The sequence below is a fragment of the Coenobita brevimanus genome, chromosome 83, assembly GCF_032717465.1.
Source record: "Coenobita brevimanus isolate Jiangsu-jjx chromosome 83, ASM3271746v2, whole genome shotgun sequence".
Classification (NCBI taxonomy): Eukaryota; Metazoa; Arthropoda; class Malacostraca; order Decapoda; family Coenobitidae; genus Coenobita; species Coenobita brevimanus.
Window position 1 is genome coordinate 4,852,235 of NC_137036.1, and position 72,089 is coordinate 4,924,323.

Here is a 72,089-nt window from a genome sequence, read left to right on the forward strand (position 1 = left end):
TTTAGGGCCTCGACCTGAGGGGCGGCTCCTTCCTAGGGCCGCGCTGGTGGGGTGCAGGGAGGCCTCGTAGTCTGGGGGCCTCGACCTGATCGGGGGCCCTCGGGACTAGGACCGAACAGGCGGAGGATTCTGCCGGGGCGTGAGGGAGCCTAGGTCGCCGTCGTCGGGGACCGTGGTGGAAGGCCTGGGCGTCCGGGGTCTGCAGATGCTCAGGGGGAGAGGCGCCGTCAGGGCTGGGCTGCGGCGGCGACTCCTGTAGGGCTCCAACAGTGCTAAGGAGCGTCCGGGTGTGGGCGGTAACTCCGCAATCGGGCCTTGCCACCACTCTAACGCCTCCGCTTGGCCAAGAAGCCTGGATGGCGACGAAGGGCTCCCCGGAGGGAGAGAGGCTTGAGGGAGACTCACGCTCTTCGTGGTTCCCTGAGTGTGTTCATTGGGCTGAGGTGGGGCTCCACTTCCCCTAGTATGGACTTTGGCTGGTGCCGTGAACTTGTCCGGCGTGCGAGGGACACCAGTAGGGTGATCGGGGTCGCCCTTTCACCGAGGCAAGCGGCCGTCAGCGTGGTGTTCCTCCCGCAGTAGGGAACAAGCCGGAGTGAGGGGCACGAGGGCCGCACTCTCTCCAATACGGACAGATCCTACCGTCAGGGAATTCTCCACCCTGGTACGTGCCCCAGTTGTAACTGAGTGTCTGCCCATACGGGAATCGACTAACGGAGAAACGGGATCACCCGTCTGCTCCGGCGAGAGGCCGGCCCCGAGTCGCCGCTTCCGTAATTGGGTAGCGCTACACGTACGGTAGCAGGGTCTCTCTACCCTGGACCGTATTCTGGCCGTAGCCAAAGTACAACTGGAGAGGGATGCACACAGGCAACTCTCTCTCTCCTCAGCGTGTTAAGGCCGGAGCCTGGGGTCACCTTCCCCTTTACACACTTTGTCAGGCCGTAGCCTGTGTCTATTTCTCTTTTAAGGCCATAGCCTTGGGCCTCTTCCTGCCCTTGGCCTCTTCCTGCCCTAGAGGGTGTAGCAAGACCGTCAAGACGGTGCTACTTGGGACTGACCTCTTTTCAGTCCCACCCCTGGTCTGACGGTCACTACCCCGCCCGCACAGTAGTTCAGGTTGTCTGAACGCCTGGGGTTGGGGCACTTGCGAGTAATTGGGTATCAGGGCCGGGATGTCCCGATGACCCTCTTGCCCGAGGTCACTAACCTCACCTGTGTGTCCTCCTGGGGTGGTGGTGGGGTGGCGGCTCGGCGGTGGTGTGGGGGGTGGTGAGGTGGGAGGTCCTGTGGCGGTCTCGGCGGGCATTTTACCACCCTCCGCGTCGTTGAAGTCACGGCCCCGTGACTGGAGGTGGTAGGTAGTTGAGGTGGCTGTCTGGTAGGCTGGGGTCAGGTGTTGGGTGAAGTTGACCCAGTGTGTCGTGAATTGGTTGGGCTCCTGGTGGGGGCAGAGCGTGAAGTGGAGGGAGGACGGCTGGGTGGTCCGGCGTAGGCGGCGTAGCAGGTGGTGGGTGCCTCTCTGGTTGGCGGGTGGTTGTGAGGTTGCCATTGGACCCTGGTTATCTTCATCTCGGGGAATGGTGCCTGGTGGGGAGATGAGATTTGAATGCTGGAGAGTGATGGGAGGGTGGTGCTTTTATTTGGGCTAATGTGGTGGGAGGAGCGTTGTACTTTGGGGAATTGGGAGTTAGGAAAGTTCCAACGTGCTTGGTGGAGGGGTAGGGTTATGGGGGAGGTATTGGGGGAGGGTGGTGATGGTGGATTCTGGGATAAGTGGGTGTTGGGTGGGGGTGTCGGGGTGTATCTCGTGGGTGGGCGTGAGAGTCGTCCCGATCTGGTGGTGGTAGTGGTTATGGTGGGTGTGGGTGGTGAGGCTGGTTGATTGCGTGGAGGCGGTGAGGGTGTACGGTGGTGAGGTGGGTGGATGGGTGGTGGTGCGGTGTGACGTGTATAATGGGAGTGGTCCTGTGGGAGGTCGGTGGTGGGTGTGGGGTTGGGGTGATTCTCGGGGGAGGTGGGCGGCTGTGGTGGCGAGGGTGGCCTGGGTGGGGTGGATTGGGGGGTGGTGGGTGGATGGGTGTTTAGTGGGGGAGTGTCTGGTTGCGAAGCAGGGGTGGTGGGAGGTGGTTGCGGTGATGGTGTGCTTGGTGGAGAGCTGGTAGGCGGAGAGTGTGAGGGGGGGGAGAAGGAGTAGTAGTAGGAGTTTGGGGGTGAAGTTGAGGAAGGTCAGGGCGGCCAGGTGTGCGGGCCTGGGTGGAGGTAGGCTTAGTGCGGGGGTGGGCGGTGTCGGGTGGGTTGAAGGGACGCACGTGGCGGTTTCTGTATGTGCGGTGTTGCCCTTGTTGATCCACGATGACTTGATAAGCATTCGGCACCCGCACGATTTTGTATGGTCCATTGAATCGGGGGGCGGTCTTAGGTGGGGTAGGGAGATTTGCAACCATGACAGATTGGCCAGGTATGTATGGGTTGGAATGGGTTGTGTCTGGTGCTAGGTCCTGCTTTGAGTGTAGGTGGTGGAGGCGGCGTTTGAGGTGGTGGAGAGGGTTGGTGCTGGAGGGTGGAGTGGGCGGTTGTAGGTGGTGGCGGAGGGGTAGGAGTAGGGGTGGTTCCCTCGAACACTCTCTCATGCGGGGTTATTCCATCTTCCCTTGGGCACGTGTTTAACCCCCATTGCACGATCTTAACGTGTGCAGGCCAGTCTTCATTGCCTGTTTGCGTAATGCGCGTGCGGACTTGGTTCATCAGGGAGCGGTGGCTTCTGTCGCATACGCTGTTGCCTTGGGGCCAGTAGGGAGATGAGTGGGAGATGCTGTATCCAAAGATGTTGGCCAGTTCTTCCCATATTTTTCCCCGTAAATTCAGGGGCATTGTCTGAATGGATGGCCTGGGGAATCCCGAAATAAGGGAAAACATGTCGGGTGAGGGCGTCGGCGATTGAAGGTGCTGTGTGGTCCTTGGCTGGGCAGGCGATGATGAATTTAGAGTACACATCCACGAAGGTAATTATGTACTTATAGCCGGACTTTGGTGTGAGGGGGGCCGACGACGTCTAGGGAGAGAAGTTGCCACGGTTTTTGTGCTGTGACTTTTCCTGTAGGGCCTGGTGTTCGGGTGATATCTTTGCCAAGTGCGCAAGCTCGGCATGATTGTATGATTTTCTTTGCGATGGTAGATGGGTTGGGAGTCCAGTACATATCGTTGAATATTTGCAGTAACTTTTTAGTTCCTAAGTGGATGCCGTTGTGGGCATGGAGGTGGAGCATGGTGTCATGGGCCGTGGCTGGGCTGAGGACAATGTGTCCGTTTGGGTCAAAAAGATGTTCGCCATGCGGGTGTAGTTTGTTAAATGTGGTCTGTGGAATCCAAGTGGGGCGTTGTTTGTCAAACCACATTTTAACCAGGTCGGGTTTTTCTTTGATGGTGTTGATTGGGAGGCGGGATAGGGCATCAGCGTTTGTGTGCAGCTTGCCTGGTCGGTATGCAATTTCGAAATCGTATTCTTCGAGGGTTTCCCGCCAGCGTATTAGTTGGGCGTTATTTGTATTTGACTGTCGTAGCCATTGTAAGGATTGATGATCGGTGATGACTACTACGTGGGTGCCCGAGATGTAGGATTTGAAGTACTCGAGGGACCAGATGATCCCTAGGCACTCGCGTTTTGTGGCTGCGTAGTTCCGCTCTGCTGTGTTAAGGGTGCGACTGGCACAGGCGATGATGTGTTCCTTGCCATTTTGTACCTGGGCAAGGACAGCTCCTATGGCGATGAGGGACACATCGGTGTAGAGGCGGAAGGGAAGATTGTAGTCTGGGAACGTGACTACTGGCGAGGTGGTTAGTTTTGCTTTGAGGGTGGTGAAGGCTGTTTGTCTTGTCCCCGTCCATAGAAAGGGTTCGCCCTTTTTTGTTAGTTCGTGGAGGGGTTTTGCGATGTCAGCGAATCCTTTGACGAATCGCCTGTAATATGATGTCAACCCCAGAAATGCTCTGACTTCGTGCGCGTCGCGGGGGAGTGGGATGTCTGCGATGGCTCGAAGTTTCTCTGGGTCTGGTGAGATGCCCTCTGCATTAATTAGATGCCCCAAGAAGGAAACTGATCTTTCTGCTAACACACATTTCGTAGGTTTCAATTTAAGTCCTGCTTGGCGTATGCGGTGGAACACTTGCTTGAGGCGGTGAAGGTGGTCGGCCCATGTACGACTGAAAACAATGACGTCGTCGAGATATGCTAAGCAAGTCTCCCAGGTTAGACCGCTAAGGACTGACTCCATTAAACGGGAGAATGTGGCAGGAGCATTGCAGAGTCCGAAAGGGAGGACATTGAACTCGTAATGTTTGCCGTTGGATGTGGAGAAGGCGGTTTTGTGTTTGTCGTCGGGATGCACAGGGACTTGCCAGTACCCTGACTGTAGATCCAAGGTGGAGAACCATGTTGAGCCATGTAAGGAGTCTAGGGAGTCGTCGATACTTGGCAGGGGAGTGGCGTCCTTGACTGTGACATCATTTACTCGGCGGTAATCAACGCAAAAGCGCATTGTCCCGTCCTTTTTTCTAACAAGTACCACCGGAGAGGACCATGGGCTAGTAGAGTTGGAGATCACACCGGCATCTAGCATGTCCTGGACCTGCCGGTCTTCTTCTTCTCGTTGCTTAGGATTTTTCCGTCGTGATGGTTGGCGAATTGGGGGTCCTGTTGTGTGTATCTCATGGCTGAGATAGGTGGTATGGCCAAGGTCGGTCGGGCCTGAGGAGAATAAATCTTGGAAATCCAGGAGGAGTTGTCGGAGGCTGTTGGTTTGGGCTGGGGATAGGTGTGATGGTAGGGTGGGTAGGGTGGGCGGGTCTGGGGGCGGTGTTTGGCATGGTTCGGCTTCTTCAGTGTCGCTGATGATGAGTCCTCTTGGTAAGGTTAGTGGTGTGGTAGCGAGGTTGGTGACACGGATTTCTTGGGCATGTGGGGGAAGGAAGGTAGGGCTTACTAGACAGGAGGAAAGTGGTCCGGTGGGGATGGATGGTGAGAAGAGGACGGAGGTATGGAAAGGTTTGTTAAGTTTTACCCAAGCTTCATGATGTGGTGGAATTGTGATAGAGGAGGCGACAGTGGCCGGAAAAGATGGGGAGGGATGTAGATGATGAGTGGTTGGTGGTGGGGATGGGAGTCTAGTGGTGTGAGGGGCTGGGTAGGGTGTAGGTGTATCTGTGGTATGGGACAGGTGAGTGTCTGGTGGTAGTGTGTAGGGGTGTGAGTTTTTGGCGAGCCTTCGTTGTTGTTGTTTTTTTTCTTCCTTAGTTCTCACTGCTGGTTGGTTGTGGTGGGCTGGATGGAAGTGGAGGCGGCGTTGGTGGCAGTCAATGGTGGCATGTAATTTCTGTAGGAGGTCCAGCCCTAAATATCCATCGTATTGACTGCATGTTGAGTCGAATATGATAAATGGGTGGCTAGTGGATATTTGCTGATGGGTGTGGGTTTGGAGGGCCCAAGTTTCCCCACGGATAGGCAGGGGGCCGTCCCCTGCGTCGACAAGGTTGGCTGAGGTGGGGAAGAGGGGGCCAAATGCACCCATGTGGCGGGTGTAGAAGTGGGAGTAGAGGCACGATCTGGCTGCTCCCGTATCCACTAGTAGACGTGCCTTGACCCCGTTTAGCCAGATTTTGTCGTAAACAGGGGGTCTGTAGTTGTGTGAGTTGGCCCTCGCCACCGTGGGGAGGTGCGGGGGCGGGCCTAAAAATCCATTTCCTGTGGAGTGGTGTCCTCTTGGTCGTCGTCGTCTGTTCCCGAGAGGGTGTGCGTTGGTGTGTCATCTTCCTGGGCATCGTCGTCTAAGGAGGATACTTTCTTGCGCCCTTGTGGAAAACCTCTGCGCCTGCTAGCTTTGAGCTGTTCCCTAATGTCGTGGAGAGGGCAGGTGCGGCTGCAAGCCGTGAATTCCCAGGGGTTAATGGTGATGAGGTTTCCTTGTTCCCTCGGGTTTGAGCGCTTCTTTGGGGGATAAGCTCTAGGGACTGTGGGCAGCTCAGTAGCTGGCTGATGTGGCGGCAGTTTAGGTTTGGAAGGGGGTTGTTGCCTTGTAGGAAAACGTGTCACCGCGTGGAGTGGCTGTGGTGTGGGGCGGGCGGCGAGCAGACGTCGGACGAGTTGTAGGTCATTTTCCATGTCCCCTGAGGGGTCGTAGATTGAGAAATGCTCCCTGACTACGCTGGGGAGGATTCTCAACAGTGCGTTGAATGTATGGATATCCCGGGCATTGGGTGGTGCCTCGGGATAGGCGGCGCTGACGAGGCGCCTAGCCCGGGTGAATGTGTCATCCAGGTTCCCGTCGTAGGTGAGGGCGTCGAGTTGAGAAAGAGCGACAACTCGGCCTATGGATGGCGTGAAAGCCTGTCTCACTATTTGTGAGAATTGGTCCCATGACAGTTCTGGGACGACTTTTGGTGCGACACTAGTGATTATTTTACCCAAGTTAGGTAGAGTGACAACGATCTTTTCTCTGTCAGAGTCAAACCCTATGTCTAGGAGGGGTTTGACCATGTCCAAATATATGTTTATGTCACACTGGTCCAGGTTGAACCTCGGCAATTGGATGTGCGGTTTAGCTGCCATTGTAAGTTCCCTTTCGCGTTCCTCCGTGCGTTACTCGGATCTAGGACCACCGCTTGCCACCAGTGTAATGCTGTGTTTTTAAGGCGACTTCTCGTCGTAAAAACACGAGCACTGGGACGGGGTCCTTTGGCTAGACCGGATGTAATGCACTAACAAAGGAACAGGGCATAAAAAGAGACAGTACACCAAATCACATCTATTGCTTAAATTCTATCCCTTACAGTGCTACATACACAATATTTGATACACAATAACACAGAGATACAATAATACACTTATAATTGGATCCAATCTACTTTTGCACAGGGCACAGGGCAGTCAGGGATATGGGTGACTATTATTGAGGAGAGATATCACTTCACTGCGATGGTCAATCGAGAACACTGGTCGTGTCACTGGTGGATAATAATAAACGGAGGAGTCTTACTTATATTCACTGTGATTGGGAGTCTGTGGGGGATATGATACTATAACAAAGGTAGGGTGCGTGTGGCGACATCCGACACCGTCACCTAGTCGCAGGGAAGCACTTCACTAGCCTTTCGGCTCGCTCACACACCTACCTTCGACTCCACAGAAAACTCCCCGCTTCCTTTCTGAGAGGGGGAACTGAACTGTTTAATGTTCAAGCACGACTTACTCTGATATCACTGTTTAACATAACTTTTATTGGTCACTGCCACTGTGCATTGGATCACTGTCACTGTATTAGGGGTCACTGTCACTTTCACTGTTCTACCCGTGTTTCTTTGGTAGTTGGGTCACTAGTACTTACTGTCAGGGAGGCTCCCTTGTTTAGGGCCTCGACCTGAGGGGCGGCTCCTTCCTAGGGCCGCGCTGGTGGGGTGCAGGGAGGCCTCGTAGTCTGGGGGCCTCGACCTGATCGGGGTCCCTCGGGACTAGGACCGAACAGGCGGAGGATTCGGGCCTGCTTCTTCTTCTGCCGGGGCGTGAGGGAGCCTAGGTCGCCGTCGTTGGGGACCGTGGTGGAAGGCCTGGGCGTCCGGGGTCTGCAGGTGCTCAGGGGGAGAGGCGCCGTCAGGGCTGGGCTGCGGCGGCGACTCCTGTAGGGCTCCAACAGTGCTAAGGAGCGTCCGGGTGTGGGCGGTAACTCCGCAATCGGGCCTTGCCACCACTCTAACGCCTCCGCTTGGCCAAGAAGCCTGGATGGCGACGAAGGGCTCCCCGGAGGGAGAGAGGCTTGAGGGAGACTCACGTTCTTCGTGGTTCCCTGAGTGTGTTCATTGGGCTGAGATGGGGCTCCACTTCCCCTAGTATGGACTTTGGCTGGTGCCGTGAACTTGTCCGGCGTGCGAGGGACACCAGTAGGGTGATCGGGGTCGCCCTTTCACCGAGGCAAGCGGCCGTCAGCGTGGTGTTCCTCCCGCAGTAGGGAACAAGCCGGAGTGAGGGGCACGAGGGCCGCACTCTCTCCAATACGGACAGATCCTACCGTCAGGGAATTCTCCACCCTGGTACGTGCCCCAGTCGTAACTGAGTGTCTGCCCGTACGGGAATCGACTAACAGAAAAACGGGATCACCCGTCTGCTCCGGCGAGAGGCCGGCCCAGTCGCCGCTTCCGTAATTGGGTAGCGCTACACGTACGGTAGCAGGGTCTCTCTACCCTGGACCGTATTCTGGCCGTAGCCAAAGTACAACTGGAGAGGGATGCACACAGGCAACTCTCTCTCTCCTCAGCGATGTTAAGGCCGGAGCATGGGGTCACCTTCCCCTTTACACACTTTGTCAGGCCGTAGCCTGTGTCTATTTCTCTTTTAAGGCCATAGCCTTGGGCCTCTTCCTGCCCTTGGGCCTCTTCCTGCCCTAGAGGGTGTAGCAAGACCGTCAAGACGGTGCTACTTGGGACTGACCTCTTTTCAGTCCCACCCCTGGTCTGACGGTCACTACCCCGCCCGCGCAGTAGTTCAGGTTGTCTGAACGCCTGGGGTTGGGGCACTTGCGAGGAATAGGGGATCAGGGCCGGGATGTCCCGATGACCCTCTTGCCCGAGGTCACTAACCTCACCTGTGTGTCCTCCTGGGGTGGTGGTGGGGTGGCGGCTCGGCGGTGGTGTGGGGGGTGGTGAGGTGGGAGGTCCTGTGGCGGTCTCGGCGGGCATTTTAGTATTGCTGTAGCCACTGTACCTTGTTGTATAATAATTATCCCATTAGAATATACTGTATACAGTAGTGTCCATTAGATTTATAGTGTATGTTTCTTCTTTATAAGTTCCAGATAAGTGCATTCCTCACAAAAGCACATTATAGGAAACAGTTTTGAAATTAGCAATAGGTGTTTCCCCAGTGATCAAAATACTGTTCTTGCCAAATGTAAGAACTGGAGGTTTGTGTGCTGGATACGGTTTACACTGTTCTTCCTACAGAGTGGTGCTGTACCATTTCAGGTGTAAAGTATAAATGAAGCATTAATCTTGTGTTTCTTGTACACCAGGAAACCATTTACAATGCTGGGTGGTAACCATATTACCAAATTATGATGCCTGGTGTTTATAGTGGGTAATTAAGGTGCTCCAATCAGATTGAGCCCATGCAGGTTTATGTTCAATGGGAGGTTTGGATTTATTGCTCACATAATGCCACTCAAGGATGAGTGAAGGTGGTCACTCTCACCTTAAGTGTCAGGACCAGCTTGCCTAGCCCTGGGTTCCTATGCTCCTCATGGGGCACCACAGGATTAGATGATTATGATGATGACCAGTGTACATGATCATCATTTGTTATACATGTTAACTCGCACCGGCTTCTACATGCATCCCCAGTCCCTGCCGCTTTACCTCAACAGGCGCTTGAAGATTATCACACCTTGGTTATGAATTATCACACCACCAAGGGGAAGGTCGTGGGTGCGTGAGAAATGTTTTCAGTATTGGATGTGGTTGTGTGCTAAAAAGCACTAGAAGTGCAGTGAAATACTAAAGTCCATTTGCCTCTCCTGTCTCACATTGCTGGATTCATGGGTACTAGAATGAAACATGATGGACAAGGGTGCATATTGTCATCCACGGGTATATGATAACATACACCTTAGACCACTACATCACACCCAAGCGTATGTGAATCTAGTGATGAAATAGAGACAGGAGAGGCAATTGAACTTCAATATTTAACTTTACCTTGAGATAGTTTGGTCATGTATAGAGAATACAGAGCTAGGAGAGTTTGTGTGAGTGAGGTGGAGGGGAGATTGAGGATGTGATGCAGGGCTGGGGATTTGCCTCCTTTACTTGAATTTAATGTACCGGTACATGCTTTATCTGTTTGTTACTGAACATCATTTACCTTCTTTATTTGGACTTACTGTACATAATTTGCATCCATTATTACTGTTTAAGTTTGCCTTGAACTTTCTGTACATGATTTGCCCCTTTATTTGACTTTATTGTAAACGATTTTGCCTCTATTGCTGTACGTGATATTATTTTTATTACTGCATGATCTTTTGGTCATGTGGAGAGGATGGAGAGCGAGAGACTGATGAGGAGAGTGTATGTGAGTGAGGTGGAGGGGGGAGAGAGAGGAGGAGGCCAAGGATAAGGTGGAGAGGGGGAGAGGGAGGGGGAGGCCAAGGATGAGGTGCAGGGATGGAGTGGAGATATAATATATCTCTCCACTCATATTATGAGAGAGGGGGGTGTGAGCTGGGAGCAGCGCAGTGAAATGGAGAGGGACAGAGTGACATGGAGGCGATTTGTTTATGGCCACCCTTTACGGGATTAAGACATCTGTCAATTGATGGATAGATGATCCTTATCATGGGTGTTTTTGTCATCTTTCTTGTTGTATGTGATTTGCATCCTCTTATTATTATACATGATTTTCTTTCCAATATTACTGTACTTGATTTGGTCATCTTTTGTACCGTTGGTTTTCCCACCTTTATTACTGTTTTGTATTGTACAGTCAGGGAAAGTTCCGCATTACCCACCTCCCGAAGCACTGGTGTGAGACGGGTGAATGTGAACCAGCAGCCAGACCTGGCATGTCTGGTAACTGTGAGTGTGAAGGAAGGGGAGGCGGGGGCCTGGGGACATAGGAGGGTTTGGTGATAGATTGGGAATCACGTGTAAGTCTGCAATGTATGACTTGGACGATGTGTTTGAGTTTAGTAAGGATACATGACAGTATGATGCTAGCATTTTATGGAAAAGAAAAAAAGTAGATGTCTGTAGTTAGTGTTATCAGGAAAGTTATGGAAGTTCGCTGGGTTCGGACAGAGGTTTGAATGCTTTCATTCTCTCTCGACTTTAACATGAGACGTTTCCCCCGGAGATATTCGTAACAATATAACATACAAGTATATGTTTTGTGTTGACTCGAAAACTAAACCACTATATTATCTATCTTGGAAGGAACAGTTTTTGCGGGCTCGTGGCCTTTGGTTCCTTCTTTCTCGCATAAAAAAAAAATCCATCCACCTGTCAGTCTACCTATCTGTCTATCTACTTATCTGTCCATATGTCTATATACCTATCTATCCATCAGTCTGTCCACCTGTCTATCCATCTGTCTATCTACCTATCTATCCATCTGTCTGCCTATCTACCCATCTACCCACCCACCTACCTACCCACCTACTTACCCACCTATCTATAGAATTATCTATCTATCTATCTATCTATCTATATATATATATATATATATATATATATATATATATATATATATATATATATATATATTATATAGGTAAATTCGTATAAATTTATGTATTTATCCTGTCATCCCTCTATAAACATCCACCTGGCAACATTTCCAGTGTTATTCTGGTAATTATTCATCTCGAACTTAGAGGTTTTTGGTTTTCCTTTTGACAGAATGACATGGGAAGTCCTAATTATAAGATCAGTCTCTGTAACTATCATTCCTATTGAACATTACAAAACGAATGCAAAGAATCATACTTTTAACAGTAAACATTTATTCATACTGTGACGTGAGCAACTTTCTAAACCCTCCCACCCCCGGCCACCTTTCCATCCACTCACAGTTACCAGACGAGTGGGGTCTGGCTGCTGCTTCGTGACTCTTCGTCGACCACCAGTGCTCCGAACAGTGGGTAATGCGGAACTTTCCCTGACTGTACATGATTTTTGCCATCCTCATCACTGTAAATGATTTTGCCTTCTTTATTGCTGGATGTGATTTTCTTTCTTTATTTCTGTTCTTTATCTTGCCTCCTTTATTACTCTTCATGATTTCTCTCCTTATTTGGCAGGTGACGGAAAGGAACCTGATCGAGGGATGGACCTCATACACCCGACCCTGGTCAAGGAGGTGTCGGAAAACCTCCAGTCCCTCCAACAGGACACCTTTGCCCTCTTCCAGCTTCCTGGACGCCCCGGTTGCCCCTTCAGCCTGCCACCGCTGACACCTGCATGCACCGATACCCTCCCTCAGCCGTCCATCCAAGAGGCTTCAGTCTCTGATATTGGTACGTAGGGCTCTTTAGGGTTATGTTTATGGGATGATTGGGATTTATTGCTTTTATAATCCTGTTTGATGATTGGGGTTTAGTGTATATATAGTGCCACTTGCTTTGGACTGAGTGCTCATATTACAGCCCAGAGACAAGCAACTGGACATTCTCTCCTTAAATGTGAGGACCAAGTAGCTTAGCCTTGGGCCCCTATGCTTCTAATGTGGCCATAAAGAATTTGGTGAATGGATGGTATATGTTAGAGTACAGGTTGTAATATTGCAGCTCATCAATAGTGTCTTCTTTCGCAGCTTCAATATTGTATCCATACTGGTAGTTTTCATATCCCTTTCCTCTTTGTGCTTACGTGATCAGCTGCTGTAAGTTAGTTTTTGCTGGGTGGAACTGGACCACTCCAGTAACCTAAATACTATACCAAGTTGTGGCTGTGTGGAATTCATTGAGCTATAGTTATGAAGTACGGTAAGAAGCCACATTGACTGCCATTCATATTGACACTTCATTCAGACCACACATGGTTAACAGCATAATTGAAAGGGATTAAGGATCTTTGTCAGGTTGAACAAACATGCTAAGGTTCTTCATCTCTGCAGATTTTTTTTTTTTTTCATCAGCTGCTAATAACAACTCTTTATTTTAGGGACCAGACGAGCAGACATACGTGACAGAGCTGCTGCCTCCAACACGACAAATGATTACATAATGAACAGACACTTTGGAAGTCCTGAAAAGAATAAAATGGCAGAACAGCCTCAGAATACCAACAAAGGCAGCGTAGTAAGGGAAGCAGTTTGTAATGAAAACCACACACCAGATCATACTCTAGCATCTGGTACTTGTCATGGTGAAGCAACTGCCTCCAGTAGTCAACAAGATAAGAAACCTGGAATACTACAGGACAAGAACGTGAGAAGTTTCATGTGTGTAATACCTAAGGAATCTCTGACTGTAGCTTTGGGGCCTCGAGGCAGGAGAAGAACAGGTTGCAAGGGGAAATTACAGCCTGTACCTCCCATCATATTAAGTGAAGTGGCTCTTCCCACATCTAGCACACCAGTGCCGACACAAGTAATAACTCCTACTACCTCCACTACTACCATACTGAGAGAAACTGCACCACCCACACCTGCTGCTCCATTACTCACCCAAGTAATTCCTACAGCTTCTTTGTTGCCCACCTCAGAATCGGAGTCATCGCCCAACATCCTCAGAAATAATGGGGAGAGAGAATACGTGCAGGGCATTACAGCACCTTTCAGTGTTAGAAGTAATAGGGAGAGTGAGAATATGCAGGGCACGTCAACTCCCAGTATTAAAAGAAGTAATGAGATGAGAGAGAATATACAGAGCACTTCACCTCCCAGTACTGATCAAAGCAGTAATGAGATGAGAGAGAATATACAGAGCTCTTCACCTCCCAGTACTGATCAAAGAAGTAATGAGATGAGAGAGAATATACAGAGCACTTCACCTCCCAGTACTGATCAAAGCAGTAATGAGATGAGAGAGAATATACAGAGCACTTCACCTCTCAGTACTGATCAAAGCAGTAATGAGATGAGAGAGAATATACAGAGCACTTCACCTCCCAGTACTGATCAAAGCAGTAATGAGAAGAGAGAGAATATACAGGACACTTCAGCTTCCAGTATTGATAAGAGAAATAATGAGAAGAGAGAGAATATACAGGGCACTTCAGGTCCCAGTATTGTTAAAACTGTTGAGGAGAGACACAGAATGCAGATCCCTTCACACCTCAGCAGTATTATAAGTGATTGGGAAAGTGATTGCGAAGAAGATAATGTACCTAGCACATCAGGTTCCTGTACATCAGTTAGTGAATTTTCTAGCACTAATGTTGGGAAAGAAACTGATGCAGTCTCAAGGAGGGCAGCAGATGCACAAGAGCAGCTACCTCCAGCCCAGTCATCCAGGAGTAATCTAGTTTGCTCATTTTTGTATGGTACAAAATTCAAAGCATTATCTGGGCTAAGTGAATTCAAAGGGCCAGCCACTGGCACCCCAGTAAAGGTTCATACAAGAAAATCACTTGTTCCCTTTTTTTTTAAGTCACTAGCACGTAGAAAAACTAATTAACAATTTTGTAAAGTACAATAAAGCCTCTTTAAAACAAGCTTCTATTGATATAATTGTTTTTAAAGTAAGTAAGCCTTCTGTATGATTTTTTTTTTAGTTACAGTAAAGCTTTCCTGTAGCAACCTCAGTTTACTTAATATCAGCCATAGCTAACTCTTGAGTCAACCAAACAGTTTTGGCATATATGATGGATAAGACTGACCAACCACACGATGGCTTGGTTTGAGTTAAACACAAATTTATAACAGGATGCATGAACACTTCAAGCATCACATTGTATAACATAAGGTAGATGCCAGATATAACAACCTGATTCAGAAATTATGATGACCACATGATACTCAGTAAAGAACTTTAGCATTTAACAACTCACTGCACCTCATCAATTTGCTATATAGAGGGTGAACTGTAGTGTATTCAGAGTATTTTGATGTTTATCATAATTAACACAGAACATTATTTTGTTACCAAAAATAATAATTATAGTGAATATGGGTGTGTTGTGAGCAGATGTATGTTCTTTTGTAATGCCATTAAAGTTTAAAACATTCATACACATATACACCCACTCACCAATCATTAAGTGGACCTTATTTAATTTCCATTGAATGCTTGTTGTTCAGTTATTCATAAATAAGTTTCGTAACTTTTCTGTTAGCATATTCAGACCATTGTGTTTTTGTTGTCTTGATTAATCCAGGAAAAGTGGATATTTTTCTATTTACGCAACTCAGAACCTGTTGCAGTTGATAGTTGAATTTCATTTTGTATGTGTGTGTGTGTGTGTGTGTGTGTGTGTGTGTGCAGTTGTGTGAGAGAGTGTGTGCATGCATGCTGGCATGCGTATGTACTTGTTTGTTTCATAAAAACTAAGTAATTTTCCATCAGTCAAGGCCTCCAGTTAAGTATTGATGATAGGAAAGTTGCGTAAGTTTGAAAAGGTCTGTAAATTGAAGGATGCTTTCTAGCAGTAACCAAAATGTAGTACTGTACATAACTGCCAGTCAGCCTTAAAAGTATAGGGACCTAAATTATGTTATTATGTACAGTGGTAAGGATGTAATACTTACTTAGATTCTTCTTCCTATTCCCATGTCACTCCACCTCCAAGTCTTACTATGTCATGAGCATTGTACAGTATGTATGTTTATATATGTAATGAGCATTGTACAGTATGTATGTTTATATATGTAATGAGCATTGTACAGTATGTATGTTTATATAATTAAAAGAAAGAAGCCTGACAGTTCCATTTAAACATTTACCTTCATATTTATGGATTTATTTTGCAAGGTATGTTATCAAACTTTGGAGGACTCTGACTTATCGTTAGTAAATAATGGAGACAGTATGAATGATTGTGATTATGGAGAGCAGACTTTATGTGTAGGAGACAAGGTTTGTCATCATCAAAATTGCCATCACCATCATTGTCAGTTATTATCATTATCAGTCATCAATATCATCATTATAATCATCTCATCATCACTGGTGCTGCCTTCATCACCACAATTTTTTCTCTTCTAGGAACTCCCTGATGGGATTACTGTGGCAGAAACTTCTTTAGGTAACTTTTTTTCTTGCACACATCTTGAGTGCTGCAGCTGCACGAGGCTTACATGAAGGAGTGTTAGTGCCAGCTTTAACATATGGATGTGAGACTGTGGCATGAAAATGAAAAGCCAAGAGTGAGAGCAATAGAGATGGGACTGCCGAGGAATGTATGTGGAGTACAGAGAGTGGATAGCATACAAAATAATGTGATTCGTGAAGGATGTGGTGTGAGGAGGTCTGTGGACACTAGAATCGAAGAGAGTGCACTGAGGTGGTATGGTCATGTGGAGAGAATGGATAACAATAGAGTGAGGAAAAAGTATATCTGAGCAAATGTGAAGGAGGGAGGCGGTGAGGTAGGCCAAGGAGAAGGTGGAGGGATATGGTAGATGAGTGTGTGAGGAAGTGAGGTTTGGAAGTCGGTGAGGTTAGGGGACTGACGAGATCGAGCTGGCTGGATGAATATTGTGAGAAGCGCATGATCAGGGATTTGGCACCCCTTTTTAATGTGATAGCGTCCGGATTGACTATCGGATACGTTTATGTGAAGCTACAGAACGTGGTGAATGTTTTTGACGTATCAGATAAAGCCAGGATTCCTGGGGCTTGAATGCTGAGCGAATGGAAGTGTGTTCCATTTGATTGGGCAAATCTGGGCTGTCTGGACAAAGCTACTCCAAACCCTGCTCAAAGGTGGGAAAGGAGGTCCGGATATGATGATAATTCTCTAATTTTCCATTAGTTACACTTTTTCACTCATTTCTTCCAGGAACACCACGTAAAATCTTCCTCCTGTGGTGTTACAATAAATTTATTTTCAGAGGGACATAGAGTGATCATGTGGATTAAGGTAGTCCAACCTGGTATGGCCTGTAAGGGTCTTTTAGACACAATCAGTTCAGAGCATGAAGGAACTCAGATATTCTCAAAACTGTCATGACAAAAGTAAATTAAAACACCATAGGAGGGGATACATAAAAGCAAATTCCACGCGCCTGTTTTATATATTTGTAGGAGTGTAATTTGAGCATGAGATGATCTGATATTCTCAATCATGGCGGCCAGGGCTCCAGTGAAGGCAGCGTTATAATCACAGGCCACCTCGTTGTGTACGTAGTCCCCATGGTTATCCTCGTACCTACCGTCCTGTGGGGGAGTACACGGAAATCAGTGCCTATCGACTGCACGTGGTTCATTAATCTCTAGTTCCTATACGCCTCACCTGAGCAAAATAATCTGACATTAAATGGAGTAGAATACCAAAGTTGTCCTTACCATAAGAGGGTTAATAGTCATCGTTTGCATGAAGGTCGTTAAGGCAATCTGTGTGTGCTAAGGCCTAATTCTCTCCTAGAATACGACAAGCAAGTATCTGGTTTCTGTTTGCAGGATTTTAAGAATATACACGCATTACTAAGAGAGTTTTGTGCTATTTGTAATGCTAGGTGTTTTTGGTTCAGCTTCCCGTTCCTTAAACACCTAACGTGTGGCGGGGCTGTCTTTCGAGACCGGGGCTTAGACAAATAAGAGAGAGGCAGGACACAAAAACTCCAGGCAATAACCTTACACGTGTATTACTTAGTCAGACAAGGGAATCAGCAGATGTTACGGACACAATATACTGGGCGATTATAAACTCTTATAACTAGATAGGGTTAATAGTATCTCGCAGGATACTGTTAGGGAATACAGTGAAAACAACACTCGAGGCGAAGTATTCTGAATTGGTATAGTCCAGGGTCTCTAAGCAAGTGGAGATGCTAGAGATATTTCTCATTGGGGGGGGTGCAAGGTGCTGGGGACTAATTATGATTATGGTTGTATGAGGCAGAGTTTTATGGTAGCGTGTTCACTTTGTTTTTTTCTACTTGTAGGTGACTTTTGATTAATTATCGTTACTAACTCCACTGCTTTGGTGTTTATCTTATTACTATATGGTAATTCACTGTGTCAATTCTGCTTACTAACACTTGGGTCTATTACTATCAATTCACTGTTCTGCCTCGTCACTGCTTTACCACTATCATTTCAAAGTCACAGTCACTATGGTTCATCTGGCGTCAAGGGTGTGGCTGAGGGGCAACACAGCTCCGCTACTACCGGGGCTGGGCACCTCCAGGGGATGCCGTGCTCAGGGGGCACAGGATCACGTGCAGGGGTGTCTGCTCTCGTCCGGGGCTGTGGGTGGCGAAGGGGCCTGTGCTCTCCGGGCTGGGGACAGGAGTGCGGCCCTCAGGGCTGGGGCCGAACAACTGCGTGAATCAGTCGTTCAGGCTCCTAACGGAGGGGGAGGTCCTCCGCCATCGAGGTGTAGGGAGTTCCCACCCGGGCATTCTGGGGGCGGTCTGGGGTTCACGAGGACTGCAGTCCCCAGGGCTGGGCGGCGCTGACAGGGAGAGGCTGTGGCACCGGTCGGCGTCGGGGTCCGTCAGGTGGGTCTCCTCCAGAGCCAGTTGTAGGGAGCAGAGGCTGGGGGAGACTACAAGGCCTCTCTGATACACTTCTATGCCCTCTGTGCTGGGGGTCAGGGAACAGGCATCAAGCTTAGGCAGCGGAGCAGATCTAGGCCACTTCCTGCCGTAGGGCCCGGCTACTGGCCGTGGTTTCCTAGGGGCGCTGCTACAAGCCCGGCTACTGGCTGTGGCCTGAGAGGGTGAGGAACTGCCAGCAAACCCAGGGACACCTTCGCAGCGGCTACAGGCCGTTTGGCGAAGTTGGGAGCGGCTACAGGCTGACTCAGGGGGAACACCTTCGGACCAGCTACTGGCCGTCTGACAAAGGCGGGAGCAGCTACCAGCCGTCTCCTCATTACCCTCAGAGCGGCTACCGGCCGTCTCCTTAGTGAGAGGCGAACGGCTACCGGCTGTCTCTGGGGGAATGCCTTTGGAGCGGCTACAGGCCGTCTGGCGAAGGTGGGAGAGGCTACAGGCCGTCTGGCGAAGGTGGGAGCAGCTACAGGCCGACTCCTGCAGGAGGGGTTTGGAGCGGCTACCGGCCATCTCTAGAAGGACATCTTCGGGGCGAAGGCAGGAGCAGCTACCGGCTGTCTCCTGGTTACCCTCGCATCGGCTACTGGCCATCTCAAGAAAGAAGACACTTTTGGAGTGAAGGTGGGAGCAGCTACAGGCTGACTCCTTGAGGGTGCTGGCAGGAGCTGGACAGACAGCTCCACCCCTTAGTTGGTTAGTGAAGGCTCACCTGGAAGGTAGTGTAGTATTCCTGCCATGACGACGGCAGGCGGGCTCTGGGTCATAGAGCCGCGCGGCCCAGGCTGACTTAGGCCGTTGTCGCACCGAGTCCCAGCGCGCTGCTGCTGCTCCTCCGTGGGCTCCTTATGCGGGTGTCCGGGAGTTCATGGGGGCACTATGGTGTATTCCTTGTGGGGGTGGCTAGGTGTTCCAGGGGGCACTATGCTGCATTTTAATTAATAATAAGTGTCATCTTGAATAGAATTTATTCTTTTATTCCAGTTTGTTTGGCCAGGTTGAAGGGGCCAGGTGTCCGGTATCTATCTATCTATCTATCTATTGCCAGATGCCATAATCCCGTAAGGGGTGGCCGTTAGTCTTTGAGTTAACTGTTTTATGGGGAGGGGCACTAACCCTTTGCCAACCCACTTGCTGACACGTAAGGAACACGTATGGGTTGGTTGTATGGTTACCATCCAGCGTTGTAAATGATTTCCTGGCTTACAGGAAACCATTTGGCTTGTCACTCAATGTAAAGCCACCTGAAATGGAAAGAGGGGTAATAAAATGTGGCAGGAATGATGGGAGAAGTAGGAAGAGAAGAAGGCAGACACAGAAAAAGAGAGACAGAAACAGAGATTCACATAGGAGGAGGAGGAGGAGTACTGGCGGGTGATACTGTGGAACTGCTTTATCGCCTCCTCTGTGGAAAACATCCTGAACTAGTGATCCCTTGAGGCTTTGGAGGTGTTGTGGTGTGCAATAGAGAACATGTTATAAAAAGAACTTGAAAATGACTGTTTACATGGAAGAACAGAGGGACGAAGAGCAAGAGGAAGACAACGATTAAAGTATATGGATTGTATAAGAAGCGATGTACAAGAGAGAATCAGTAATGTGGAGTTAATCAGGATAGATGAGGATAGAGGATAATGACGCTCCGTGGCTGCTAAAGACACATGCCAGGCACTTCAGTAAAGGTAAAGGTGTAGGTGTGGGGAAGAAGACAGATCTAAGGGACTGTGGGTTGACTCACTCCCCCACGACATGCTCTGCCAGACACACATTCCCCACATACTGCAGAGTGGGATCTCGCTTCATTAGTGAACCTAGAGACTTCTTGGCATATCCTCAGTAAGCATGGCACCTCCTGTCCTTGCTTCAGGTCCTCCGCCACATGCATTCCCAGCTCTTGCACACCAAAGTCACCAATCCTGTCACCCACTACCATGATATTCACATTTACACTAGCCCCCCCCCAAAATGTAAACAAACCCATTTTCTTCCCTGTGCTTGGGATGAAAGAAAACGGTATATTATCTAGTACACTATGTTAAACTGTACAAAGGTTGGGTTAATGAGTTTATTCATAATTCTTTCGCCTTTTTCTGCAATATAATGTAGAATCTTGAAAATTACACATACGAACATCGCACTGGGACCTTCGCATCCCCCGTACACACGCTCCTCATCTTTGTTGTCGTCGCCCATTGTGTCTGCTTGTTTAGCTCCGGCGACACAAATTTGGTTAGAATCCGCTGTCGAATTTTATCTGTCTATCTTATGGCTATGTAATCTATCCCTCTATCTATCTTGGGGCTATCTTTTTTATCTCTCACTCTCCATACCTCTCTACTCCATCTCATCATCAGTCTCCCCCTCCTTCACCATCTCACGCACATACAATCTTCTAGTTAGTCTTTCACTCTCCAAACCTCTCTACACCATCCCTCTATCTCATCCTCAGTCTACCCCTCCCTCTCCACCCCACATACAATCTCCTAGTTAGTCTCACTCTCAGTACCTCTCTATTCCATCTCATCCTCGGTCTCCCCCTCCCTCTCCACCTCACTCACATACAATTTCCTAGTTAGCCTCTCACTCTTCACACCTCTCTACTCCATCCCTCCATCTCATCCTCAGTCTCCTTCTCTCTCACATACAATCTAGTTAGCCTCTCACCATACCTCTTTACACCATCCCTCCATCTCATCCTCAGTCTCCCCCCCTCTCAAAAAATCTAGTTAGCCTCTCACCATACCTCTCTACACCATCCCTCCATCTCATCCTCAGTCTCCCCCTCCCTCTCCATCTCACTCATACAATTTCCTAGTTAGTCTCTCACTATTCATATCTCTCTGCACCATCCCTTCATCTCATCCTCAGTCTCCCCCTCCCTCACATTCAATCTTCTAGTTAGCTTCTCACTCTCCACACCTCTCTACGCCATCCCTCCATCTCATCCTCAGCCTCCCCCTCCAGACTTAATCTCACCTAACCTCTTGTAACCTGATGTCCTCACTTAATCAAGCCTCCTGATCCTAAAATAATTGAATATAGCAGTCTACCATCCTAACCTAACCAACACAGACATCAATCTATCTATTGTAAAATGCCGGGAAAAGTCACCAAGGGCATCAAAACACCTCCAGGAGGAGCCTATGGAGGGGCAGACAGAGCGTGGCCCGACTCCGGGCGACAGGGATGTAAGTCTACCTGGGTTGCACGACCCTATGACCCAGAACCTGCCCGCCACCACCACAGCAGGAAACAGAGACTACCTTGCGGGCGAGCTGACCATTGACAGGATTGGGGTGGAGCTACTCCTATAGCTCCAGGCAGCACCCCAGCAACGGCTGGTAGACGCGCCCCTTTTGAGACGGTGTGCAGCCGCTCGAACCTCCTCTAGATGACCGGTAACCACTCCCACCTTCATCAGGAGACAGCCGGTAGCCACTTACTCCTCCTTCAGGAGACGGCCGGTGGCCGCTCCTGCCTTCATCAGGAGATGGCCGGTAGCCCCTGCGAAGGTGCCCTTGAGACGGCCGGTAGCCACTCATCCCTCCTTCAGGAGATGGCCGGCAGCCACTCCCACCTTCGTCAGGAGACGGCTGGTAGCCACTCTGAAGGTGCCCCTGAGATGGCCGGCAGTCGGTCACCCCTCCTTCAGGAGATGGCCGGTAGCCGCTCTGAAGGTGCCCTTGAGACGGCCGGTAGCTGCTCATCCCTCCTTCAGGAGACAGCTGGTAGCCGCTCCCCCACACAGGCCACGGCCGGAAGCTGAGCCCCTAAAAGGCCACGGCCAGTAGCCGTGTCTGCCCTTTCCTCTCTTCCTTCCTTCCTTTTCTGTCTATCTTTCCTTCATTCTTTCCTCTTCCTTCTGCCTATGGGTGACTCAACAAGCCAGGGTAATAAACTCTGGGAGCGTTCTTCTGGCCACGTACTGCTTGGGGGACATAAGGGGTGCTGTGATTGAACCAGTTGCATAGTATAAAGTATGCTTGCACCCAGTCGGCTTGCATGGGCCGATTACACTTGGTTCAAAGACTACATACACATCCAAAGCCACTCCAACACTACAATTACACTCACAAGCACTTATCACCCTACATACAATCTCTATCAGACAACCTAAGCCACTTGGTAGAGATACATTGGCTGTATCATCCCCACTTTGGTTGGGATAGGCCGGTCCTGCAGTGGACACTCAAACGGCTGATGAGATGAGCTGATATCTATATATATCTATATATATCTATATATATATATCTATATATATATATATATATATATATATATATATATATATATGTATGTATATATATATATATATATATATATATATATATATATATATATATATATATATATATATATATACATATATAGGAGGAGGCTGTAGCACGGGCCGAACAGGGTGGTACTTCCGAGGGGAATGGGAATGCTGGTGATAGGGAGAGCTGGAGCTCCTGTTTCACAAGCGCTCTAACCATCCCCCTTTGCTGACTTTTTCAGTGTGACAGTAACATGGAGAGTAGACCAGCATACTCTCCCAAACATTTCCTCTAACTATCTTATGCACTATACCACATGCACTTTACATTTCACTCATCGCATCCCACTGCGTTACAGGGGTTAGCGCCAGCAAGGACATGCGGCCAGAAAACTTTGTCCCCGCTACCTAGTGGCGGACTTCTGGGGGGAGGTGTGACAGGGGTTCCATGGGCATAGATCGTGGGTCCAGGGCGAGATGGGGCTCAGGCCTATGCTAGAGAGTACAGGGCATTGCAGTTCCTAGGCTGCCGCTTCCGCCCAATAGAGAGGGGCCTGAACCTGGGAGTAGCGCCCCACGAGGCTGCCCTATCAGTGGGTGTATAATGGCGGGATAGTTGCAGTGCCAAGGCGCGCTTGGAGGGTGTCCCTGCAGCTGTTCTGGCAGGGTGCCCCAAGGCCACTACCACAGCCACTGGTAAGTTGGTGGGCTAGGGGTCCCAGATCCATTGCCTGGACCTAGGACTGTGCAGTGAGTGGGGCCTGTGTTATGTCTATCCTCCTTTATTGATACTGTACTGAATATGACAAAACACAAGAATAAGTTTCAAAGCAAGCCTGAGGACAGTAAATCACCCAAGGGGATGAGGGTGGGTTCATGGAATGTGGGAAGTTTGAGGGGAAGAGCGGGGGAAGTCGTTGAGGCATTCAGTAGGAGGTGGGTGGATATGGCGTGTTTGCAGGAAGTCCGGTACAGGGGTGGATCAGCCAGAAAGATTGTTGGGAAGGACTGTTGCTATAAGTTGTTTTGGCAGGGGGGGACAGACGGATGTGGAGGTGTTGATGTAATGGTTCCGGAGAAATGGGTGGAATATGTTATGAATGTTATGAGAGTAAGCGATAGGATATTGGTAGTGAAAATTCTGTTCGGTAGAAAAATAGTTGCGATTATATCGGCATATGCTCCACAGGCAGGATTGGAAGAAGCAGAGAAGGATAGATTCTGTGATGACTTAATACATGTAATGGGTGGTATGAGGGATGATGAGATAGTGGTTTTGGGAGGGGACTTAAATGGTCATGTAGGTGAAGCGCACAAGGTTATGAAGGAGTGCATGGGGGATGTGCGTATAGTATAAGGAATGCAGAAGGGGAAAGGATACTTGAGTTTGGGGAGGCAACGAACATGATTATGTGCAACACATATTTTAGGAAAAGAGACAGTAGATTAATTACCAATGAGTCCGGGGGAAATAGCAGTCAGGTAGATTATATTCTGGTTAGGAGGACCGATAGGAGGTTAGTGAGGGATGTTAAAGTTACAGGAGGTGAGGAGTGAGTGCAGCAGCACAAACTATTGATTTGTGTTATGGTGCTTAAAGAACGAGTGATGATAAAGAGGACTTATGTACCTAGGAGGAAAATATGGAAGCTGAAAAACCAAGTAGTAAGGGATGCTTTCTACAGCGAGTTGAGGAGAGTGGTGGCTGAACAAGGAGCTGTAGACAGGCGTTAATGAACAGCACAGAGCCCTCAAGAACAATCTCTTGAGAGTTACTGATGTAACATGTGGTTGGACAAGAAGACCACCAAGACATTAAGTAACTTGGTGGTGGGATGAGGGTGTAGAAGCTGCAGTTAAGGAGAAAAGAAGGTTTTTCCGGGAATGGAAGAAGGGTGGTAGCAAAGAGGAATATTTGGCTGCCAAGCAGACGGCTAGAAGAGAGCTATACAGGGTGAAGTCTGAGTCACAGAGACTATTACTTGATAACCTAAATCATGGGGAAAGGAAAAATATGATATTTAGGGTGGTAGGTCAGGTGAAGAGGGATAATCGGGATATTATAGGTGAGCAGTGTGTGAAGAATGATGAAGGAAGGGTAGTAGTGAACAGTGAGGATCTTAAAGATGCATGGAGAGAGCATTATAACTGGTTGTTGAATGAGGAGTTTAACTGGGACAGGGAGGGTTTGGGGCCAGTAGATCCAGTGTCTGGCCCTTGGCCTTTGATTGATGCTGCTACTGTGAGTGAGGCAATAGGCAGGATGAAGGTGGAGAAGGCAGCAGGTGTGTCTGGGTTGACTGCCGAAATGTTGAAGGCCTCAGGCGATATAGGGGTGAGGTTAGTCACTGACCTGATAAATAGGATTATTTATGAGTGTGTTGTCCCAGATGATTGGCCGAAGAGTGTAATTGTAAATGTGTATAAAGGGAAGGGTGATGCCCTGGAAAGAGGAAATTATAGAGGTATAAAGCTTTTAGATCAGATAATGAAGGTCATGGAGAGAGTTTTACAAGGTATGATTAGAGAAAGAGTGAATATTGATGAGATGTAGTTTAGGTTTATGCCAGGTAGGGGGACCACTGATGCCATATTCATTGTTCAACAGCTTCAGGAAAAGTATATTGGTAGGAGGAGGGATCTTTATTTTGTTTTTGTTGACTTGGAAAAGGCCTTTGACAGAGTCCCTAGAGAGGTGGTGAAGAGGTCAATGAGAAAGCTTGGCTTGGAGGAGTGGGTGGTTAGGGTGGTTATGGCTATGTATGTGGGTGCTCACACCCAGGTAAGAGTGAATGGAGATTTGAGTGATGAGTTTTCAGTGAATGTTGGTGTGCATCAGGGGCCAGTTTTGAGTCCCATGTTGTTTATCATGGTACTTGAAGCCCTTTCACGTGACTTTAAAACGGACTCTCATGGGAGTTGTTGTATGCTGATGATTTGGTGTTGACTGTAGAGAATGAAAGGGAGGTGGAGGAAAGGTTTAGGAAGTGGAGAGATGGTATGGGGCACAAGGGCTTAAGGATAAATGCAGATAAAACAAAAGTGATGATATCTTGGGTTGGTGGCGGTACTGTCAAAGATGAGGGAGAGTAGCCATGTGCAGTTTGCCACAAGGGCGTGGGAAGTAATTCCATTTTGTGCGGTGTTTGTGATAAATGGGTGCATAAGAGATGTAGTGGTATCAGAGGTAGACTGCGAGATAATGCTGATTTTATGTGTACGGCGTGTCAGGGAGAGCAGGTGGAGATTGTCAGACGTGAAAAGATTGAACTTGCTGGTGAATCTCTTGAGTGTATGGAAGAGTTTTGTTATTTGGGAGACATGTTGTGTGCTGGAGGTGGGGCTGGAGCTAGTTCTGTGGCTAGGATGGGAAGTAGTTGGAAGAAGTTCAGGGAGCTCTTGCCTCTCCTGACATTGAGAGGACTCTCCCTACGTGCTAAGGGGTCTTTGTATGCAGCATGTTTTAGAAGTGTAATGCTGTATGGTAGTGAGACCTGGGCAGTGAAGAAGGAAGATATTCCCCGGCTAAGACGTACAGAAATGACAATGATTAGGTGGATGTGTAGTGCGTCCCTGCGTCCAAGGTCTGGAGGGGCTGGGTTTACGATGGAAGAGTTAAAAGGTAGGATGGGACTGGAGTGTATTGGTGTTGTGATGAGGAGGGGTAGATTGAGATGGTTTGGACATGTGGAGAGGATGAAGGATGATAATTGGGTGAGGAAGGTGAGAAGTGTTAATACTGGGGATGGGGTTATGAGGGGTAGACCGAGAAAGACATGGGACGAGGTCATTAAGTGTGACCTCAGGGTTATGGGACTGAACAGCGAGGCTGCAATGGATCATGCAGTGTGAAGAGCCGCCATTAGGTGACCAAGCCCGACACATGCAAGCATGTTGGAGCCTTTAAAAAACGAAACGAAACTATATATATATATATATATATATATATATATATATATATATATATATATATATATATATATATATATATCCACATTGGGCCACATACAGGATTTCATTAAAGTCGGCATGGAAACATTCATTCCCCATCATAGTTACAGAAAAAGATGTAATTCTCCTAAATGGTTTGACCACAACTGTGCTAGAGTAACAGAACATAAAACAATAGCCTATAACACTTATACAAGGACCAAAACCAAAGAAGCCTTTAACTATTATAGAAATATCAGGAACCATGCCAAAACTATTATCAATCTTTCTAAATCAAACTTTCTACACAGATAGGCTAACAAACTACTAAACAACCCAAATGATAACAAAATATTCTGGTCAATCCTTAATTCATTCAAAACTAACTTCACTACCACCTCTTTCATTCCACCTTTACAGCCTCCAATGGAAATCTAGCAAGTGACCAACGTGGAAAAGCCAAACTTCTTATTGACATATTTTTCAACAAACTCAACCCTAAATACAGAAAATCACAATATTCCTGTACTTGATTTTAATTCCCCTCAAATACCTCCTTTCATGATTCACACCAGATACGTACAAGCTGTATTACAGAATCTCACAGCAGACAAAGTCACTGGTCCAGATGAAATTCCTTCAATAGTATTTAAAAACTGCTCCTCAGTGTTGGCTCCTGTATTGGCAAAATTTTTCCGCTTATGCATCTGTACCTCAAGTTTTCCAGCCTCTTGGAAAGAAGCAAATATCCATCCTGTTCCTAAAAAGGGGGCAACTTCTGATCCATCAAACTATAGACCAAGTGCAATAACTTCCATTACAAGGTCAAGCATCTAGAAATTAATAAATTAATCAATGATCGGCAGTATGGATTTAGACGAGAACGTTTAACTGTAGACATTCTTTGCCTTCTTACTCATCAGATTAACAAAACAATAGACCAACACGGTGAAATACACACAATAGCACTTGATATATCAAAGCATTGGACAGAGTATGGCACCGGGCCTTATTGTCTAAGATATCACACTATGGCCTTGCATCACTGGTTCCTCTAATTTCTTCCTACCTTCATAATAGAAAAATACGGGTCATGGTAGATGGAATTTATTCTCACTTTCATTCCATAAATGCTGGCATACCTCAGGGATCAGTTTTGGTGCCAACCCTCTTTCTCATTCATATAAGTGACCTCTTATCTGTCACACACAACCCAATACACTCTTATGCTGATAACTCGACCCTTCATAGTTCTTTCACGTTTAGTACCTCCTTTACACAATTAGATATTATAAATTCCCAAATAAACACAGCAATTTCTCTGAACCAGGACCTTTCTAAAATTAATCAATGGGGACAAAAAAATCTGGTCTCTTTTAATGCTGAGAAAACTAAATACATTCTCCGACAGAAACAATCCCTCAGACTCTCACATAATTTTAAATGATGTCAATATTCTCATATCCATTACAATTGATATCCAAGGTGTTACTCTAAACCTCAACCTAAGCTGGACAGCTAATGTTAAATCCCTTTTAAAAATGCTTCCAAAAAATTGGGACTTATGTACAGAGTTTGTGAGTTCTTCACTGACGAGCAGATGACCATAATATACAAAAGTCATGTGCGTTCTCAGATCGAATATTGTTCACCAATGTGGAGTGGATGTGGAGCGGTTGCATTGAGGCAGTTGGACAAAATTCAAAATAAAGCCATTAGATTAATCAATAATCCTGCCATTACGCAGGACCTTCCTCCATTATCAGTACGTAGAGATTTTTTTTTTTTTTTTTTACCGTAAGTGCTCTGACGAACTGGCTTCAATTGTGCCTCCCCTTCACATTTTCTCCCGAAATACTCGGGTAGCTGGGAGCGCCCATGAACTCACACTCTCTCGCCCGCAATGCAGAACCTCTGCTTATCAAAATTCATTTATCCCCAGAACTACTACTCTCTGGAATTCACTTCCTGGGAGTTGCTTCCCACATACATTTAATCCACTTGAATTTAAATCCAATTGTTATAAGTATGAATGAAGGATGCCGTTAGGCACATGGACTAATTTTTTTCCCCTTTGATTTTCCTTCCTTCATTCATTATCAAAAAAAAAAAAAATGTAATTGTGGTATGCAAGATCAAGCTGAAAGGAGTGAGGTGGATCAGGAGAGAGAGGAGCAGTCAGGAAGAAAGACTGAAAGTTGAGAACCTGAGGATCAAAGAAATGGCAGATTATTACAGGACCAAAGTAGAGGACGAGTTAGAATCAGTGAACTGGAATGAAATGGATTTGGACAGCCCGTGGAAAGCACATAGGGACTGCTTAGTTAGGAATGCTAAAGCAGTGGTTGGTGTGGCAAGAGTAACAACAAAGAAGAAAGATACTGCCTGGTGGGATGAGGAGGTTAAGAGAGCGGTGGAGGAATGGAGGAAGAAGTGGCTAAAGTGGTTACAGGATAGGGGTTCAGTTGAAATAAGAACTGAATATATGGAGAGCAAGAAGCACATAAAGAGATTAGTGAAGAGGAAAAAGAAGGAGGTAAATGATGATCTAGGAAGAAAAATGAATGCGAACTACTCCGAAAATAGGAAGTTATTCTGGAAAGAGGTGTGAAAATGTAGAAGAAAAAGCGGAAAGAAATGTGATGGTGTGAAGGATGCAGGTGGTAGATTATTAACCCATGGGGATGAAGTAAGGACCAGATGGAAAGAATATTTTGAAAGCTTGATGAATGGGAATAGAGAGAGCAGAGCAGCTGTAAACATGAATGGTTTTGGGGGTGTGCAGAGAAGGAATGCAGTGCCAGGAGACGTGACACTCGCATAGGTGAAGAGTGCTGTGAAGCGGCTGAAAAACGGGAAAGCAGCTGGGGTTGATGAGGTGTATGCAGAGATGATTAAGTATAGTGGACAGAGCAGAATGAAGTGGAGAGATGTAAGAAGGCATGGACGAGAGAAACTGTGCCAGTAGAGTGGAAAAAGGCAGTGATTGTACCCCTGTACAAAATAAAGGTGAGCGAAGTGAGTGCAAGAATTATCGTTGCATAAGTCTATTGAGTGTTGTAGGGAAGGTATATGGAAGAATTATTATAGAGAAAGTAGGAGAGATATCTGAAGTCCTAGTGAGTGACGAACAGGATGGCTTTAGGGGTGGCAGAGGATGTGTGGATGAAATATTTGCAGTGAGACAGATAATGGAGAAGGCTTGTAAGAAGGACTGTAAGATGTTTATAGCATTTATGGATCTGGAAAAAGCATACGACAAAGTAGATAGAGAAGGATTGTGGAAGGTTTTGCGCATGTACAATGTAGATGGTAGAATGCGAGGTGCCGTCAAGTGTTTTTATGATGGTAATGAAGCATGCGTAAGGGCAAATGGGCATCTAAATGAATGGTTCACGATCGGTGTGGGCATGCAGCAAGGTTGTATGATGTCCCCATGGTTGTTCAATATATATATGGATGGGGTGATGAGAGAAGTAAAAACACGAGTAATGGAGAGGGGGATGGTGCTATACAGTAGTTGCGGAGCACAACTCTGAGGTTGTTATTATCATGCCCTGGCAACCTACAATTTAACCCTCCTCAGGTAATGTGGGGTATGTGGAACCCCACGCTATTTTTCTTAGTGGTTTCATATATTACTATAAGATCTTGGGATCTGGTTTTCCCTCTACCTTCCTGACAAGTAGACTAGTTTAGGGAGGTGATGGGGTCAGTTCAGGATCTGGCTCTATTTTCGCGATAAAGGGCCTTGGGGTCCAGTAGACCCCACATTACCTAACCTATGATTTTTTTTCCCATATATATCTCCCATACCATTTTTTTTTTCCGACATGTGCTTCTTACAGAAACATTGAACATTACTGTACAACATGCAATGATACAAAACTGGTGGAACATATCAGTTTTGGTATGGTAGCCACTAATTTCAGTTGGTATAAAATTTGTCGATGCTTTTCATTTTAATTTTCCATACAATATTTTGTCACTTATATTTTCATACATTTTACACTAAATTGAAGGAATAGGACTACAGAAACTGTTGTACAAGCGACTGTTTCAATAAAGATGTTCTTGGTATTTTTGATGATTTTTTAAAGATTGGGGTCTGACAGACCCCACATTACCTAAGTAAGGATAAAATTTTAGGTTTACCTATCTATCTATCTATCTATTGCCAGATGCGTCAATCCCGTTTGCGGTGGCCACAAACAAATCGCCTCCAAGTCGCCCTGTCCCCCGCCATTCCACTGCCCTGCTCCCAACTCACAACTCCCCTCTCTCATATACCTCTCCACCCCATCCCTTCATCTCATCCTCGGCTTCCCCCTCCCTCTTCCCCCCTCCACCTCACTCACATACACTCTCTTCGTCAGTCTTTCACCCTCCATCCTCTCCACATGGCCAAACCACCTCAGTGTGTTCCTCATAACGCTTCCTATCACATCCACATCCACACCACAACGCTCCTTTATATCCTCATTCTGTGGTAAAGACTACATATTATATAGATAGATAGATAAATAGATAGATAGAGAGATAGATAGAAGCAGGGAGTCAGATGATGAGAGGTGCTGTGTCTGCGAGAATCGAGCAATGCTAAACATGCTTACACTGAGGAAAGCTGACGACAGCGGCCAGTAAGGAGATGACGCAGTTAGCTGTCAGCAGTCCTCTCGTGAACAAAGATCCACGAGGAACACACGTGACACACCCCTGCTACACCAGAATTTAGGAAAGAGAGCTCAGACGGAGATTAGCCACCGAACAGGCTAGACAGAAGGAGACAAGCGACCCTAGAGAGAGGTCGAGACGGAGATTAGCCTTAGAACAGAGAGAGAGAGAGAGAGAGCGAGACAGGGAGGTAGCTACCCGGGACTTATACTCTTTCCATGTGAGAAACCTGTTTAATATTTCTAAGACAAATAAAAATAGTCCCATACTATTCTTTACCTCTCCCGTCACTACATGACATCTGGTGGGGAAACTACTACAAGATATAAAAGCCGCTCGACCACAAGTCTAAAATATACGCCTCTACAAGCAAATACAAAGTCGCTGCTTTATGATACAAAGTCTTTATGACATTTGGTAGCAGCGAACGTATACGAACCTCGTCTACGAATCAACATTAAATTCCTACAAAATATCAAGATTGAAAACAACAAACAACATCAGCTCCTGACAGTATTCTCTCCATCCTGCCCCCTCCGTCTCCCAGATCATTACGCTGATGCAGAGGTCAAGAGATCACTCGACGCCTTGCAAGTAGCTTAACGACAAACCAGCAAATCTGCGGACATCGTCTCCGAATTAAAAGCAAATTTCTACAAAAGCAACCGAGACTACAAGATTAGCTTCAGTTCTACATTGAATCCTACAAAATACAGCCTACAGTGCAAATAGTCTACAAAGTCTACAGCCATCTACAATCAACTACAGCCATCTACAATCAACTACAATTAACAACTCTACGTCGTCTGTATAATCTTCTACACGCACCTACAAGTAGCGGCAGTCTTCATCCTACAACGAGTAAATCACAAGAAAAAAAGGACCAAGAATACATCAAGAAAGAAAGAAAACAAACAAACAAACAAACAAACAAACGGAGAGTGAGAGACGACTCACAGCTCATAACCACCAGACCTCACCCTCCTCTCTCTGCTACATCCACCCAACCCCCAACGCTTACGCAGGTGTGAAGAGGTCAGGACGACGAAGCAAACACCAAGTCCATATTCACAACTCATCTTACTCACTCGTCTTCACTCAAGTTACTCATCGCTACTCATTCACTCACCACAGCTACCAGTGTGGGAAGCCGACGTCACCATGTGCTGAGACGACAACACGCCAATCAACCCGCGAAGGACAACGCTATCACCACGTGCAACACCACTCACACCATTTCCCACCACGGTAAAAATTAGTGAGTTACATAGTTACTTCATTTATACAATACACAGTGATAGACAATAAGCTTCTGCACAAACATATAAAACGTGCTGTATAGTTACAACTTAAATACACATACTTACTTCAATTATCTTCATAATTCAATCATTAAATACTTGCACCAACAATAAATATTCTACACTGTATATATTCATTCATTTATTATAACATTTATTTACTACCAACGAGTGTTACCATTTATACCTACATAAAATACGTGTTTCATACATACAACTATACATTATTATATCTACAAAGTGATAAAGAAAATATACCATCACAGTTACTCAGTGAGCGATTAAAAGAACTGTATTAAACATTTATTAATTAAAGCTACCTAGTGGAAACAGACAAATTAACTTACAAGGAAAAAAAAAATGGCCAACACAAATGCCGTTAGCAAGAGTGAACATCTTCAACACAATCGTGAAGACAATGATTTCCACACAGTGCTGACACACATATTACCCACGATAGGTACAGGTGAACAATTGGTCAGTGTGTATAGTTAATAGTGTATATATGTATATATATTTTTTTATATAAAATAACAAAATATGGGACTATATAATATCATTTTATAGTATCTGTGCAATATAAACTAAACTTTGAAAAAGTATCCCAAGGAAATTAGCCAGTAATTATGTAACCATGAACAACATGGAAAAAAGCGTACACAAGCGAAGAAAAACAATCTATAGAAATTCAATACATACAAAAAAAAAAAAAAAAAAAAAAAGGAAAGAAAGAAAGAAGAGTGAGAAGGAAAAAAAAAAAAAAGAGAGAAATAGAGTAAGATCACATAACAAACAAATGAATATAAGTGTATATGTTACTATATATGCCAAAATACCACATAAACTACAAACAAAAAAGCAAATTGTGTCTCCACAAACAAGTGGCATGACACATCATCACTATCATCGACCGCAGCATATGTTAGGACTGCAGTTATTACAATTGTTACTCCATATTATAATTATGTAACTACAAACAATATGTACCAATTTATGTAACAGTTGCATTAACAAGATGTAACTTTTATGTAACTTTAACTACAATTATTAGGCCAAGACACTTATGTAATAGTTGCATTAACAAATGTAACTACAATTATAAGGCCAACACAATTATGTAGTACCACAATGTTAGTACAATATTATAAGTCATACAATTATAGCACAATTCTGTATTACCAGTATCATCATACAAGTTAGGTGAAATATTAGACATTACTAAAGTGATAACTCAAATATGTAATGTATAACCTAGCAGTATTACCATTGCACAATTATATGCGTACGTCTGTTGTACATGCACGTCTTACAAAGTGTTATACAACAAACATTGCATTTATTCAAATATGTATACAACTTATTTAAAATGTAATATTACTGAATAATCACTATTTACTATGAATAATATATGTATACAATATTCATACAATTATGTTACTTTACAATATTATGTATTTCACTTAATTAGCTTATAAGTTCATTATAATGTGTATGTAGTATGTATTAATATATTATAACTATTAAATGTCGATGGTACGCCATTTTCGCGCGACCGAGCAGTGTGGTAAAGACTACATATTATATAGATAGATAGATAAATAGATAGATAGAGAGATAGATAGAAGCAGGGAGTCAGATGATGAGAGGTGTTGTGTCTGCGAGAATCGAGCAATGCTAAACATGCTTACACTGAGGAAAGCTGACGACAGCGGCCAGTAAGGAGATGATGCAGTTAGCTGTCAGCAGTCCTCTCGTGAACAAAGATCCACGAGAAACACACGTGACACACCCCTGCTACACCAGAATTTAGGAAAGAGAGCTCAGACGGAGATTAGCCACCGAACAGGCTAGACAGAAGGAGACAAGCGACCCTAGAGAGAGGTCGAGACGGAGATTAGCCTTAGAACAGAGAGAAAGAGAGAGAGAGCGAGACAGGGAGGTAGCTACCCGGGACTTATACTCTTTCCACGTGAGAAACCTGTTTAATATTTCCAAGACAAATAAAAATAGTCCCATACTATTCTTTACCTCTCCCGTCACTACATGACATCTGGTGGGGAAACTACTACAAGATATAAAAGCCGCTCGACCACAAGTCTAAAATATACTTCTCTACAAGTAACTACAAAGTCTTTATGACAATTCGTCAGCCTGTCTCTCCACGTGACTCCACAGGCTCCTCTTAAATAACTCATTTCCACTGCTCTCACTCTTGACTTGTGTCCTTCCAACAATGTCCAAACTTCACTTCCGTACGTTAGAGTTGGTATCACAATACTGTCATGTAGTAACTTTTTCACTTCCATGCTGACTTCCCTGTTTCTTATCACTGCTTTCAAAGAACCAGCAACCTTTCTTCCCTGCTGTACCCTTTCAAGCACTTCACCCTCCAAACCACCATCCTTACTCATCACACTACCCAAGTACTTAAACGTACTCACATTTTCCAATTCCTCACCATCCAACCTCGCTATACATTCACTAACTTCACCTCTCTCAAAGACCATCACTTTACTCTTCCCTACATTCACCTTTAGATTCCGTTTCTTACACACTCTCTCAAACTCATCCACCAAGCCTTGCAGCTCCCCTTCATCTTCACTCAACAACACAGTATCATCTGCAAACAACAGTACAGGGAGTTTCCAAACACTATCCTCTCTCACCAGGGCCACTCCAACATCCACTACCCTACCTTGTAACTCTTTTATTACCCCATCCATGTACAGATTGAACAACCATGGAGACATGACACATCCCTGTTTCAAACCAACTTTCAAAGAGAAAAATTCACTTAGTTCACCATCCACACGCACTGCAGCCTTCGCACCATCGTACATACTCTTCACAGCATTCAACAACTTCCCATCTACTCCATATATTCTTAACACTTTCCACAATCCTTGTCTATCCACCCTGTCATATGCTTTACCTGAGAAGGGTTAAAAGTGCATCTGATTTTAATATGCCGGCTGTGGCAGTGCAGGCCGCCATCACACCCACAGGAGGAGGACTCGGAGGGCTAGACTGTGCGCGGAACGCGCCCGGGCATTCTGGTCATAAGTTCACCTAGGCCGCACGCCCCGATTCCCTGGAACTCGCCCGCTGCCACCACCTTAGTCAAAGTTCACTACCTTCTGGGCGAGCTGACCACCGACAGGATCAGGATGGAACTGGCCTAACAGTTCAGAGCAGCACCCCAGCAACGGCCGGTAGCCGCGCTTTACCTGAGATGGCCTGTAGCCGTTCAGAGACTAATGGAATGGCCTGTAGCTGCTCACCATAAAGGGCCATGGCCTGTAGCTAGGCACCAGAGACGCCCTGCAGCTGCTCACCAAAAAGGCCATGGCCTGTAGCCGTGCAGCTAACTAGGAGACGGCCTGTAGCCACTCTGCCCAGTGCTGCTCACACCCCCTAAAGAGACCAGCAACGGCCTACAGCAGTATTGGGATGAGACCGGCCAGTACGTCCTCTCTCCTTCTGTAGTTGCCTCGGAGGGCGCAACACTGGTGACGGCCTGTAACCGTGCACGCAGGGAGGAGATGGCCTGTAGCCACTCCTCTCCTGCACATCACCCTCCTTGCAGGACTTCGGTGACGGCCGGTAGCCACACTTTGCCTGCGTTCCCGCCAGGGAGTTGGGCCCTGGCGACGGCCTGTAGCTGTGCCAACAGCGAAGGGACGGCCTGTAACCGCCATCCGTCTGTTGCTCAAGGGAACCCAGTGACAGCTGGTAGCCACACTGAGGAGAGACGCCAAAGTCCCTCGCCTCCTTTGACTCCACAACTAGACAGTGAGCTGTGCTCAGTCATGCCCTCCAGCAGGAGTACAGGTTACCCTCCTGTCCACCCAGACTGAGGCAACCTCCAGGAGGAGGACCACTGTCCCGAGGATTGGTGGAGAGGCCCCGTACTGTCCCCGGGATTGTTCTCCCTCAGTCCGGTGGAAGAGGGCGCCTACCTGACAGACTCCAGCAGGGAACGATGCCGCAGCCCAGCTCTGATGGCGGCGCCTCCAGCAGAAGACCGCAGCCAGCGCCCTTCCGAGGATGTCCCCCGGACCCTCGGGTGGGCCCTCTCCCCACCCTGCTGAAGGCGCCACCCATCCTCCACCAGGTGCCTGAGTGAGCGCCTCCAACACCTGTTTGGCCCCAGTCCCGAGGGTCAGACTCCAGTCCCCAGCCCCAACAGTGAGGGGCCCTTCGCCACACACAGCCCGAGCCCCAGCCGAGAGACGACGCCCGAGAGTGGTCCCGTGGCCGCGGGACGAGGGGACTCCCAAAGGGCCTCCGCCTACCCCAGGCCAAGAGTTATAAGCCCTGGACCTTCCCTTCCCCCAGTGAAACAAAGTGGGCCTAAAGACAGTGAATTGACAGTGAACAGTGAGGCCGGCACTTAAGGCACGAGAGTGAGTTTACTGTGATATTGGTGTACAATGAGGCCCAGAAAAGACCGAGACCACTGAGTGTAAAAGAACAGGCGCCCCAGTGAAATCAAGCTACAAGTGTACAGTGAGGCCAAGTAAGAATGTAAGATCATAAGCACAAAAGTACAGGCAGTGAATATTACAGACATTGACACCCCGTTCGCCCCCCCTGTAACGGCGCCTGTAACATAGTGCTATCAATTACTCCCTTCCCTTGTGCATAGTCAGTAACAATCCCCCCCCCCACCTGTGCAAAGTCTGTATTTAGTGTCAGAACAGTGAACACCTCATGACAGTGCCTCCTCACCACGAAAAGTGTAATAGTGCCTTTGCCCTCCTGAACCAGGCTTAGACTCCTGTACATCTAGTATCCTGGCGATACTCTACCCACTAATACAAGCCTATATTGATTTTTGCCTATGAGATTGTGTAAGATTGTCTACCTGTTGCACACCAGTTGAATTTGTCAATATACATGTAGGTTGTTGCCCTGTGTTTTTATGCCCTGGCCCTCTCTTGTTTGTCTAAGCTCCGGTCTAGAAAGGGAACCCAGCTGCACTCTAATTAGTGTTCTAGGGACGGGAAGCCGCCCCTTAAACACCTAGCATAACAGATTTCGTGTATAATATGAGACGCATGAGATTCGTGTATAATGAGTTCTTGTATAACAATATTCGTGTATAGTATATTCGTTTTTGTTTTCGTTTTTAAAGGCTCCAACATGCTTGCATGTGTCGGCCTTGGTCACCTAATGGCGGCTCTCCATGCTGCACGATCCATTGCAGCTTCCTTGTTCAGTCCCTTAACCCTGAGGTAACACTTAATGACCTCGTCCCATGTCTTTCTCGGTCTACCCCTCACAACCCCACCCTAAATATTAACACTTCTCACTTTCCTCACCCAATTATCATCCCCCATCCTCTCCACATGTCCAAACCATCTCAATCTACCTCTCCTCATCACAACACCAATACACTCCAGTCCCATCTTACCTTTCAACTTTTCCATCATAAACCCAGCCCCCCCAGACCTTGGACGCAGGGACGCACTACACATCCACCTAATCATTATCATTTCTGTACGTCTGAGCCGGCGAATATCTTCCTCCTTCACTGCCCAGGTCTCACTACCATACAGCATTACACTCCTAACACATGCTGCATATGAAGACTCCTTAGCACGTAGGGAGAGTCCTCTCAATGTCAGGAGAGGCAAGAGCTCCCTGAACTTCTTCCAACCACTTCTCACCCTAGCCACAGAGCTAGCTCCAGCCCCACCTCCAGAACACAACATGTCTCCCAAATAACAAAACTCTTCCACACACTCAAGAGATTCAACAGCAAGTTCAATCCTTTCACGTCTGACAATCTCCACCTGCTCTCCCAGACATACGGCACACATAAAATCAGCATTATCTCGCAGTCTACCTCTGATACCACTACATCTCTTATGCACCCATTTATCACAAACACCACACAAGATGGAATTACTTCCCACGCCCTTGTGGGAAACTGCACATGGCCACTCTCCCTTGTCTTTGACAGTATCGCCACCAACCCTAGATACCATCACTTTTGTTTTATCTGCATTTACCCTTAAGCCCTTGTGCCCCATACCATCTCTCCACTTCCTAAACCTTTCCTCCGCCTCCCTTTCGTTCTCTGCAATCAACACCAAATCATCAGCATACAACAACTCCCACGGGAGTCCGTTTCTAAAGTCACGTGAAAGACTTCAAGTACCATGATAAACAACATGGGACTCAAAACCGACCCCTGATGCACACCAACATTCATGGAAAACTCATCACTCAAATCTCCATTTACACTTACCTGGGTGTGAGCACCCACATACATATCCATAACCACCCTAACCAGCCACTCCTCCAAGCCAAGCTTTCTCATTGCCCACTTCACCACTTCTCTAGGGACTCTGTCAAAGGCTTTTTCCAAATCAACAAAAACAAAATAAAGATCCCTTCTCCTACCAATATATTTTTCCTGAAGCTGTCGAACAATGAATATGGCATCAGTGGTCCCCCTACATGGCATAAACCCAAACTGCATCTCATCAATATTCACTCTTTCTCTAATCATACCTTCTAAAGATCTCTCCATTACCTTCATTATCTGATCTAAAAGCTTTATGAAATGTGCAGTGTACAGCATAGTCCCCCCGGAAACTCACCGACACCCCCACACGGACCCCACGGAGTAGCCGCAGCCAAACCACGGGATGCCGTGTGATAACGGCATAAGTTGGCCCGGGCCGTGCGCCCCTATAGCACCCAGCCACCGCACCACCACCCTAGCAGAAAGATGACACTACCTTCGGGGAGTGGGACCGCCAGATCAGACTGGGGTGGAGCTGCCTATCCAGCTTTGAACAGCGCCCCTCAGGAGTGTGCCTGTAGCCGCTCCCGCCTTCATCAGATGGCAGATTGCCACTCCGAAGGTGCTGTCCCCGAGTCGGCCTATAGCCACTCCCCCTCCCTCCTGCAGGAGACGGCTTGTGGCCGCTCCCACCTTTGTCAGACGGCCGGTTACCACTCTGAAGGTGTTCAGGGGCGCGCTGATTCCCCCACTCGGGCCACGGCCAGTAGCCAGGCCTTGGCACCTCATAGTTGTGCCCTTCGGCAGCCACAGCCGATTGCTGGGCCCCACGGCCAGAGAGAGGTGTCGGCAGTGTCATCGCCCCAGCGTGAGACGAGAGCCCAGACCTCCAGCATCAGAGAACCCCAGCGAGGCCTTACGGCTTCTGCTGGCCTCTGCTCCCTATGCCTGGCCCTGGAGAAGACCCACCTGATGGACCCTAGTTCAGGTCGGTGCTGCAGCCCCTCACTGACGGCGCCCCTCACCTCTGGGGACCGCAGCCCTCAGTCATTCCAGACCCTCCCCAGGACGCCCAGGCGTGATCTCTCCACGCCCCCAAGATGGCGAAAGACCTCCACCTCCAGCCGAGACCTGAGCCAGAGATTCCTGGACCTGTTTGGCCCCGTCCTGAGGGCCACACTCCTGAACCTAGCCCGGAGACTACAGGTCCCTTCGCCACCTGCAACCCTGGACGATAGAGGACGCCCCTGCGAGACGTCCCGTGCCCTCTTGGCACACCCTCCCTTGGTGGTGCCCCTATTCCGGCAGAGTTGTCGCCGGCGTGTCTCCCCCCCTCCCCCACTATATGAGTGAATCAATGTTAAGTGTGGTGTTGCCCCAGAATTTGTTAAGTGACGTATGCTAAGTATGACGTTGCCCCAGGATTAGTGCAACAGTGGTACAGTGACTTTATGTATGTTGAATATTGGGGCGAGTGAAATCACGAGTGGATAAGTAAGGACGAGTGCAGAAACTAAGTTCTGGTGAATCAGACTCACGAGTGACGCACTTGCAGAAAACCAGTAAGACTACTACCCCGAGAAAACCCCTATGGTAAAATACACCAATGTCCATTGTTACAGGAAACCGTAGAGAAAAGTGTTAATAATATTCTCCCGCTCATATTGCCGTAAACACAGTGAATTCCCAGTGTCCTCCACCCTCTCTTTAAGAATCTCCTCCCAGCAGCTAGTGTGAACGTAAACGAGGAATAGAATCAATTGTCAAAACCCCTTTGCTATCAGAAAATACTAAGTTTGAATTAATAATACTTACTCTCTCCCAGTATTATTATAACTCTGTTCTGACCCACCGCGAGTCACTCCCCTTGCCCCCCCCTCCCGTGTGCTAGTCACTCCCTGCGTTCCCACACGCACCTGTATTCCCTGTACACCTGAGCACTACAATTACTCTGTTGGCATCAGTTAAGCCAATATCCTGCGAGATACTAATATCCTAGTTAAGGTTTAATTTCTCTACCACATACTGTGTTGTAATATCTGCTGTTTTGTCCTGTGTCTGACTGTGGTAATATACGTGTAAAGGTTATTGCCTGGAGTTTTTGTGTCCTACCTCTCTTTATTGCACTAAGCCCCGGTCTCGAAAGAGGACCCCGCTACACGTTAGGTGTTTTAGGACCGAGGAGTCGGGCCTTTCTCACCTAGCATTACACTGGTGGCCAGCGGTGGTTCTTGACCCGGGTGCAGAAGAGAGTTAGTGGAGGAATATTTGGCAAAATGGCAACTAAGCCACACGTACAGTTACCCAAGTTTGACCCCGACCAGTACAATATACACACATATCTGGCAATAATCAAACCCTTACTGGATATTGGCTTTGATAATGACCAACAGAAAATTGCAGTCACACTCCCACTATTGGGCAAAGAGGCGGCGAACATAGCACCGAAAATCGTCCCGGAGCTCACCTGGCAGAACTTTACAAAGTTCGTTGTTCAAGCCATCACCCCATCATTAGGGAGAGTGGTGGCTCTATCCCAATTGGATAGTTGTTCATTTGACGGGGATTTAGATAATACCCTGATACAGGCAAGAAGCCTAATTACTGCTGCCTACCCGGAGGCAGATGAGGAAACCCGGGATCAGCACATGTTTAACACTCTGCTCAGAGTGCTTCCGAGTGTTGTCAAACAACACTTCACCATCCATGACCCACCTGGAGACATGGATAGAGATGTCCAGCTCATACGGCGCCTTCTGACCGCCTGCCCTACTCCCCAGTAAATTAATGTGGTAAAGAAATTTCCCACTCAACCCCAGGCTCCTCCAACCATACCACGTCTGCCCTTGCCTCCCACTAGCCCTACCCTGGCGCCCAGTCTGCCTAGGGCACACCCCTCCCGCCGGCGTCCCGCCCCGCGGGAAAATCCGAATCTGATCCTAGTGAATCCGTGGGAATTCACAGCCTGCAGCTCCCGCTGTCCCCTACATGACATACGGGACCAGCTTAAAGCTGCCCGCCGCAGAACCACAGCCCTGGGTTCACATAAGGTGTCCTCTTTAGAAGGTGAGGCCCCAGAAGACGAACTGGCACCCATGGATGAGCCCCATCCGGGAGAACAGGAGCAGGAACAGGAGAATGAAAGCCCCAGACAGCTGGATTTTTAGGCCCGCCCCAGCACCAACCCACGGTGGCGGGGTCCATTACCCCTAAGTATTGCCCCCCAGTGTACCACAAGATGAAATTAAATGGTGTGAAGGCCAGTCTGCTAAGGTCGTACCATTCTAAAGTGGCGGTTTGGGTGGGGCACGAACCTCTGTACAGTGTTGCCACGTTTTCCATACTCGCGATGCCCCCCCCCTCTCTCTCTCTCTCTCTCTCTCTCTCTCTCTCTCTCTCTCTCTCTCCTTGGGGGATGTGCATCACCCTAGCGAATTTTGTTTCTTTTATGTCTTATAAACTTGTGCTTTCATTTCTTTATTTTGTTTTTTATTATATTATTGTTTTACATATGACGCCAGATGACCTCGGTGTTACGGCGCCTTTTCATTCAATCATTCTCTCCCTCCTTCCTTCCCTCCCTTCATCTTTCCCTCAGCTTGATAATGCACTCAACACTGCCTATTGCCTGCCTTCTCTCTCTCTCTCTCTCTCTCTCTCTCTCTCTCTCTCTCTCTCTCTCTCTCCTTGGGGAGATGTGCCTCACCCTTGGGAATTTTGTTTCTTTTATGAGTGACATAAACTTGTGCTTTCATTTCTTTATTTTGTTTTTATTATATCTAATTATGTTTAAAAATATTATTGTTTTACATATGGCGCCAGATGACCTCGTTGTTGTGGAACCATGATTTGTTTTCATTCAATCACTCTCTCCCTCCTTCCTTCCCTCCCTTCCTTCATCTCTCACTAAGCTGCACTCAACACTGCCCCTGGTCTGCCTCCCCCCCCCCCTCTCTCTCGTCTGTGGTATTTTAGGATACATTTTGGTTATTTTCTTTTACATTATAATGTACACTCAGAAGCACTAATTTCTCCTCCCCTAGTAGCCGGAGTCGCGGCCAGTGAGAGACCAGGCGTTCGAACACCCCACACCCACATCCCCTCCCCCATCCCCAGTGGCAAATGTTGTTGGACAAATGTGGAACGGCCAAAGCTGGTGATCTTACAATGTCATGATTGTTTTTACAGAGAATCAGAACCAGTAGGGGTAAGTATATAAAAGTATTTAATGTGTATTACTGTGCTGTTATCCACAACATATGAAAAAGGAACGAAAATGAAAGAAGACCTACATTGTATTGTGTTATTGTCTGTAATAGTTGTCCTATATTATAATGTTACAAATAAGTATAGTATAATGAACAGCATCTGTTGAAAGATATGATGTCTTTTCTCACATTCTCATTCCCACCACCACCACCACCATCCTTCTCTCTGGGTTTATATCAACCAAACACCTCTCTTATCCTCCTGTCCCCCACTCCCACGCTTAGTTAACCAACAAAGATATTGAAATGATCCGTCAGGTATTGATCATATTAATATTAGCATACACCTCAGTATTAAGCACCAACAAATCAGTAACATACAATACTTCGATAAACCTGCAACTATTTCATCTTGTAAGCTGTTACGTGACATATGCACTGCAAGTTTGACCTTGTGTTACAGGGACATACTGCTGTTTATTGCTAACACAGGTTATGGGTGTTTTTGGACGTCCATCAATTCATATAAACGTGACAATTTAAGCCTCACATTATAAACATGTAAGGTTTATATTCCTGTCACTACCGTATTAACCAAACGAATCAGGGATCGGTTCTGACGAACCACAAACTCTCTGCTTCAACGAAAATATTTCGACCTCGTGTCACAACAGTGACAAAATGTCACAATGTATACGACTGAATGTGGGTCAGTCGTCTACATAATGACATTGTGTCACTGTTGTCACAGGAGGTCGGAATATTTTCGTAAAAGCAGAGAGTTTGTGGTTCGTCAGAACCGATCCCTGATTCGTTTCGTCCATCCATTAATGACAGGAACATAAATCTTAAGTGTTTACAATGTAAGGCTTAAATTGCCACGTTAATATGAATTCATGGGCGTCCAAAACCACACACAACCTGTTAAAGTAAAACAACCGTATGTCCTTGTATCACAAGGTCCAACTTGCGGTGAGTATGTCACGTAACAGCTTACAACAAGATGAAATAGTCGGCAGGTATACCAAAGCATTGTATGTTATTGATTTGTTGGTGCTTAATACAGAGGTGTATTATAGTAATAATATGATCAATACCTGACGGATCATTTCATCACTATCTTTGTTTACGTTGGTTAATAATGGGTGTGACTGGTGGACGAGAGGATAAGAGAGGCGTTTGGTGGAGACAGGAATCGAGAGAGATGGGTGGTGGTGGCGGGAGTGAGAATGTATGAGAAAAGACATCATATATTTCAACAGATGCTGTTCACAACACTATACTTATTTGTAACATTATAAAATAGGACATAAGTATTATAGACAATAACACATGGCACACTGTAGGTCTTCTTTCATTTTCGTGCCTTTCCTCTATGTTATGGATAACAGCACAGTAATAAACATTGAGTACCTTTATATACTTACCCCTGCTGGTTCTGATTGTCTATAAAAACAATCATGACACACTGTAATATCACCAGCTTTGGCTGTTCCACGTCTGCCCAACAACATTTACACTGGGGTTGGGAAAGGGGAGGTGGGTGTGGGGTGTTTGTACGCCTGGTCGCTCACTGGCCGCGACTCTGGCTGCATGGGGGGAGAAATTAGTGCTTTCGGGTGTACATATTGTAAATTTGACTTTATTTCCACACCACCCAGGAGGTTAAAGTCTTGGCGCGTTTTTTTTAAGAGGTGTCCCCAAACAGGCCTATTCCTCTATCCCTCACAGATGACCAGGTGGGACTGGGTGTGTGTGAGTGTTGCCGCTCACGAGGGTTTAATGTATATATTTTTTTTTACTAAGAAACTGGCATATTTTTGCTTATAATCCTGCATATTATCTTATAATCATAATTGTGACATTATTACCAACCCCAGAAATACGGTAACAGCCAATAAAAGTGACTACTTTTTTTTTAAGCAACACTGTAAAATAATCATGCCACGTTTCTGTATTGCCGTATAAATATTTTATGCATAATCAGTTTACTGTTCTTCATATATTATAATACACACATTACCACTATATTCTTATGTGTTTATCTTATTGTGACGCCTATTACATATATCTGAGCCGTTCACTTAGCGGGTATGGAACACGTGGCACCACTGTACAGAGGTTCGTGCCCCACCCAAACCGCCACTTAAGATTGGTACCACCATAGTCGATACAGGAGCAGCCAGGTCCTGCCTTTACAGCCACTATTTCTCCCGCCACAAATCGACCTTTGGCCCACTCTGCCCCACTGCCACTCACCTTGTGGACACGGGGGATGGCCCCCTGCCCATCCGTGGGGAGACTCGGGCCCTACGGGTCGACACCCACCAGCCGGTGTCCACCCAACATCAATTCCTTATTTTCGACTCCTCCTGCTGGAGCTACGACGGTTACTTAGGACTAGACTTACTCCAAAAACTTGGAGCTACAATTGACTGCCACTACCGACAGTTCCAGTTTTGTCCCCCACCCCATCCCACCCAGGCCGTTTACACCTGTACGCCCCGGCCCCGGCCGGAAGATTTGCCCCCTCCCCCCCTCCCATGCTCCCCTCCTCCTCCTCCCCTCCCTCTGCCCCCCTCTCCTCCTCCTCCAGTGCCCCCCCTCGCCACCCCTCCTCCTTCCTTCCCCGCCACCGTCTCTGCCGCTGTTACCATTCCCTCCCACCACGAGGCCTGGGTGCCCCTTAACCAGCCCTCCGGTCCCTCTTTGTTCTCCCCCCTCCTCTCGCCGGGACCCCTTTCTGCCTGCCTTTTATCTCCCACTTTTCTCCCTTCACACCACACTGCCGTCTGCATAGCCAACCTCGCCCCTTCCCCCCTTACCTTCCCCAAAGGGCTCGTTATCGGAGAGATGGAGGAAGCTGAGCCCTGTGCCCCATCCTCCTCCCACTTCCCTGCCCCCCTACCCCCCATTCCCGACCATCTCTCCGCCCAGCAGTCAGACACCCTATGTCGCCTCCTCCTGGATTTCCAGGACCTGTTTGCGACAGGACCAGCAGACATAGGGCACACCATGTACCTGTCACATGAAATTTACACGACAGCCCCACCCATTAGACAGCCTTCCCGACGGAAGAACCCCCGACAAAGAAAGGAAGAGGGCCGCCGGGTACGTGAAATGATAGAGGCTGGCGTCATTTCCCCCTCCACCAGCCCTTGGTCCTCCCCCGTCGTTCTAGTAAAGAAGAAAGACGGCACAATGCGATTATGCATCGATTACCGCCGCCTGAATGACGTCATCATCAAAGATGCCACTCCCCTCCCACGAATTGATGATTCCTTAGATTCCCTTTACGGGGCGTCTTGGTTTTCCATCCTCGACCTCCAGTCCAGGTACTGGCAGGTCCCTGTTCATCCAGAACACTGAGGCAAGACGGCCTTTTCCACGAGCAACGGCAAACATTACGAATTCAATGTCCTGCCGTTCAGCCTCTGCAATGCCCCTGCCACTTTCTCCAGGCTAATGGAATCTGTCCTGAGCGGCCTCACTTGGGAGATATGTCTGGCCTATTTGGACGACATCATCATTTTTAGCCAGACCTGGGCCGACCACTTGCAGTGCCTCTACCGAGTCTTCACTAGGATTCGCAAGGCAGGCCTCAAGCTCCATCCCTCTAAGTGTGTCCTGGCCGCCAGGACTGTCTTGTTCCTGGGACATGTTATTTCCCAGGCAGGAATCTCCCCGGACCCTGACAACCTCCACGCCATAGCAGACATACCACCACCACAGGACGTCCACGGCGTCCGTGCCTTCCTAGGACTCACATCCTACTATCGTCGCTTCATGAAGGGGTTCGCACAAATTGCAAAGCCTCTTCACGATCTGACCAGGAAGGGGGAGCTGTTCATCTGGACTGAAGAAAGGTGAGCTGCCTTCCAACAGCCAAAAGACAAGCTCGTCTCTGCCCCATCGTGGCCTTTCCCGATTATGCCCTCCCTTTTCGCCTCTACACCGATGTTTCCCTCATCGCCATAGGCGCCATACTAGCCCAGGTACAAGCCAGTTGGGAGCACATCATTGCCTGCGCCAGTCGCATCGTGAATCCATCCGAGAAGAATCATGCCGCAACCAAGCAAGAATGCCTCGGCATAATTTGGGCCCAGGTCACGATTATCACTAACCACCAGTCACTCCAGTGGTTACGCCAGTCTGACTCACATAACGCCCAAATCGTCAGGTGGCGCAAAACCCTGGAGGAATTTCAGTATGAAATCTCCTACAGGCCCGGAAAGCTCCACACCAATGCAGATGCCCTCTCCCGTCTCCTCATCCACGCGGTACAGCCAGATCCAGATCTCCTACAACTATGGCACCACAAGGAACGGCCCCCCTGGATTCCCGCCCACCTGTTCACCAAACTATGCCGACAGGGTGACCACCCCCTAACCCTGTCCAGGCATATCCTCCTGACCCCCGATACGGCGCTTGAAACCCTGCGCCACCTTCATGCCCATAACGGCATCCACCTGGGCACCAAGAAATTATTACAAGTGTCCAACGACACCTACTGGGCGCCAAACCCCCCCACCCTCGCCAAGGAAATCATTCAAACTTGCCGCGCCTGTGCACTGGGAAAAGATGTCACCCGGACCGCCGGACCCTCGGGCCACATCACTGCCCACAAGCCCTGGCAACTCCTGGTGATAGATGTAGTAGGCCCCCTCCATCCCAAATCTGGATATAAATATGGGATCACCTTTGTGGACACATATTCGAAATTTGTAGTAGCCTGTCCAGCGAAAAAGCATCATGCCGTCGCTGTCGCCTATGCCCTTCTCCGACATGTGTTCCCTTATTTTGGCATCCCTCAAGCCATCCATTCTGATAATGCCCCTGAATTCTCCAGGAAAATCTGGGAGGAACTCGCCAGAACCTTTGGGTATAAAATATCCCACTCCTCTCCTTACTGGCCACAGGGGAACGCAGTATGTGAACGTAGCCATCGTACTCTCATGAATCAATTATGCACACGCATTGAGGCTACAAAAAATGACAACTGGCCAGCTCATTTGAAGATAGTTCAGTGGGGCATGAATACCTGCCCCCGAGAAGACGGGGTTTCCCCACATGAAAGGACATTCGGCGAAGCCCCCCTTCTATTACCACTGCGCCAACACCTGCAACCACCCGCCTCCGCTTCCACTACAGACCCGTTGCACCTTCTGAAGGGCCGACTGCACCACCTACAAAAAACTCTAGACCTCGGCCCCGACACAGCCTCCAACCCCTTCAGCCCGGGCGACACTGTCGTCATCGCCCAACTTCCCACCCCCCACAAACTCGCCCCCCGCTTCACGGGGCCCCACACAATCACCCACGTCCCCATCCCTTACCAGGTTGTCGTAGATTATCATGGCACCCCATGCACCCTCCGAAACCGCCACGTGTGCCCTTTCCACACGCCTGCCTCTGCCACCCCGACCCCACACCCCCAACCTCCCCCTGCTCCCGCGCTGCCCTCCACTTCCACATACGAGTGTTACATTTCCTCCTCCCCCTCCCCCTCAACCCTTCCTACCGCCTCAGCCTCCCCGGCCACCACCACCCCCCGCACCTCACCTGACATCTCACCTGCCACACCAACCTCCCCTCGCTCTCCCTCACCCCTTCCCTCCGTCACCCCACCCTCACTGCCCAACCCCAAGTGTCCCGCCCACGCTGCCACACCCTCACCACAACCCACTACCACTGCCCTCCGCCCACCGCCCTTGCATACGCCCAAACCGACGGCCTCACCCCCACCATGCCCCCCACTTGCACAGCAGCCCATACTACCCAACCCCGCCCACCCCACATGCCCACTTCCCCACCCACTCTCACCCTCAGAACCACCACCATCCGCTCAGGCCACCTCTCACGCCCACCCACCCGATACACCCATTCTCCTACACCACCCCCCTCCCCACGACTTTACAGTGTCATGAAACACCAAGCCCAAATCCCTTCCACCTACACTCCCCGGAGACTCGACACCACATTACCACGGCACAAAACCCGACCCCAGCCCTCGGTGTCCAGCATACAGCACCCAACCACACTAGCAGCAACACCGAGCAAGATGAAAGTGCGTCAGGTCATATGGGCGCCTACCCTCGGCAGGAACCGCCGGCTCCGTCGACCACACCACCTGCTGACCCTCCTCTGTTCTGCCCTCACCACCTCCATGCTCTTCCTCACCTGCGATGCAGAGCAGGAAGAAAACCCCTACACTGCTGCCTGGCATGCCCTACTACAACACCTCCAGCCTGTGTACACCACACACGATACTCACGTATACCACCTCCAGCCACGGGGACCTGACTTTTTCCAGGGGGAGAGTGGTGAAATGCGTGATGTACAGCATAGTGTCCCCGGAAACTCACCCCCACCCCCACCAGGACTCCAAGGAGAAGCTGCAGCCAAACCACGGGATGCTGTGCGACAACAGCATAAGTCGGCCCAGGTCGTACGCCCCTATAGCACCCAGATGCCGCACCATTGCCCAAGCAGGAAGATGACACTACCTTCGGGGAGTGGGACCGCCAGATCAGATCGGGGTGGAGCTGCCTATCCAACTCCGAACAACGCCCCTCAGGATTGTGCATGTAGCTGCTACCGCCTTCGTCAGACAGCCAATTGCCGCTCCGAAGGTGCTGCCCCAGAGTCGGCCTATTGCCGTTCCTCCCTCCGGCAGAAGGAGACGGCCTGTGGCCGCTCCCACCTTCATCAGACGGCCGATTGCCGCTCCAAAGGTGCTGCCCCTGAGTCGGCCTATTGCCACTCCTCCCTCCGGCAGAAGGAGACGGACTGTGGCCGCTCCCACCTTCGTCAGACAGCTGATTGCCACTCCGAAGATGCTGCCCCAAATTGGCCTATTGCCGCTCCTCCCTCCAGCAGAAGGAGACGCCTGTGGCCGCTCCCGCCTTCGTCAGACGGCCGATTGCCGCGCCGAAGGTGCTGCCCCCAAGTCGGCCTATAGCCGCTCCTCCCTCCGGCAGAAGGAGACTGCCTGTGGCTGCTCCCGCCTTCGTCTGACGGCCGTTTGCTGCTCTGAAGGTGCTGACCCCGAGTTGGCCTATAGCCGCTCCCCCTCCCTCCCGCAGGAGACGGCCTGTGACCGCTCCCACCTTTGTCAGACGGCCGGTTGCCGCTCCGAAGGTGTCCAGGGGCACGCCGATTCCCCCACTCAGGCCATGGCCAGTAGCCTGGCCTTGGCACCTCATAGTTGCGCCCTTGGGCAACCACGGCCGATTGCCAGGCCCCACGGCCAGAGAGAGGTGTCGGCAGTGTCATAGTCCCAGCGTGAGACAAGAGCCCAGACCTCCAGCATCGGAGAACCCCAGCGAGGCCTTATGGCTTCCCCTGGCCTCCACTTCCTATGCCTAGCCCTGGGGAAGACCCACCTGACGGACCCTAGTTCAGGTCGGTGCTGCAGCCCCTCCCTGACGGCGCCCCTCACCTCTGGGGACCGCAGCCCTCAATCACTCCAGACCCTCTCCAGGACGCCCAGGCGTGATCTCTCCATGCCCCCAAGATGGCGTAAGACCTCCACCTCCGGCCGAGACCTGAGTCAGAGATTCCTGGACCTGTTTGGCCCCAGTCCTTAGGGCCACACTCCTGAACCTAACCCGGAGACTACGGGCCCCTTCGCCACCTGCAACCCTGGACGAGGGAGGACGCCCCTGCGAGTTGCCCCGTGCCCTCTCGGCACGCCCTCCCTTGGCGGTACCCCTATTCCGGCAGAGTTGTCGCCGGCGTGTCTCCCCGCCGTCCCCACTATATGCGTGAATCATGTTAAGTGTGGTGTTGCTCCAGAATTTGTTAAGTGACTTATGCTAAGTATGACGTTGCCCCAGGATTAATGCAACAGTGATACAGTGACTTAATGTATGTTGAACATCAGGGCGAGTGCAATTACGGGTGGATGAGTAAGGACGAGTGCAGAAATTAAGTTCTGGTGAATCAGACTCACGAGTGACGCCCTTGCTGAAAACCAGTAAGACTACTACCCCGAGAAAACCCCTATAGTAAAGTACACCAATGTCCATTGTTACAGGAAACCGTAGAGAAAAGTGTTAATAATATTCTCCCGCTCATATTGCCGTAAACACAGTGAATTCCCAGTGTCCACCACCCTCTCTTTAAGAATCTCCTCCCAGCAGCTAGTGTGAACGTAAACGAGGAATAGAATCATTTGTCAAAACCCCTTTGCTATCAGAATATACTAGGTTTGAATTAATAACACTCTCTCCCAATATTGCTATCACTCTGTTCTGACCCGCCGCGAGTCACTCCCCTCCCCCCCCCATGTGCGACTCACTCCCAGTGCTCCCACGCGCACCTGTATTCCCTGTACACCTGTGCACTAGAATTACTGTCTTGGTATCAGTATCAGTTAAGCCAGTATCCTGCGAGATACTAATACCCTAGCTAAGGTTTAATTTCTCTACCACATACTGTCTTGTAATATCTGCTGTTTTGTCCTGTGTCTGACTGTGGTAATATACGTGTAAAGGTTATTGCCTGGAGTTTTTGTGTCCTACCTCTCTTTATTGCACTAAGCCCCGGTCTCGAAAGAGGACCCCGCTACACGTTAGGTGTTTTAGGACCGAGGAGTCGGGCCTTTCTCACCTAGCATTACACTTTATACCTCTATAATTTCCTCTTTCCAGGGCATCACCCTTCCCTTTATACACAGTTACAATTTCACTCTTCAGCCAATCATCTGGGACAACACACTCATAAATAATCCTATTTATCAGGTCAGTGACTAACCTCACCCCTATATCGCCTGAGGCCTTCAACATTTCGGCAGTCAACTCAGACACACCTGCTGCCTTCCCCACCTTCATCCTGCCTATTGCCTCACTCACAGTGGCAGCATTAATCAAAGGCCAAGGGCCAGACACTGGATCTGCTGGCTCCAAATCCTCCCGGTCCCAGCCAAACTCCTCATTCAACAACCGGTTATAATGCTCTCTCCATGCATCTTTAATATCCTCACTGTTCACCACTACCCTTCCTTCATCATTCTTCATACACTGCTCACCTATAATATCCCGATTGTCCCTCTTCACCTGACCTGCCACCCTAAATATCATATTTTTCCTTTCCCCATGATTTAGGTTATCAATTAAAAGGCTCTGTGACTCGGACTTTGCCCTGTATACCTCTCTTCTAGCCCTACGCTTGGCAGCCAAATACTCCTCCTTGCTACCACCCTTCTTCCATTCCCAGAAAAGCCTTCTTTTCTCCTTAACTGCAGCTTCTACACCCTCATTGCACCACCAAGTTACTTTATGTCTTGGTGGTCCTCTTGTCCAGCCGCATGTTACATCAGTAACTCTCAAGAGATTGTTCTTGAGGGCTCTGTACTGTTCATTAACGCCTCTGTCTACAGCTCCCTGTTCAGCCACAACTCTCCTCAACTCGCTATAGAAGGCATCCCTTACTACTTGGTTTTTCAGCTTCCATATTTTCCTCCTAGGTACACAAGTCCTCTTTATCATCACTCGTTCTTTAAGCACCATATCACAAATCAATAGTTTGTGCTGCTGCACACACTCCTCACTTCCTATAACTTTAACATCCCTCACTAACCTCCTATCGGCCCTCCTAACCAGAAAATAATCTATCTGACTGCTATTTCCCCCAGACTCATACGTAATTAACCTACTGTCTCTTTTCCTAAAATATGTGTTGCACACAATCATATCCGTTGCCTCCCCAAACTCGAGTATCCTTTCCCCTTCTGCATTCCTTATACCATACGCACATCCCCCATGCACTCCTTCATAACCTTGTGCTGCTTCACCTACATGACCATTTAAGTCCCCTCCCAAAACCAGTATCTCATCATCCCGCATACCACCCACTACATGTATTAAATCATCCCAAAATCTATCTTTCTCTGCTTCATCCAATCCTGGCTGTGGAGCATATGCAGATATAATCGCTGCTATCTTTCTACCTAACAGAATTTTCACTACCAATATCCTATTCCTAACTCTCATAACATTCATAACATATTCCACCCATTTCTCCGCAACCACCACACCAACACCTCCATATCCGTCTGTCCCCCCCTGCCAAAACAACTTATAGCAACAGTCCTTCCCAACAATCTTTCTGGCTGATCCACTCCTGTACCGGACTTCCTGCAAACACGCCACGTCCACACATCTCCTACTGAATGTCTCAACAACTTCCCCCGCTCTCCCCCTCAAACTTCCCACATTCCATGAACCCACCCTCATCCCCCTGGGTGATTTATTGTCCTCAGGCTTGCTTTGAGACTTATTCTTGTGTTTTGTCATATTCGGTATTAATAAAGGGGGATAGACACACCACAGGCCCCACTCACTGCACAGTCCCAAGTCCATATTCGTGCATAATAATATGATTCATGTATAACATGATACGACATTGGACACACTTTTGAATGGTAGGTTGCCAGGGTACGATAATGACAATCTCAGAGTCGTGCGCCGCGACTATAGTAATGAATGGTCTATCTGTCTATCCATCTATTGCCAGACGCCTTAATCCCTTATACGGGGTGGCCACAAACTAATCGCCTCCACGTCACCCTGTCCCCTGCCATTTCACTGCCACGCTCCCAATTCACACACCCCTCTCTCATATACCTCTCCACTCCATCCCTCCATCTCATCCTTGGCCTTCCCCTCCTTCTACCCCTCTCCACCTCACTCACATACACTCTCCTTGTCAGTCCCTCACTCTCCATCCTCTCCACATGGCCAAACCACCTCAATGTGTTTTTCCTAATGCTTCCTATCACATCCACATCCACACCACAACGCTCCTTCACCTCCTCATTTGTCAGTCTGTCTCCCCATGTGACTCCACAGGCTCCTCTCAAATAACTCGTTTCAACTGCTCTCACTCTTGACTTGTGTCCTTCCAGCAACGTCCAAGCTTCACATCCATATGTCAGAGTTGATATCACAAAACTGTCATGTAGTAACTTTTTCTCTTCCATGCTCACTTCCCTGTTTCTTATCACTACCTTCAAGGAACCAGCAACCTTTTTTCCTTGTTGTACTCTTTTAAGCACTTCACCCTCCAAACTTCCATCCTTACTCATCACACTACCCAAGTACTTAAACGTACTCACATTTGCCGTTTCCTCATCATCCAACCTCACTGTACATTCCCTGACTTCACCTGTCTCGAAGACCATAACTTTACCCTTCCCTACATTCAGCTTTAAATTCCGTTTCTCACACACTCTCCCAAACCCATCCACCAAGCCCTGCAGCTCCCCTTTGTCTTCACTTAACAACACAGTATCATCTGCAAACAACAGTACAGGGAGTTTCCAAACACTATCCTCTCTCAGTAGGGCCACTCCAATATCCACTGACCTACCTAGCATCTCTTTTATGACCCTATCCATATATAGACTGAACAACCATGGAGACATGACACATCCCTGTTTCAACCCAACCTTCAAATAGAAAAACTCACCCAGTTCACTATTCACATGCACTGCATCCTTAGCACCCTCATATATACTCTTCACAGCATTCAACAACTTACCATCTACTCCATATATTCTTAATAATGCTTTCTCCTAATCCATGAAGGCTGCATACAACTTCTTTCCCTTCTCTAGAAACTTTTCCACTAAAGATCTATCTGATCTACACAACCTCTCCCCTTCCTAAAGCCTCCCTGTTCTTCTCCAACTAATTAATGAATGGTGTTGGATGGAATATCTCAGCTTTGTTGTATACTGATGCTGTGCTACTCGCAGATACCGGACATGAGCTTGGTAGACAAATGCAGATTTGTGTAGATGTCTGTGAGTGTCGTACCTTGAGAGTAAATGCAGAAAAGAGTAAAGTGATGGTTATTGAGAGAGAAGGTGACTGCCAGTGTGATGTTACAGTGAATGGAGGGAGATTGGAATTGGTGAAAGACTTCAAGTACCTCGGTACAGTGACAGAAAAAGAGAGGAAAATGTGTAGTAGAAGTGAAAGTAGATTCACACAAAGAAGAAAAGTAGCTGGTGCTATAAAGGCCTTGATAAGAAACAGAGGCTTGAGTCTTGCAACTGTACAAGGTTTACATGGAGTTTTAGTGCCAACTTTAACATACGGATATGACACTATGGTGTGGCATGAAAATAAAAAGTCAAGAGTAACAGCAGTGGAGATGGGACTACTGAAGAATGTATGTGGAGTACAGAGAGTGGATGGGATACGGAATAATGCGATTCGTGAAATGTGTGGAGTGAGGAAGTCAGTGAACACCAGAATCAAAGAAAGTGTACTGAGATAGTATGGTCATCTGGAGAGAATGGATAACAATAGAGTGGTGAAAAAGGTATATCTGAGCTAATATGGAGGAGGGAGTTGGTGAGGTAGGCCAAGAAGAAGGTGGAGGGATATGGTGGATTAGTGTGTGAGGAAGAGAGGTATGGAAGTTGGTGAGGCTAAGGGACTAGCAAGGGATGGAGCTGACAGGATTAATTTTGTGTGAAGTGCATAACCAGGGATTTGGCACCCCTTTTTAACGTGACAGCATTCAGACTGGCTTTATCAGATACGTATACGTGAGGCTACAGAACGTGGTGAAATATTTTTGGCCTGTCTGGAGTCAGGATTTCAGGGTCTTGAATGATGAGTGAATGGAAGCATGGTCCATTGAATTGGGCAAATTTTGGCTGTCTGAACGTTGCTACTCCTCACCCTACCTGCACTAGGGTTGGAAAGGAGGTCGAGGTGATGATGATGATTACCATCATCATCAATATTACATTGCACACTTCAGGTATGCTGCCCCGCAAAAACAAAAAGGAGGAGTTTGATCCAGACTGCATGTGCTGTGTGCTGCTGCCAGCCATGCAGCATGATCCAGGCACCACTGTCATGGTGAAACAGCATAACCCTCAGGTACTTTTCTCAAAACTGAGGGTGAGCAGGTGTGTGGTAGTGCATAAAATTGTGTGCAGGAGTGTGAGTGCATTTAGCTTCACTGCCATGGTGTCAGATGCCACTGGTGAGACCATACAAACCAACACAGCTGTGTTGCCCCACCTGACCTTTCAGCCTCCTCTTACCTTAACCCCTGTTCATACAGCCACCATCACTGTCTGTGTCAATGACCGCTGGTACTCACTCTCCATTCATTTAGAGTGAAACAGAATGGTGTCATATTTGAAGGTCATACCACACCTTTCTCTAAAGGACCAGAGATCTATTTCTGGCTATGGAAAGAATGACCATAAACTGGGTAGATGCAAGATACAGTATTTGGTTACATCTTTGACTTGTTGGGTTGAATGTCATATTATTATACCTAGTGTGAAACCTTGAGAGGTAACAACTACCTGGTAGTGTGTTTATAGCCATACATTTTTTGAAACCTACAACTTTACCTCTGCCTGATGACCTCACCAAGTACAGCTATGATAGCTTGGAGATTTGTTATGCATGGAATAAAGCTGTTTAATTTAATGTAATTTCTCTCATATAAATGCTATTTTATTTGGATTAGGGTAGTCTAGTCCTAGTACGAAAGGATCGGCATTTTTTTTTTTCCACCTTAGATTATTACAGTATCTCTGATTACTTGGTTATTAACTCATTTCATTTTTAAAATATGTACACAATAAAGGACCAGTAATGTGAAGTGAGCTATATTTCCTTTGTCCTTACTTTTATTAGTGAAATGGCATGACTAAGAAGCATGGCAAGTGAGTACACACATGCTGCTACTGCTGTTGTTGTGGACACAGGCTCATCTACATTTGAACCTCGTGGACTGCAGCCAGAAGCTGCCTTTCTCCTGCAGTCCACCATCCTCATTTCTGAGGATAAGGAAGGAGTGGAGGTACATTTATATATGGGATTAACCAAGTACAACATTATCACCACCTGGCGTCCATCTCCTATACCAGATGAAAATACTGAGAGCATCAACGAGTGGCAAGATAGCATGTTGATCAAAAGACGTGTATGTATGCTTGGACGGTATGGCCATACAATGGATATGGCTAAAGTACCAGATATAAAGAACACATAACTGGGCACTCTACTGATAAAACTTTTCCTACTTCAGTACTCTTTTCTCTCCTGGATCCTGTTTAGTTGGGATAACTAAAAAGGTGACAAATGGTGATGAATGTAACACTGATGAGTTTCACATTATGAACCAAAATCAACAAGAAGAGGAAGTTTACATTACGTATTAGTTCTTATCACAAAAACTTTTATGAAGGAAAGGAACCAACAGTGGTGGACAGATAGGATATTAAAGACACCTGGAGAAAGAACTATAACTGTTTGCTGAATGAGTTTGGAAGAGGTCTGGAGTCAGTTGATCCAATGTTTGGTCATTGGCCTTTGATGCTGCTACAATGGGCAAGGAAATAGGCAGGATGCAATTGGGGAAGGCAGTGAGTGTGTGTGAATTGACTGCTGAAATTGTTTAAGGCCTCAGGAAATATACGAGTGGGTTAAGTAACAATCTGATATAACAGTCTAATTATAATAAAGGAAACAGAAATGTTGCCAAGAAATATATTTACATTTTACTGGAAGGAATATGCTAATCCTTAAAACTAAATTTGCATTTAATCTTTTGCTACACTTCATACCAAAAAATCACACAGCAGAACAACACTGCATTTCTTTCCACCTTAATCTGGCCCAGATTTTCATTCTTTGCAGCTTATTTCATGTACCTCAGTGACAGAAAAATAATGCTATGGCTCTACATCATTTCTAACTTCTCCATAATGAATGCCTTCCACAACAAGGCGTGCAAATGACCTACACCTAATGCTCACACATACAGTACACCTACTGACAAAAGGAGCTTCCACACTCCATGAGAACACTGCTTCAACTTACATTCCTGGTGGGGTGGTCAAGGTGGGACACGGTGGATGGTAGCTGGTTGAGGGGGACTTGTTGCCTGTGGGCCTCCTGTAGCAGTGACAACACCTGACCCACATCACTGCTCTTCACCAGTGCATCATAAACCTCACGTACAATGGGAGGACGCAAGCTGGAGAGAACACACACCTTTAAGAATGAAAATCGTTATCATCACCATCATTCCAACCATATTTAGCACTGTAACCCTTCACTCTGATTACATATTTTTCAATTTATTCTTCTTCCCTCTAGATTAATTATTTCAAATTAAGAAATACCTCTCTAAAAGTTAGAGTTTCTCCTAAGCTGGGTTGCTGTCGTTCATGTTGATCAACCCCAGTCTGCCTGTCCAAGCAGACCCACAAACCACAGGCAAACAACTGTCCCTGCAATGGTGTCCCATGAAGTGAACCAATGTTACCTTGTGACTAACAATGCCTTGTCACAGTGACAAATGGGCCAAAGTGTGGAGGATTGGTTCCTGGATGGGTGCCACATTTGCCTCCGCATCCAGTTAACAGGGACTCAACAACAGGCTGCACTTCACCCAGTTATGTGGTTACATGGTTATCACACAGAGTCGTAAATAGTTTCCTGGGTTTAAGAAAACCATTAGACATGTCACTCAGTATACAGCCACCTGAAGTGGAGAGGAAAAAAAAAATAATAAAAAGTGACAGCAAAGAAGGGGAGAGGTAGAATGGAGGCCAAACAAAAGACAGAACGAGAAGGGGGAAGGAAGACGCAGACAGCGCCTTATCAAAAGAGTGGGTGATAAATAAAATCATCTATCTATCTTCTATCTATAGCCCGACGCCCTAATCCCGCAAAGGGTGGCCGCAGACAATACGCCTCCAAGTCGCTCTGTCACCCACCATTTGACTACCCTCCCCCAACTCACCCTCCCTCCCTCATATACCTCTCAACTCCATCCCTCCACCTCATCCTCGGTCTACCCCTCCCTCTCCCTCCCTCCACCTCACCTACATACACCCTCTTATCAGTCTTTCATTCTCCATTCTCTCCACATGTACAAACCATCTCAGTGTATTTCTCCTAATCTTCTCAACCACATCCACATCCACCCCACAACGTTCCTTCCCTTCTTCATTCGTCAACCTGTCCCTCCATGTCACTCCACATGCTCCTCTCAAGTAACTCATTTCCACTGCTCTCACTCTTGACTTGTTCCCCTCTTGCAAGGTCCACGCCTCGCTTCCATACGTCAGGGTAGGGATCACAATACTATCATGCAGTGACTTCTTAACTTCCATACTCACTTTCCTATTTCTAATCACTACTTTCAGTGAACCAACAACCTTCCTTCCCTGCTGTACCCTTTCACGCACTTCATCCCACAAAGTTCCATCCTTACTCATCACACTACCCAAGTATTTGAATGCACTCACACTCTCCATATCCTCACCATCCAACCTCACTGTACATTCTGTGACTTCATTCCTCTCAAACACCATAACTTTACTTTTATTTACATTAACTTTCAGATTCCTCCTCCTACACACTGTCCCAAATTCATTCACCAAACCTTGCAACTCCCATTCATCTTCACTCAACAATACTGTATCATCAGCAAACAGCAACACCGGAATCTTCCAAATGTCACCCTCATTCATTAGAGCCACCCCCACATCCACTGCCCTACCCTGCACCTCCTTTAACAACCCCATCCACGTATATATTAAACAGCCATGGAGACATCACACAACCCCGTGTGAACTCACTCAGCTCACCATCCACTCGTACCGTAGCCCTAGTTCCTTCGTACATACTCTTCACAGCACTCAACAATTTCCCCTCCACTCCATATATTCTTAATACTTTCCACATACCTTGCCTATCTATTCTGTCATAAGCTTTCTCCAAGTCCATGAAGGCAGCATACACTTTCTTTCCCTTCTCTAGATACTTCTCCACTAAACATCTTAGAACAAATATCTGATCTACACACCCTTTTCCCTTCCTAAATCCCCCTTGTTTTTCTCCAACTAGCTCCTCTGTCATATGCCTAACACTATCAACGAGTATTCTACCATATATTTTACCAGTCACACTAAGAAGGCCAATACCCCTATAGTTACCACATACTTCTCTCTCCCCTTTTCCTTTATATAAAGGAACAATTATACCTGATTTCCAGTCCTCTGGAACCCTTCCCTCTTCCCAAGCAAATCTACACAACTTCCATATCCACTCCACAACAATCTCACCCCCATACCTAAGCATTTCACCACACACTTCATCAATTCCTGGGACCTTTCCCAACTTGATCTTCTTCATTGCTTCCACCACTTCAGTCCTACTGATCTCTTCCTCCCTCCTCTCATCTCTTCTCCCAGCCATTCCCCAACCACTTATACTCGCTCTGCTCTCACTCTCTACATTCAACAAATCCTCAAAGTGCTCCTTCCATCTCCTCAATTTCTCTCTCTTCTCCACCAACAATCTATTATTCCTATCTTTCACTCCCCTACTATTTCCTCTTTCACACTACCTTACTTTCTTTACCTCCTTCCAAAACAATTTCTTACTCTCCCTCCATTTCACACTCAGATTCCTCCCAAACTCTTCATCCACTTTCTTCTTACTCTCCTTCACCAGTCTCTTCACCTCCCTTCTCCTGCTCACATATACCTCTCTCTTCTCTCTCTCATCTTCTCCCCTACCTCTACTCGCTAACCATTCACCATATGCCTTCTTCTTTTGTTCCACAGCTCGTTTCACCTCATCATTCCACCATGCTGTCCCTTGCACACTCTTGCATCTCCTCCTCACTCCACAAACCACCTCACACGCTGTGCCTATCTCTTCCGTGAATATCTTACATACGTCTTCCACCCCTTCCATCTGCTCTAGCTCATACCTTCCCAATCTTTCTTCCACTATGTTCTTATACTCTGTCATTTTCTCACTATCTTGCAAATTCTCCACTCTTCTCACAGGAGCTGTTTCCTTCTGTCTTCCCCTTCGTCTCCTCAACCATTTTCTTTGCAACTTTACCTTGGCCATCACTAAGTGATGGTCCGAGACTCCATTCCCCCACCCTCTCCACACTCTTGCATCCAACACTTGTCTTCTCATTCGCTCATCCACACACACGTAGTCTATCATTGCCTTTCGTTCAACAAGTTCACCATCCATCCTCCTCATTACTCTCCATGTATACCGGTGGATCATCTTATGCTGAAAGTATGTGTTGGCTACTGCCAACCCCTTTCCAGCACAGATATCCACCAAAGCACTACCATTCCCATCTACGTCAGCTGGCACACCCTACTGACCAACCACTCCATCCACTCGTACATTCCCAACTTTGCCATTCATGTCTCCAATCAAAAGCACTCTCTCGCTCCTCTCAAATTTGTCATACATGCTTCTACTCTCGCCCAAAACTCATCTTTCACTCATGCCACTCGATCCTCTGTTGAAGCATACACACATACAATCGCCCTTGTTTGTATACCTACTTTCATCATCACCCATACAATCCTTGCACCCTCTGTTCCATACTCTCTTATATTCTCCTACAGACAGCAAAAATGAAATAAACAATACAAAGGCTTGAAGAGGCTAATCTTCAGAACTAAGAAGACTCCCCACCTGGTGTTGGTCTGGGTAAGAAAGATAAAATTATCTGAAGATCATCCGCATCCTCATCTTCACTTTGCCTTTTTTTCCCACCTGCAAGTGGCACTGAGGCTGGGTACAGAAAGCTGGGAAAGAATACAACAGTAGAACTAATCAACAATATGCCCACTGAAATAGGCTACAAATGCATTCAATCAACACTCAAGCCCCTGGATTCCTGGCTCCTCTCAGGCCTGTGTTCTAACTGAAATGTTCTAAACATTAGACCTCTTAGACCAGGTGGATGGCAATAAAAAACAAGAGTCATCCACTGTTCATTTTCCTCCAGCTCACTCACACACACCCTCCGTCATATAGCTCTCCACCCAATTCCTCCAGCTCATTATAAGTAACACTCAGTCCCTTTCCCTCATTACCATACAAAAAAAAAAAAAAAAAGTTACCTGTCCCAGATGTCATACCTTCCTACTTATCTGATTGGCAATGGACTCCCATACTTGTTTCTTTTTGGTAACCTTACCTTGAATTAGATGGTAATTGTCCTTAATTAATAATAAAAAACTGTCAACTACAACAGGCTGCCACATCCTGTCTCGTTCACCTCCTGTAGAATGCTGGCTCTCATCTGGTAAATCTAAGGGAAATAATATGTACTGTAATTGAGGAAGAGAATTTGGCAACAAATTTTTTAATATGAGTACATTCTTACTTTCAGTTATGATGACAACAGAAAATAATAGTAAATAATAATGCAAAAATAAATATAAATTATAGAAAATAATGAAGAGGAATGAGTGAAAACTGTAGAACAGGCATCTTCTGACAAAACAGCACTGTACATGAATATTCTGTGATAATCTGGCAGCAACGTACCTTCAACAATCTCTCCTGCTGGTTGTTCTACAATCACTGGTTGCTCATCTGGTGATGGTGGTGGCTGTACTTCAATAATATAAGGATGCACATCTTGATGAGTTATGGCATCATGTGCATTACTGAACCTCATCTTACAGTGCCCACAGGTGAACCTGTATGACTGAAGAGAGCATTTACAATGAGGAAAAAGGCTATCATTAATATCAGTTTTGCATACCTAGGTCAAATGTGGTCTTTGGTGTATGTACAACTGTACAAAAAAGTATCGTTGTGCTAAACAACATGAAAAACGTCGATGGTTTAGGAAAAACAGGCAGGGGGATAGGAAACTTTTTGTACCGCTGCATATTCAACAATGTTGGTTATGCATGGGATACAAGAGGCATTTCCTGTGTTGGAGGTAATAAATGCGTCAGTATGAATGTATCAACCCTTCGGAAACAGCAGCCATGGTAGTGTTCGTTACGAATCTATCGGACCCCTGAGTAACGATACTTTTTTGTACAGTTGTACAACCTTAAACTAAGTTAAATAACAGTAAGATCACCCAATCTTAGCATCCTTTTAAACAGACTTTGACGTTCTTAAACCAAACCTGTCCATTAATCTGAAAGGTAAGGTTCATCCATCCACACGAAGAGTAGTAAATATTTCCACCAATATCATTTATGCTGGAAAGCTTGAAAATATTGAGTGGTAAGTCCCTTATGCAGTACTGAATGTTACTGTCAATATTTTTTCATAAATGAAAATCGGTAGGATTATTGTGTACTACACATGTATATAACAAATGGATGAATTTCTGTTTGCTTTCATTTCAAACGACTACAAAGGGAAAAATGTGTATATGGAGACAGTACCACAAACTTGTGTTGTACTGTGGGTTTTGGTATTATAATACTGAAATAGGACTACTTGTAGCATATCAAGTATAAAAAATTATTGTAAATAATGTTTGGCGAGGTGAAAGATGCTCAACAAAGGATGTGGACGAAAAAATGCTATTTAAGCTAGTCATGCCCCCTAAAAGGTTACCATATCTGTTGGTACACAAGTAAAACACACTTATATACCCCAAAATATTTAGTTAAGAATAAAGATGTTCAACAGTGGCTGTAAGGGGAAAAATAGCACATAGTAAGATGGCCACATGTATCATCAAAGATGATAAAACACCAAAATTTATGTATTCCCACAATTTTGTAATCTTGGTTCTCTTAGACTAGGATTACTTTTCTATATATAACAATAAATCAATGTACAATATTATAAGAAAAAGTACCCTTTGTGTACTCACATTTGTACCAAATGTGAGTACGTTTAAGTATTTGGGTAGAGTGATGAGTAAGGATGGAGGTTTGGAGGGTGAAGTGCTTGAAAGGGTACAGCAGGGAAGAAAGGTTGCTGGTTCCTTGAAAGCAGTGATAAGAAACAGGGAAGTGAACATGGAAGTGAAAAAGTTACTACATGACAGTATTGTGATACCAACTCTAACGTGCGGAAGTGAAGCTTGGACAATGTTGGAAGGACACAAGTCAAGAGTGAGAGCAGTGGAAATGAGTTATTTAAGAGGAGCCTGTGGAGTCACGTGGAGAGACAGGCTGACGAATGAGGATATAAAGGAACGTTGTGGTGTGGATGTGGATGTGATAGGAAGCGTTATGAGGAATACACTGAGGTGGTTTGGCCATGTGGAGAGGATGGAGGGTGAAAGACTGATGAAGAGAGTGTATATGAGTGAGGTGGAGGGGGAAAGAGGGAGGGGGAGGCCAAGGATGAGATGGAGGGATGGGGTGGAGAGGTATATGAGAGAGGGGGGCTTGAGTTGGGAGCAGGGCAGTGAAATGGCGGGGGACAGGGCGACTTGGAGGCGATTTGTTTGTGGCCACCCCAAACGGGATTGAGGCGTCTGGCAATAGATAGATAGATAGACCCTCCTTAAATATTAATCATCTTGGAGGCATATGTTAGCCCCAGCTTTCCGGGGGTAAATATTTCACTATTATGGTATTATTTTAGTTTCCGTTTTTAGGGGAATCTTAAAACATAAATTGATTCAGTTTTTAAGCACAATTCACATTTCCTCCTAGAATTTCCGTACCAGTCCCACATTGGAGTGTTGCCCTGACCGTTTATCACATTTCACCATATCCACACTTGATATTAGCCCCAAACTTATCAGATAAATACATATTTCAGCACTTGCCATGTATCTCCTTCAGCTGACGCCATTGTTGAAGGGAAAAATACTCTCAGTGGCAGAGAAACTGGAAATAATTCTTGGAGGTGTTCGGAGATGTTGTTGATGATCCAACTCGATCCACGTCTGGAGGTGGGTTCACAGAAGATCACTGATTCTGCTGAGTCATGGCCGACAGATCACAGGATCCGGATTCGACGGCCTAAAAAGAACATCGTCTGACAGTGGATCTGTGGTGTGATCTGTGATCTGAAACGGATCCTCACAAATAGAAGAGGCTTTAAGTTGAATATTTAGAGTACAGCAGTTTCTGCTGTCTACTATCAACTAACAGCCAGATACCTTTATCCTGAAGGAGGTACTGTATTCACAGACAAAATGTCTCCATGTATGGAAGGTCTGTCTTTTGCCATCAGGCATCCCTCTCTATCCATTCCATACCACTTTCACCATACATCTCTCCACTACTCCCTTCCACCTCATCTTTGATCTCCCTCTCCTCTCTCTTTTTCATCTCACTCATATAAAAACTCTTAACAAGTCTCATTCTCTGCTTGCTCCAAATGGCTAATGTACCATTATTTCTCAAAGAGACAACTTATATGTGTGTTAAATGTTAAATGAACTTACTTAGCCAAGTCCTACACCATCATAATAGCTCATTATCTCACCTGAGAGCTGCTTCTGCTATAGTTGCGATATTTTCTGCGTACGCCTGTCGTACTATGGCCGCTTCATCATGAGGAATCTGTTGACAGAGTGGTCTGGTATAATGAAGCCACCATTAACATAATCTAAACAAGTGTATCTTTTACATTTTATAGGTATCCTTACTTCCACCATATGATCTAACATTGGCTTTTTGAAATGGGGATACTATGTTCAATAACTCCTTCAACAAGAGAGGTCTCCCACACAATGAACAGAACTGTCTAGTGGATGCAAAAGAGAAAGAGAGAGAGAGAGAGAGAGAGAGAGAGAGAGAGAGAGATGAAGAAGGCAAAGCACCAAATGCAGTAAGTCCTAATTATTGTTTTTTTTTTTTTCTAGGGGGGGGGGAAGGAAAAAGCACTATATTAATCCCTTCACTATGATGAGGTTTTCTGTTGCATTCTTGCTACATTAAGAAAATTTTCTCAGTTTTGGATCAACTTACCAAGCAAAATTTAGATAAAACCTTCAGTAACTCTTTCAGTATTACAAGTCTCCTCTAAGCTAAATAGAACTGTGGCAAGGTAGTAAAACTAATCCATAAACATGTACCCATACTGAAGGGGTTAAAGAAGCACTGCTGCCTCTAACACTGTTTTGTCACTTTCACCCATATGACAGAACCAGCCTCCATATTACAGCACCAACTGTATGAAAAACTGGTGATACTAAAGTCTAGATCGAATCCATGACTGATAATGACTGCCTGTAGTTTACCAAAGACTATGCAATACTGTACTCCTTATTTACTCCAATTTACCGGTGGCCTAAAACTGCCATCTCTCCATTGTGATTGCCGAGTTGTAGCAACAGTCTAACACTACATGATGCTGGCCACATTATGGCACTATGGAAAGGATGCAGAGTCAAAGTATTATCTTATTTTGCCAGTGAGTTACCTGTATGCAAAATGAGCTACAAAATATTGAAAATCTGGGCCAGTTTAAGGTGCTGGGGGGGGGGGGTCTGTTAGCCTTTGCTTGGCATCAGCATCTTGTGAGAGGTGCCACTGACTTAGAAGACCTCATCATTTCTGTCCAAGTCAATAGTCAGTAATGAACAATCATCCCATTAGGTGGGGACTGAGTGGTTAGAGAAGCTGTCTTTTGTCCAAAATGATCCAAGTTTGAACCCAGGCTGAGGCAAGGAAGTCTCATGATTTGAAGTTCATTAATGCAAATTTTACCGACCTTCCACAGAATACAGTCATGCAGCAGTATTAACAAAATTAAACAGACACAATCACAGTGAAGAAATTAAAGCTCATCACCTCAGCAGGTATGGAGATTTTGCAACTACTTTTCCTTGGCAATTTACTCAGTACGTTACATCTCAGTATCATCTTGTATAAATGCAACTGATTGAAACTAATGTTAATAATAAAATATTATAAATAACAAAGGAAGTATTTTGTTGCAATGAGCAGGACATTACTATGGATAATATGTTACGTCTCCAACGTCATTTGAAATAAGACACTGTGAGACACACACCTCAGACTGAAGAAGTTAAAAAAAATTTCAGTGTTGAGAAATAGTTAGCGCTTACATTTCTTTTTTCAAAACAATTTCCAGCAGATGTGAGAAAGTAATCAGCTAGTTTTAGCACTTGGTTCAGGTTGAAGTCCGGAGAAAACATCAGCTGAGTCATGACCAACCACATTATGAGGATTCCTTGAAAGGGAGCATGGCATCATTTGCACTGACTGAACTGACTGACTGATGACTTATATTTCAAGCTGTGGGAATGGCAGTTTTGTCCGATAAAAACAAACCAACTATACTCACATCGGCCAAACCAGGCAGTACGTACTCTGGGAAGATGTTTGCATCAGAGCGTGGGACAGTGGACATCAGGCTGAGGCAATGGGTCAGGGTGTGGATGGAACACACTCGCACATGCGGTTCCTTGTCATGAAGCAGATGGAACTGAAAATGAAATTATCACCACCATCATCACCATTTTTTTCCCACCTAAGAACAGTATATAACTGTCTAATTATGAAAATATAATGATTCATTTCCTTTTCTTTTTTTTCTACTTCCAGAATCTGTCCATTCTACTCATCATCACCAATATAACTGGCATCATTATGACCCCTTCTCCCCCCCCCCCTTTTTTTCATCAAACTATGGGGTAAGTAGAATCAAGACAACAAGTAAGAACCCTTTAATCCCGCCAATGATAGTGTGAGGTAGGATCCTGAAAACAAGGAAAGGGAAAGTATGAAAGTGGAAGAATTATCAACAGCATTTGCACATAATTCAAACCCCCAGGTTTTGGTTTCACCTCACAAGCTTAAGCAGGTGCATATATAAATCCGGCATTTTTCAGACGTTTGACGTACATCTCAAGAGCTAGTCAATCCATCAACTATTAAGTTAAACGAGGAGTGCCACGACCTTGCCATAAGCTCTTTGGTACATAATTCATCCTGTCACTCTCCTAGCTTCATCAACTTCCATACCTTGCTTCTTCACATACTCATTTACCATATCCATCCACCATCTTCTTAGCCTTCCATGCCTCCTCCCAGCTTCAGACTGTCTCACACATCCACTAATACTCACCACATATGGCAGAATCCTGTCCAGAATTATTTCATCTGGGACATACTCGGAGACTTTCCCCGGCAGTTCCAGAGCATCAAGTTTTGCTGGTGTGAAATGTTGAGCCCTGGCAAAAAAAAAAAAAAAAAAAAAAAAAGGTGGGAGATCAACTGTAAATTGAAGGCACTGATGTGATGTGATGCACAGGGAAAGACTGAGATGGTTTGGATTTGTGAAAAGAATGGCGTATGAAAACTGAGTGAAAAGATCTATGAGAATGTGGTGGGTAGGGCACCAAGTAGTAGGCCTAAGAAGATTTGGGATAAGGTCCTACAAAATAACTTTAGGGTTAATGGACTGAAATGAGAAACTGCCAGAAATAACGTAGCATGAAGAGATACCATTAGGTAAATAAGTCTAATACGTGCAAACATGTGGCCTACAAAGACTTTCAATAACTACTGAAACAAAATGAAACTGAAGTGAATGATGGAGAAAACAGCACATTCATCCTCATCATTAACATCATCATCATCATCTTTCCACTCCAAACACATGTTGAGTGTAAGGATAAAAATACAAATATAAACAGCATGCCCAGTGAAATGACCCACGTAATCATTTAACATCATCCACGGAGAGAGCACATCATCATCACCATCATTATGATATTTTTTTTCCCACCCAAGGACAGGGTGAGGCAGGGTCCAGCAAACAGGGAAACAGAAACCATGAATGAGGGAAAACTGCTGGCAACATGGCAAGTGAAATAGGCCTGATGCTCATTCACACAATTTATAATTCATCCAACTAATTCACTCCCTTGGCCATCATCATCATCATCATCCAGACCTCTTTTCCCACCTAAGGATAGGATGTGGTAGGGTTCAGAGGGCATGAAAAATTTTACAGGAGAACTAACAAAACTCTTATTCACTCACCATTCAAGCCCCCAAACACTGACGCCATCTAACAGGCACAAACATCCACACTTACATGCTTCATACTGTTCAGTCCTAACAAATGTCTTACTTTAATGATGAAATGATGAGAGAGGCAATAATGATCAGTGCCTCGCATTTCTTCTCCGGTTTCTCTTCATCATTTTTCTCCATTTCATCTTCATCCTTCCCTTTCACAGAAGCCGCTGTCTCAGCTCCCAAGGCAACAAGAATATCTGTTAAGCTGCCTTTTATTCTGAAACTCAAAAGGGCATTACCGGTGCTTAAAACTCCTAATTCTGATGCTGATAATGGAGGTCCGGATGATGATGATGATATTCTTGCTTCCACCAGATGAATGTACCGAGCTTAGGAGAGACCTGTAATGGACAAATGGTTGCATTTAAACTCCTGAATTTCCACAACAAAGCTTTTAAGTTTATTGTAGCTGCTACCAGACAATACTGTGCAACTCAGTACAGGCCTCTCATACTGACAGGGTTTATTAAGGTTGTACCTCACCTGCCAAGTTTGAAAAAAAAATATCCTCAGCTGGATAAAATAACCTAGAGATGAGAAGAATAAATGAAAAAGACATTCCCAGACTCAGGGAGTAAACCTCTCCAGACTGAAAAGTTTCTCACAGTCTAAATATTGTACAATCACTTGAGGGTAGCACGAATAAAATAAATACTATATCACCAGGTTGAAGGGTTAAACAGAGTGAAGATATACCCTCAATATACAACATAATGCCCATAAACACCTTAAAACTATCCAACCATCTTCCAATCCTTTACTGCCCTCTCAGAAGTAAAGAGACTTGGGGCCAGCCTACTCATTCCAGACATTTAAGGTGTGTGTTTAACTGAATTTTTAAGCCAGTGCTTGCCCCTAAGTGGCACTGCGTGAGCAAAATGAACCCCAACCACCCTTCAGAATTATATTCTTCATAAGACACATCTGGTTGTAGTGTAAAAAAAAAAAATAGTTTTTGTTGTTGCTGCTGCTGTTCCAGCCTCAACTGGATGTAAACCTTGTGAACTGCAGATTAAATCCCTTTTCTTGCAGTCCACTATCCTCCTTTCAGGATATTGGGAGGGAGATGCACAACATTTGTATAACCAATCAGCAGAACCATCAAGTTTCATTGGTACCACAGTGTGATGGTGTCCTTCACTAGCACAATAAAAAGTAAACCAAAGAAGCAAGACACTAAAAAAATACAAACATAATGTACAGATTTATAGAGCTGTTATAAACAACATTAGACTTTAATTACACAGACTGGCAGTACAATAACCTCTTCAAATAATGAACCATACATCCTTAGATACTAAATATCCCGTGTACAGTTATACAAATGCTCCTTAACTCCCTCCATAATCTCATGAATGAAGGATGGTGGACTCAACAGTAACCCCCGCTAATACCAACACACCAGTCCTGCATGAGACAGCCCTAGCATGTATTCAATATGGACGGTGGGTGTTAGCGCCGAAGTGGTGACATGTAGAGGTGTGTGGTATGTAGGAGGACTGCTGGGCCTTGATAGCAGGCTATGAAGCCTATGCCCAGAGTCGGACACATAAAAAAAAAAAAACCTCAGCCAGCATACACCTGGGTTCATGAGCCTGGGGCCATAACAACAAGAAAATCACAGCACACGCACTGTTTGATCTTGTCGTCGTGTGGCATGATGGGCGTGACGGCAAACTGCTTGAGGAATGGCCAAAGGAAGGTGTAGAAGTGGTGGGGGAAGGTAAGGCCACGTTCCCTTTCCCGGTACTCTGCCACACCTGCAGCTCAATGGGTCACGCTGGATCATGTGTTCTACCAGGTCCTGGACATATGCAATGGTAAGGACTATCGCATATTGCATATTTTGTTTTTGCTATCTTGAGTTTTTTTTTTTTTTTTCAGCTTAGGAGACTTTCTGTCTGGATGAGACTAGAGATATTCTTCAAATACCCCTTCACTACTAGAAAGTCTATGTATGATTATAACCACTGTTTGATGGTAGCAAGATTGAACTATAATATTATGTCATCACAGTCGAGGGATTAATTTCTTCAATAAAATGGTATCTTTTTTCCACACCATAGGGTAGGTGAAGCAGGGTATTCCTCCAGGATTGAGGAGGAGGAGGATGTAACATTCAGGGAATGTGTTTTCTGACAACCAGAAATGCCTACAAAATTTATATTGTGCGCAGTGGCTGACCTCCATCAGGATCAGGCTTTAGACAGGGTAGGACCCTGAGGGCTGCCCACCATGTGTAACGCCAGGATTTTTTTTATCCCACCATTGTTCATCAGTGTAACGATGAGAAATTTTATCCCGTCATTATTTATCAGGTTTGTTCTGTTTAACTTACTTGTTGATAATACAAAGGGTACTCAACTTAGTCTCCCCTCAGTGACTGATAAAGTATTCACCTAAGAAAAAAAAAACAAAGGGGGGGGGGAGTAACTTCGCCTTTGAATGATAAAAGTTAATTGCATAAAGGATATTTTTAGTAGCGTTTGTATTTTTAGCCGAGTCAAGAATAAGTTAGTACCACGTATGTTAGTCGTTCCCAAAGCGGAGGAATCTTGAACTGGAAGGGGAATGAGTCATGCGTGAGGGGACAAAATTCCCTTGGTTGGATATCAAAATTGCATATACTTTACTTTAATAAATCTATACTTGTTAAACAACAGACATTTTTTTTTTTTAATTACATGACCTTTAATAATATGAAAAGAGTTGTAAATTAAGTACTGGTTTGGCCGATAGTAATACAGTACTGTTTCCAAGCGAAACAATTTGAATATTTAACAATGACTCCTGAGTTCATCGCATTTCATTCTCGATTATCGGTTATTCTTGGGCTCGTCAATAGCCTCAAGACTGGGACATTCAATGACATGGACTGTCTTTTCGGGCTGGCATAGCCTCGAACCAAAAATATTCACTCATGTACTATTACGTCGGGCCAGTCTAAACTCATCACACAATTCACTAATACTTCATAATCACTCGGGCTTGCTTAGCCTCCAGGAACAACTCAAAATTACATATCCTTACAACCACTAAATTCACTTCAACACTCCCAATATTTCTAACCTATTAAGAAAAGAAGAGGAAAAAAACGGTTGATGAGTTAAATTCGCTTTTCCGTTACATGATCACATTAACTTCCAAAATTCTGTACCTTATCTACTATCAAAAAAAAGGTTCACCTGATTGATTCATAATTCAATTGCTACTACATTCAGTTATAAATCTATTTGTGGGTAGTGTAAGTGTGTGTGTACATCAAGTCTATGGGCAAATTCACATGATGGCCTCGTGCAAACCCCAAAGCCACGGTGTCTGTGGACTGAAACAACGTCTGTTACTCGTAACGTCTGGTTAGCCAATCTTTACGTTAAGCTTTTAACAACATTACTTCATATTGTTCATGACAAGCAAGAATTAAAACAAGCAAGGGGGGAGAAAGGAGGAATG